Below are 72,089 nucleotides of genomic sequence, written 5' to 3' on the forward strand. Positions count from 1 at the left end.
CCATGAGATAAATGGAGGAGACTCAGAAAGTGGCCCAAATAGTAGTGAGTCTGAGGATCGGGAACTTGTTTTAGAATTCAGCAAAGGAGGACCAAGAAACTGATGAAGAGAAAATAGAATATGAGAGCAAACTGGGGAGAAACATCATAACCAACAGGAAAAGCTCCTATAGGAATGTGAAAAGGAAAAGATTAGCAAAGACCAATGTGGGTCCATTCCAGACAGAGACAGGAGAGTTTATAATGGTGGATAAGGAAATGGCAGAGAAACTAAACAATGTGTCTCTGTCTTCATGGAGGAAGATCCAGAAATTGTGCCCAAAACACGAGAGAACCAAGTGACCAGTGAGCACGAGGGACTGAAAGAGATAGTGGATGCATTGATTGTAATTTTCCAAAAATCCTTGGATTCTGGAGAAGTACCAGAGGATTGGAAAACTGCCAATGTGACGATTCGCCTAACATTTATTGTTGAAAAAAATGTTGGAATCAATTATTAGGAAGTAATAGCAGCACATTGAGAAAATCATAATCTAATCAAGCAGAGTCAGCATGGCTTTGTGAAAGGGAAACCGTGTCTGACTAATTTATCAGAGTGTTTCGAGGAAGTCTCAACCAGAGTGGATAGAGGGGGACCAGTAGATGTGTTGTATTTAAACTTCCAGAAGGCCTTTGACAAGGTACCTCACAAAACATTGACATGAGATAAGAACCCATGGCGTTGGCGTGGATAGAGAATTAGCTAATGAGCAGGAAACAGCAAGTGGGGATAAGGGGTTCTTTTTCAGGTTGGTGACCTGTAACCAGTGGCGTTCCACAGGGGTCAGTCCTGGGATCGCAACTGTGCAATTTACATTAATGACTTGGAGGAAGGAAGCAAATGTACTGTGCCCAAATTTGAAGACAAAAATAGGTGGAAAGGCAAGTTGCGAGGGGGATACAAACAGTTTGCAAAGAGATATTGAGAGGTTAAGCAAGTGGACAAAAAGTTGCCACATGGAGCATAATGTGGGAAAATGTGAAGTTCATTTTGGAAGGGAGAACAAAAGAACAGTATTATTTAAATGGAGAAAAACTGCAGAAAGCTGCAACACAAAGGGACTTGGGGGAACTTGTGCACGAAACACAGAAAGCTAGCAGACAGGTGCAGCAGGTAATCAGGAAGGCGAATGGAATGTTGGCCCTGATTCCAAGGGGGTTGGAGTATAAGAGTCGGGAAGTCTTGCTGCAGCTGTACAAGGTGCTGGTGAGGCCACATCTGGAGAACTGTGAGCAGTTTTGGTCCCCTTATTTAAGGAAAGATATTTTATTGGAGGCTGTTCAGAGAAGGTTCACTGTGATGATCCCCATTATGGAGGGATTGTCTTCGGGTCAAAGGTTAAACAGGTTGGGACTCTACTCATTGGAATTTAGAAGAATGAGAGGTGATCTTATTGAAACATCCAGGATTCTTAAGGGGTTTGACAGGGTAAATGCTTGAGAGGATGTTTCCCTTCGTGGGAGAGACGAGGACCAGAGGGCATAGTCTCAGAATAAAGAGATGTCAATTTAAGACTGAGATGAGGAGGAATTTCTTCTGAGAGTCTTTGGAACTGAGAGAGTTGTGGGGACAGAGTCCTTGTGTATATTTAAGGCTGAGATAGATTCTTTTTTCTTTTTGTTTGTTTTTTTAAATGTGAATTTAGAGTGCCCAATTCATTTTTTTCCAATTAAGGGGCAATTTATTGTGGCCAATCCACCTACCCTGCACATCTTTGGGTTGTGGGGGCGAAACCCATGCAAACAAGGGGAGAATGTGCAAACTCCACACGGACAGTGACCCAGAGCCGGGATCGAACCTGGAACCTTGGCGGCGTGAGGCAGCAGTGCTAACCACTGCACCACTGTGTTGCCCAGCTGAGATAGATTCTTGATCAGTGAGGGAACCGAGGATTACTGGGAAAGGGCAGGAAAGTGAACGTGAGGAATGTTGGTTTCAGTCATGATCCTATTGAAATGTGGAGCAGGCTGGAAGGGCCGAATGGCCTACTCCTATTCCTTATAAGACCATAAGACATGGGAGCGGAAGTAAGGCCATTCGGCCCATCGAGTCCACTCCACCATTCAATCATGGCTGATTTCAACTCCATTTACCAGCGCTCTCTCTCCATAGCCCTTAATTCCTCGAGAAATCAAGAATTTATCAACTTCTGTCTTAAAGACACTCAACGTCCCGGCCTCCACCGCCCTCTGTGGCAATGAATTCCACAGACCCACCACTCTCTGGCTGAAGAAATTTCTCCTCATCTCTGTTCTAAAGTGACTCCCTTTTATTCTAAGGCTGTGCCCCCGGGTCCTAGTCTCCCCTGGTAATGGAAACAACTTCCCTACATCCACCCTATCTAAGCCATTCATTATCTTGTAAGTTTCTATTAGATCTCCCCTCAACTCCAATGATTATAATCCCAGGATCCTCAGACGTTCATCGTATGTTAGGCCTACCATTCCTGGGATCATCCGTGTGAATCTCCGCTGGACCCGCTCCAGTGCCAGTATGTCCTTCCTGATGTGTGGGGCCCAAAATTCATCACAGTATTCTAAATGGGGCCTAACTAATGCTTTATAAAGCTTCAGAAGTACATCCCTGCTTTTATATTCCAAGCCTCTTGAGATGAATGACAACATTGCATTTGCTTTCTTAATTACGGACTCAACCTGCAAGTTTACCTTTAGAGAATCCTGGACTAGGACTCCCAAGTCCCTTTGCACTTCAGCATTATGAATTTTGTCACCGTTTAGAAAATAGTCCATGCCTCTATTCTTTTTTCCAAGTGTAAGACCTCGCACTTGCCCACGTTGAATTTCATCAGCCATTTCTTGGACCACTCTCCTAAACTGTCTAAATCTTTCTGCAGCCTCCCCACCTCCTCCATACTACCTGCCCCTCCACCTATCTTTGTATCATCGGCAAACTTAGCCAGAATGCCCCCAGTCCCGTCATCTAGATCATTAATATATAAAGAGAACAGCTGTGGCCCCAACACTGAACCCTGCGGGACACCACTCGTCACCGGTTGCCATTCCGAAAAAGAACCTTTTATCCCAACTCTCTGCCTTCTGCCTGACAGCCAATCGTCAATCCACGTTAGTACCTTGCCTCGAATACCATGGGCCCTTATTTTACTCAGCAGTCTCCCATGAGGCACCTTATCAAAGGCCTTTTGGAAGTCAAGATAGATAACATCCATTGGCTCTTCTTGGTCTAACCTATTTGTTATCTCTTCAAAGAACTCTAACAGGTTTGTCAGGCACGACCTCCCCTTACTAAATCCATGCTGACTTGTCCTAATCCGACCCTGCACTTCCAAGAATTTAGAAATCTCATCCTTAACAATGGATTCTAGAATCTTGCCAACAACCAAGGTTAGGCTAATTGGCCTATAATTTTCCATCTTTTTCCTTGTTCCCTTCTTGAACAGGGGGGTTACAACAGCGATTTTCCAATCCTCTGGGACTTTCCCTGACTCCAGTGACTTTTGAAAGATCATAACTAATGCCTCCACTATTTCTTCAGCTATCTCCTTTAGAACTCTAGGATGTAGCCCATCTGGGCCCAGAGATTTATCAATTTTTAGACCTCTTAGTTTCTCTAGCACTTTCTCCTTTGTGATGGCTACCATATTCAACTCTGCCCCCTGACTCTCTGGAATTGTTGGGATATTACTCATGTCTTTTACTGTGAAGACTGACGCAAAGTACTTATTTAGTTCCTCAGCTATTTCCTTGTCTCCCATCACTAGATTGCCAGCGTCATTTTGGAGCGGCCCAATGTCAACTTTTGCCTCCCGTTTTTAATGTATTTAAAGAAACTTTTACTATCATTCCTAATGTTACTGGCTAGCCTACCTTCATATTTGATCCTCTCTTTCCTTATTTCTCTCTTTGTTATCCTCTGTTTGTTTTTGTAGCCTTCCCAATCTTCTGACTTCCCACTACTCTTTGCCACATTATCGGCTTTCTCTTTTGCTTTGATGCATTCCCTAACTTCCTTTGTCAGCCATGGCTGCCTAATCCCCCATCTGATAACCTTTCTTTTCTTTGGGATGAACCTCTGTACTGTGTCCTCAATTACTCCCAGAAATTCCTGCCATTGCTGTTCTACTGTCTTTCCCACTAGGCTCTGCTCCCAGTCGATTTTCGTCAGTTCCTCCCTCATGCCCCTGTAGTTACCTTTATTTAACTGTAACACCTTTACATCTGATTCTACCTTCTTTCTTTCAAATTGGAGATTGAATTCTACCATATTATGATCACTGCCTCCTAAGTTCTCCCTTACTTTAAGATCTTTAATCAAGTCTGGCTCATTACATAACACTAAGTCTAGAATGGCCTGTTCCCTCGTGGGCTCCATCACAAGCTGTTGCAAAAAGCCCTCCTGTCAACATTCGATGAATTCCCTTTCCTTGGGTCCACTGGCAGCATTATTTACCTGCATATTGAAGTCCCCCATGATCACTGTGACCTTGCCTTTCTGACATGCACTTTCTATTTCGTGGTGCATTTTGTGCCCCCGGTCCTGACCACTGTTAGGAGGCCTGTACATAACTCCCATTATGGGTTTTTTGCCTTTGTGGTTCCACAACTCTACCCACACAGACTCCACATCATCTGGCCCTATGTCGTTTAGTGCTATTGATTTAATTTCATTCCTAATTAACAAGGCAACCCCACCCCCTCTGCCCACCTCCCTGTCTTTTCGATAGGTTGTGAATCCCTGGATGTTTAAATGTCACAATCTGGGCCACAAGCTCACCTACCTTGTTCCGTACACTGCGCGCATTTAAATATAGCACCTTTAATTCTCTATTGACCGTCCCTTTTTGTTTTCTTAGTGTGGTGGACCTTGGTTTACTGAGCCTTTCCATACACTGTGTCATATTTTGTGGGATGGGGACTATCGTAACCTCTCCTGAGTTTTGTCTTTTCGTGCTTTTTTGTATTCCTAAGCAGCTACGCTTCCCACTGATTACTTCACCTCTTGGTTCCCTGACTTTCCCTTCTCCCCCCAATCTTTAGTTTAAAGTCCTATTGACCACCCTATTTACTCTTTTCGCCAGAACACTGGTCCGAGCTCGGTTCAGGTGGAGACCAACCCAACGGTATAGGTCCCCCCTGTCCCAAAACTGATGCCAGTGTCCCATGAAAAGGAACCCCTCTTTCCCACACCACTCTTTCAGCCACGTGTTAACTTCCCTTATTCTTGCCTCCCTATGGCAATTTGCACGTGGCTCGGGCAGTATTCCGGAGATTATGACCCTTGAGGACCTGTTTTTTAAATTTGAATCCTAGCTCTTTATAATCTCTAAACAGGTCCTCTTTCCTAGACTTGCCTATGTTGTTGGTACCGACATGGACCACAACAACTGGATCCTCCCCCTCCCTCTCCAGTATCCTTTCAAGCCGGTCAGAGATGTCCCGCACCCTAGCACCGGGCAGGCAACATACCATTTGGACTCTTTATCCTGCTCACAAAGGATACTATCTATCCCCCTGATTATGGTCTTAGTGTGGTCTTATTCCCACCTACCCCTGATAAAGTTTCACCCCCTTGATTTTCAAGAATCTATCCATCTTTGCCTCAAAAATATTCAAAGACTCTGCTTCCACTGCCCTTTGAGGAAGAGAGTTTCAAAGACTCCCAACCCTCTGAGAGATAAAGTTCTCCTCTGCCTTAAATGGGCGAGTTATTACTTTTGAAGTGACTCCAATTTCTAGATTCTCCCACAAGAGGAAAAATCCTTTCCACATCCACCCTGTCAAGGTCCCTCAGCACCTTATACGGTTCAATCAAGTCACCTAAACTCTATCGGACACAAAGCCCAGCCTGTCCAATCATTCCTCATAAGACCAGCCTCCAATTCCAGGTATGAGTCCAGTAAACCTTCTCTGAACTGCTTCCAACACATTTACATCATTCCTTAAATGAGAGTAATACTGTACAGTGCTCCAGATGTGGTCTCGCCAATATAGTACATAGAACATATAGTGCAGAAGGAGGCCATTCAGCCCATCGAGTCTGCACCGACCCACTTAAGCGCTATCCCCGTAACCCAATAAGCCCTCCTAACCTTTTTGATCACTAAGGTCAATTTATTGTGGCCAATCCACCTAACCTGCACGCCTTTTGACTGAGAGCACCTGGAGGAAACTCACGCAGAAACGGGGAAACGTGCAGACTCCACAGACAGTGATCAAGTGGGGAATCGATTCTCGGACCCTGGAGCTGTGAAGCCACAGTGGTATCCACTTGTGCTACCGTGTATAACTGAAGCAGAACCTCCCTACTTTTGTATTCAATTCCCCCACAATAAACAATAACATTCTATTAGCTTTCCTAATTACTTGCTGGACCTGTATACTCGCCTTTTGTGATTCATGCTCTTGGACACCCAGATCCCTCTGAATCTCAGAGCTCTGCAATCTCTCACCATTTAGATAATAAGCTTTTCTATTCTTCTGGCCAACATGGACAATTTCACATTTTCCCACGTTCCCCATTTGGCAGATCTTATTCCACTCATTTAATATCTACCTTTTTAACCTCCTTTTGTCCTCTTCATAATTTACTTTCCTGCTTATTTTTGTATCATTGGAACATAGGAGGAGTTGGCCATTCAGCCCATCGAGCCTGCTCCACCATTCAATACGATCATGGCTGATCATCCACTTCAATGCCTTTCCCCCCACACTATCCCCATATCCCTTTGTGTTATTGGGATTTAGAAATCTGTCAGTCTCTGCTTTAAACACACTCAATGACTGAGCTCCCACAGCCCTCTGGGGTAGAGAATTCCAAAGATTCACAACTTGTAGATCTCTGTAGATCAAACCATTGCCCCGTTCTATCCCCGTATCCCTGTCAGTTTATTTCCCTTAAAAGCCCATCCAATTTCCTTTGGGTAACATTCCATCATCTCTGCTTCTACCTGCATCGTAGGAAGTGGCTTCCAGATATTTCCCACTTTCTTCAAATGCAAACGAGTCTCAGTCAGCACAGAAAGAGGCCATCCCGCCCATTGTTCCCATGCTAGCTCTTTGAATTAACTAATTAGTCCCATCGCCCGGCAAGTTTCTTTTCCTCCAGAATCTGTCCAGTTAACTTGTGAAAGTTACAGTTGAATTTCCTTCTTGCACCTTTGTCAGGCAGTGAATCCCAACAACTCGTTCTGTTTTAAATCTAATAATTTCACAATACATTGTGTTTGGATTTTCACAGGGGATTTGAAATGGAGAGAAAGACAAGGGGCAAAATTCTCCGATATCGGCGCGATGTCCGCCGACTGGTGCCCAAAATGGCGCAAATCAGTTGGGCATCGCGCCGCCCCAAAGGTGCGGAATGCTCCGCATCTATGGGGGCCGAGCCCCAACCTTAAGGGGCTAGGCCGGCGCCGGACGGATTTCCGCCCCGCCAGCTGGCGGAAAAGGCCTTTGGTGCCCCGCTAGCTGGCGCGGAAATTACATCTCCGGGCGGCGCATGCGCGGGAGCATCAGCGGCCGCTGACGGCATTCCCGCGCATGCGCAGTGGAGGGAGTCTCTTCTGCCTCCACCATGGTGGAGACCGTGGCGAAGGCGTAAGGGAAAGAGTGCCCCTACGGCACAGGCCCGCCCGCGGATCGGTGGGCCCCGATCGCGGGCCAGGCCACCGTGGGCCCCCCCCCGGGGCCAGATCGCCCCACGCCCCCCCCCCCCCCCCCAGGACCCTGGAGCCCGCCCGCGCCGCCTTGTCCTACCGGTAAGGTAGGTGGTTTAATCTACGCCGGCGGGACAAGCATTTTAGCGGCGGGACTTAGGCCCATCCGGGCCGGAGAATCGCGGGGGGGGGGGGGCACGCCAACCGGCGCGATTCCCGCCCCCGCCGAATATCCGGTGCCGGAGAATTCGACAACCGGCGGGGATGGGATTTACGCCAGCCCCCGGCGATTCTCCGACCCAGCGGGGGGTCGGAGAATCTCGTCCATGGTTGTTGCACAAAATCAAGACTCAGTCTTTATGAGTGATCGTCATGAATGGGCAGAGTGTGAAATACCCAGGTTTGCGGTGCCAAGATGCACACGTCCCAGGGGCTGTGCCGTGGGGCACCTTGCCCTATCCCTGACCATTCGGGGGCATCCATGGCCCAGGAACCCCTCGGGTACCGTGATGCCTGGCCCATGTCTGTGTGGGGCCAATACTCATCGGCGTCCATGTGACCGACTGGGGAGTCGCTTGAATCAAGCTTTGCCTTTAGATAGGGGGTCCTTCCCGTTAACGGGATGGAGATTGGCCTTCATCCGGCCAGTGGGAATAGGCCGGTTAGATCGGAAACCGATTGGCGCTTGGTGCCCAATTTCGGACTCTCCTGCGATCTAACTGGTGCACTTGGATTCACGCCTTGCGCATCGTGGCCATTCGATCGTGCCCCGATTCTCATTCGCTGTAAAAATGTCAAAGGTTAATTGCTGTGTACAAAGAAAGTGCAATGTGGATAAATGTACTGACAAGAGAGACCTTCAAACTCTGATTAGCCTCAACATTTGAAACTGTATGAATAAGGGTTTGTATGGAATCAGATAAAGTGATAGTATGAAACAGTTCTATTGTATTCCTGTCTGAGATAATGAGAAGGTGGAGTCAGTAATTGGGGATCCAATTAAATTAATCTAGTGTCCAAATTGACCAATTATCATGTCACAACAGACCCAACTCTGACGTGAGGTAATGGTCACTTTGGGGATAAAAGTAGAGGTTCTGAAGATCTTCCTTGCTGGCCAAGTACTGAAGACTCCCGAGGCCGAGTTCCAAATAAATTACTGTGAAAGAAGGAGCTAGACTCCCGAGGCTGAATTCCACAAGAATTACTGTCAAAGGAGCCAGAGAGGGTTACGCTTCTACAGACTGATCACCCACATGAAGTTGGAAAAGTCAATGTCTTAAACTTGTTCAGTAAACATTTTCATTTAATAAACTTATTTTTAAATTTACTATCCAGACAATTCTGATTTTGTCTTAATTGGTTAAAGTCTTGTCTGAACCAAAGTGAATTTATTAAATTGCAAGTTGGGTGTGGCTCAAATCAATAAAGTTCCAGATAACAAGATCAGAAAACATAAACCTTCAATTCAAAAAATTACATGTCTATAGCGCCTTTCACAACCACAGAACGTCCCAAAGTGCTTTACAGCCAATGAAGTTCATTTAAGTGTAGTCACTGTTGTAATGTAGGAAGCGCGGCAGCCAATTTACACACAGCAAAATCCCACACACAGCAAATGATAATGAGCAGATGATCTGTTTTTAGTGATGTTGATTGAGGGATAAATATTGACCAGGACACCGGGGATAACTCCCCTGCTCTTCTTCAAAATAGTGGCTGTAGGAACTTTTGCATCCACCTGAGAGGGGCAGACAGGGCCTCAGTTTAACATCTTGTTTGGAAGACAGTGCAGCGCTCCCTCCGTGCTGGGACCAGGAATGTTGGAACTGGTTTTTGTCCACAGGTCCCTAACTGGGTCTTAACCTTCTGATCCAGAGGTGATAGTGCTGCCCACTGACCTATGACTGACACTAGCTAGAAAGGAAAAGTTACGCTTTAAAACCCTCCACCCTTTGCCTCCGATGCCTAAATCTAATAATTAAAACCCAGTATAAATAACATATATTTCACTGACAAATGTTGAAGTGTTGATTTTGAGCCACAAGTTTTAACTTCTCATTTCCTCCTCTGCCCCTTTCTGTCTCTGTCGCTTGTATCAATGACAGCCAGGTGACGGAGCTGAGGGCTGAATTTAGCTGAGAAATACAGGAGCTGTGCCCCATTTGGGAAACTGCCATGGACGTCGCACTAATAGAGAGACAGGAAGGTGCTGGAGGACTGACTGGGAAATGGACCTCCAACCAATTGTTACATTGGTCACTATTCCGATCCCAGACCAGACCCCAACAGAGGCTCGGATACTGGACCAAAGCCCCAATATTTCAGTTTATTTGTCAGACTGTGCGGAAAGAATGATTCGCTCCAGGAGTGATCGCATGAAGAAATAGGGCTTGGTTATTTTTAAAATAAAACTTTCTTATGACTACAATTTAAACTTTTTAACTTCACACCCAAAAACAACAGCTTACAATTACCCATTTAAACGTCGCTACTCAATCTCCCATTAAACAACAGGAAAAGAAAGATACAGCTCTCAATCTATCTTACTGTGGGAGAATTGTGGACCCAGAATTCAACTCCTCTCTCCAAATCTTTCTCCAAAAACTGCTCTCTAAAGACTTTTTAAATGTCTTTCTGCCTTCCTCGGTTCCACCCAGCAATGCCCTCATCTCCCCAAGCTGGAAAACAAATGAGCTCTGACGGCTGCAAAGTACAGTAATTCCACAAGTACTTTCCCAGTCAAACCACAGTCCATTAGCCCAGACTGAAAACACATTCCTTTGACAATTTCACCTTCTGGCTACTAAAAACACCCAGGCCCTGCAAAACAGGATCCTTCTTTAAAATAAAAAAAGGGCCACTGCAGTGAACCGCACTCTAACCCCACGCTTTTAACCCTTAAATTGCCCAATACATTTATAATCAAATTTTCCTAAAATCTTCCAATCGTCACACCTCCCCCTTTAAAAAGATGAACCAGCGATGTACGCAGATGGCTTTATTTTTCTAAAAACTTTTTGAATTTTAAACATTTCTTATGATTACATGAAATGAAATGAAAATTGCTTATTGTCACAAGTAGGCTTCAAATTAAGTTACTGTGAAAAGCCGCTAGTCGCCACATTCCGGCGCCAGTTCGGGGAGGCTGGTACGGGAATTGAACCGTGCTGCTGGCCTGCCTTGGTCTGCTTTCAAAGCCAGCGATTTAGCCCTGTGCTAAACCATGCTAAGCTATGTGCTAAACTAAACATGCAACTTATACTCTGTAATATCGTTTTACATTTTTCAACAGGCAAACATACATGCGAGTGTAGTAAGTATAGTCCATTTTAGTCTTCTCACATGTCACCATCGCGAGCATAAATTTATCCACTCCAGATTTCCAAAGACCGGGGCAGCCTCCAAGATTACACAAGAAAAGCTTCAACAATTCACTGATATGTAGTTGCCTGGCTCTGACAGCAGAATTCTTCACTTGATGGTCAGACAGGTTGCTATCGATGCTGCAGCATTCATCATCTGTTCTTCACATTTATCAGCTGCTTTGTATTCTGTGTCTGTTGAGGATAGCCAAAAATAATTGGCAATAGATGCAGGTGAGATGTTTCCCCGGGTTGGAGAGTCTAGAACCAGGGGACAGAATTTCAAAATAAGTCACTTTGGATCGGTCTCGGAGGAGACATTTCTTTACTCAGAGGGTTGTGAATCTTTGGAATTCTCTACCCCAGAGGGCTGTGGAAGCTCAGTCATTGAGTGTGTTTAAAGCAGAGGCTGACAGATTTCTAAATACCAATAACATGAAATGAAAATCGCTTATTGTCACAAGTAGGCTTCAAATGAAGTTACTGTGAAAGGCCCCTTGTCGCCACATTCCGGCACCTGTTCGGGGAGGCTGGTACGGGAATTGAACCCTCATTGCTGGCCTTGTTCTGCTTTACGAGCCAGCTGTTTTAGCCCACTGTGCGAAACCAGCCCCTACACAAAGGGATATGGGGATAGTGTGGGGGAAAAGCATTGAAGTGGATGATCAGCTATGATCGTATTGAATGGTGGAGCAGGCTCAACGGGCTGAATGGCCAAGTCCTGCTCCTATGTTCCAATTATACAAAGATAGGAAGGAAAGTAAATTGTGAAGTGGACATAAGGAGACTAAAGTGATATAGATAGGTTAAGTGAGTGGGGAAAAAAATCAGCTAAATGGAGAATCATGTGGGAAAAGGTGTAATTGTCCATCTGGGTAGAAAGAATAAAAAAAGCTTATTATCTAAATGGTGAGAGATTGCAGAGCTCAGATTCAGAGGGATCTGGGTGTCCAAGAGCATGAATCACAAAAGGCGAGTATACAGATACAGCAAGTAATTAGGAAAGCTAATAGAATGTTATTGTTTATTGTGAGGAGAGTTGAATACAAAAGTAGGGAGGTTATGCTTCAGTTGTATAGGACATCGGTGAGACCACATCTGGAGCACTGTGTACAGTATTACTCTCATTTAAGGAATGATGTAAATGTGTTGGAAGCAGTTCAGAGAAGGTTTACTGGACTCATACCTGGAATTGGAGGCTGGTCTTATGAGGAATGATTGGACAGGCTGGGCTTGTGTCCGATGGAGTTTAGGTGAGTTGATTGAACTGTAAAAGATCCTGAGGATCTTTGACAGGGTGGATGTGGAAAGGATGCTTCCTCTTGTGGGAGAATCTAGAAATTGGAGTCACTTTAAAAGTAATAACTTGCCCATTTAAGGCAGAGGAGAACTTTTTTTCTCTGAGGATCGTGAGTCTTTGGAACTCTCTTCCTCAAAGGGCAGTGGAAGCAGAGTCTTTGAATATTTTGAAGGCAGAGCTGGATAGATTCTTGGTAAGCAAGGGGGTGAAAGGTTATCAGGAGGGTGGCCGGTATGTAGATTTGAGGTTACAATCAGAGCAGCCGTGAACTTATTGAATGGTGGAGCAGGCTCGAGGGGCCGAGTGGCCTACTCCTGCTCCTAATTTGTGTGTTATCACATCCTTTATAATAGATTGTAGCATTTTCCCTCCTACTGATGTCAGGTTAATGGGTCTGTGGTTCCCCGTTTTCTCTCTCCCTCCTTAAATAGTGGGGTTACATTTACCACCTTCCAATCTGCAGGAACCATTCCAAAATCTGTAGAATTTTTGAAAGATGATCACCAATGTATCCACGATCTCTACAGCCACATCTTTCAGCACTCTGGGATGTAGAGCATCAACTTTGTGGGATTTTATTAACTTTCAACCCACATGAATTTCTCCAATACTACTTTGTTACTAATACTAATCTCTTTCAGTCCCTCATGCACACTAGTTCCTTGGTTCCCTTGAGTTTTTGAGAGATTTTCTGTATCTTCCTCCATGAAGACAGACACACATTGTTTAGTTTCTCTGCCATTTCCTTATTCCCCATTATAAACTCTCCTGTCTCTGCCTGGAATGGACCCACATTGGTCTTTGCTAATCTTTTCCTTTTCACATTTCGATAGGAGCTTTTACAGTTCTCCCCAGTTTGCTCTCAGATTCTATTTTTTTGGTTTAGCAGTTTCTTGGTCCTCCTTGGCTGAATTCCAAACAAGTTCCCAATCCTCAGGCTTACTACTGTTTTGGCCACTTCAATGGGCGCTTCATTTGATCTAATGGGATCTTTAACTTTGATTTGTGTTCCTTAAAGGAATCTAGATTTGCTGTATTCTGGAAAATGAAAGTCACCAAAGGACCATGGGCTGCTCTCCCCTTTGAGAGAGAGAGAGCTTACTGGTGATGACTTACTTGAGGGTCACCAGACTTCAGGTGAGGGGCAATGTTGAGAAGGCAGGGCCTTCATGGATAACCTCTGTACGGGAATTGAACACATGCTGTTGGCGTATCTCCGCATCATGAACCAGCCAACTGAGCTAACTGACCAGCTGGTAAATATGTAACATTTCCTTTAATATTAGCTATTCTCTGTTTCCCAATCCACCTCAAACAACTTGCCACTCTGCAGGGGCTGTTTAGCACAGGGCTAAATCGCTGGCTTTGAAAGCAGACCAAGGCAGGCCAGCAGTACAGTTCAATTCCCGTAACAGCCTCCCCGAACAGGTGCCGGAATGTGGCGACTAGGGGCTTTTCACAGTAACTTCATTTGAAGCCTACTTGTGACAATAAGTGATTTTCATTTTATACCCTCGTAGTTTTCTTCTGTAAGGAACACCCAAATAAATTAAACAGGAAAAAACATTTAACCACCACAGTCCATCTCCATGGCAAGGTGGCGTGCTTTGGGGGTTCCAAACAGAAATAGGAACTAAATATCTTCAAACTTACAAATACTCTTTCAGTCTGTGATCCTCGTGAAATTTAGAACCAGGCAATTGCAACAAGTATCAAAGACCATCAGCCCACTGGCGACAATGTCGTGAGACCAGCCAGTCCAGTAGAAAGAAATCATCTGACCATCTCCATTGACCAACTATCAGAATGAACAAAATGCAGTCCTGGATGTCATTGAAGCAGAAACAATAACAGAATCCAACCCCTGTAATCAATTGTGAATTTGGTGGCGAATCAGCAGGTGCGATGAATCACAGATTTCCTTCCCAGGCTGAGAGCACGAGTGGCCTTTATCCAGTGTGAAGTCGTTGGTGTGTCCACAGGCTGGATGAGTGAATAAATCCTTTCCCACACTGAGAGCAGGTGAACGGCCTCTCCCCAGTGTGAACTCGCTGATGTGACCGTAGGCTGGTTGAAACTCGGAATGCCTTCCCACACTGAGGGCAGATGCATGGCCTCTCCCCAGTGTGAACTTGCTCATGTGACTGCAGGGTGTCTGACCGAGTGAATTTCTTCCCACACTGAGAGCAGGTGTATGGCCTCTCCCCAGTGTGAACTCGCTGGTGTTTCTTCAATATGGATAGCTCAGTAAATCCCTTCCCACAAGCAGAGCAGGTGAATGGCCTCTCCCCAGTGTGAACTCGCTGATGTTTCTTCAGGCTGCATAACTCAGTGAATCTCTTCCCACACTGAGAGCAGATGAACAGTCGCTATCCAGTGTGAATTAGCTGATGATTCCGCAGGTTGGATGAATCACTGAATCTGTTCCCACATTGAGAGCAGGTGAATGGCTTCTCGCCGGTGTGAATTCGCTGGTGTGCCCGCAGGTTGCATAACACAGCAAATCCCTTTCCACACAGAGCAGGTAAAGGACCTCTCCCCCATGTGAATGCATCGATGAGCTTCCAGCACAGATGGGGATCTGAATCCCTTCCCACAGTTCCCACATTTCCACAGTTTCTCCATGTTTTGGGTCTCCTTGTGTCTCTCCCGGTCGGACTATCAGTCGAAGCCTCCTGCACAGAACACGTGTATGGTCTCTCCCCGCTGTGAATGGTGTGATGTTTTTTTCAGGCTATGTAACTGGTTAAATGAATGAATGAATGAAAATCACTTATTGTCACAAGTAGGCTTCAATGAAGTTACCGTGAAAAGCCCCTAAGCTCTTTCCACAGTCAGTGCTCTGGAACACTCTCACTCGGGTGTGTGTGTCTCGGTGCTTTTCCAGTCACACTGATGGTTAAAATATTTTGAAGCCAACAGAACAGACAAATATTTCTCCTTCTAGATTCAAAGGCTGATGATATTCAGGTCCCAAGGAATAGAGTGGCTCCGTCACATCGAGAGGTTACGTTTGAGATTTCTGTCTGTAATTCCTCCTCTTCCAATATCCTATAAAAGGAGTTTACAAAATGAGTTTACAAAAGTGTAGGATAGAAATTCAGAATCGACAACTCTCATTTCTATGGAACATTTTTTCCTCTCTCATTCCCCAATACCGAGTCTCCAAAAACTACCCCATACGTCGTCTTCAGGGAGCGGATTCGGAGGGGCGGAGTGACAGAGCTGTGAGCATTGAGAAAGAGACCATTCTTTTAGCCAGACAAATAAATGTGTCAAACTGAGGGAGCAAAGGATGTCAATGTCTTTAAGAGAGAGAGAGACCTGGGCCAAGCTTTCCAGAGTCTGCACCCTCCCTGGATTCACTTCCTTTCCCTTCAGTTGCTGCAAGTCACCAATTGAAGGTGAGAATGAGAAAAGAAAGTTTTACTCACAGATGTTGGAGACGGGAGGAGGTGTGAAGCTCAAGCTCATTCAGAGTGAGGAGCAGCAGCTTTGCTGGGTCGGAATGAGCAGGTTAACAAGCTCAAATTCCAAAGTCCGCAGGCAGACAATGAAGGAACTCTGATTGGCAGGCGGAGAAGAGGCCTTCCGGTCCTCTCAGTTTGCCATTGGTCAATACCCCTACATGTGGGTCAAGGGGCGGGGCCTCCCCGCACATGCGCACCTACACCGCCCTTTGAACATGCGCAGTCCCGGACCTCGGGGGAGATCACCGAGCGGCTTCTCGCTCTGGCGGGAGCAATCAGCCAGTTGCCTGGAAACCTTGTCTGGAGGAGGTGTCGGGGGAGGGGGAACAATGGGGACGGGACTGCGCACTGGAACCCGCAGACGTCACCGTGGAGCAGAGTGATTTGGTATTGGTTGATTCAGGCAGGGCTCCGTTGTGACGTCACAATTCGGAGGTTGGACAATGAGTTTCAGACTAAAACTTCCTCCTCATCTGGGAGCTCAGTGTTTCCCCCTTTCCATTTCCTTTCTCATTCTGGGGAGACATTGGTGACTTGCAGCAACTGTAGGAAAGGAAGCGAATCCAGGGAGGGTGCAGACTCTGAAAAGCTTGGCCCAGGTCTCTCTCAAAGACATTGACATCCTTTGGTCCCTCAGCTTGACACATTTATTTGTCTGGCTAAAAGAATGGTCTCTTTCATACTGTTCACATTAAAGTGATTAAGCCATTTATTATTATTTCTTGTCTTCTGATATAGTTCTGTGAATAAGTTCTCTATTTTATTACAGCACAGAAGGAGTCCATTCAGTCACTTGAGTCCATGCCGACTCTCTGCAGAACAATTCAGGCTGTCCCATTTCCCCTCGCTATCACCATACCTCTGCAAGTTTATTTCCTTCACGTGCCCTTCTACATTCAGTTTCAAATAATCTTATCATCTCAACTTGCACCACTAGGTAATGAGTTCCAAGTCATCAGCACTCACTGCTGAAATAAAGTTCTCCCCCACTGCCCCATATGTCTAATCATGGTTTAATATTAGATACAGCAGAGTGAGAATGGAGGGAGTATGTGGGATTGAGATTTACAGCTTTAGGGGAACAAGGGAAGAAAAATATTCCATAGAAACTAGACTTGTCTTCTGAATTTCTGTTTTATTTGACAGTGATGATATTTATAATCTCCTTTTCCAGTACATTAGAAAGTGAGGATTTACAGACAGAAATCTGAAAGTAAATGTTGCATCTGGGTCTGACAGAGTCACTCGATTCCTTGGGACCTGAATATCATCGGACTTTGAATCTAGACGTAGAAATGTTTGTCTGTCTCAAGAGATTTTAAAGCACCAAGACACACAGACACCTGGGTAATTGCGTTCCAAGGAACTGACTGGAAAAAGCGTCAACCAATTACTTTGTTTTATAAATTTAGAATACCCAATGATTTTGTCCAATTAAGGGGCAATTTAGTGCGACCGATCCACCTAACCTGCACATCTTTGGGTTGTGGGGGTGAGACCCACGCAGACATGGGGACAATGTGTAACTCCACACAGACAGGGGGCTGGGATCGAACCCGGGTCCTCAGCGCCCTAGGCAGCAGTGCCAACCACTGCACCACCGTGCCACCCTGGTGTTAACCAATTACACAGCCTGAAAAAACATCACACTATTCAGAGTGGAGAGAAATCCTGCATATTTTTGCTGTGGACGATGCTTCAACTGATTATGAAACCTGGAGAGTCTCAAGGACGCCTGCACTATGGAGAAACCCTGAAAATGTGGGCACTGTGGGAAAGGATTCAGATCCCCATCTGTGCTGAAACTCATCAATGTCGTCACACTGGGGAGAGGCCACTCACCTGCTCTGTGTGTGGGAAGGGATTCACTCAGTCATCCCACCTGCTGCCACATCAAAGAGCTCAAACTGGGGAGAAGCCATTCACCTGCTTTGAATGTGGGAAAGGATTCAGTAATTTATCCACCCTGCAGACACCGTAGTAAATTCACACTCGGGAGAGGCCTTTCAAATGATCTGCATGTGGACAGGGATTCACTAAGTCATTCAGCCAGATGATAGACCAGTGTGTTCACACTGGGGAGAAAGTGTTCACCAGGATGTGGTGTTCATCTGCTCTACTTGCTGAAAAGGATTCCGTGATTCGTATAGCTTTCTGATTCATCAGCGAGTTCATACCAGGGATTGGATTCACTCAATTATCCAGCAGCTGACACTCCAATGAGAGAGTGTCATAGGAGAGACCGTTCACCTGACTGACTGGGGGAAGGGATTCACTCGGTTATGGGAAGCGATCTTTTGTGGATCATTTCAAAGGAGATGTACTCTCCCAGACTCAAAGAGCATCAGCCCACTGTCAGCAAGGTCGTGAGAATGGCCAGTGCAGCAGAAAGAAACCCTCTAACCATCCCACCTCACCAAGTGTCAGAATGAACATGGTTCAGTCCTGGGTGTGATTAACAGCAGCAAAAACAGCAGAATCCAATCCCTGTCATCACTTCTGAACACTCTTCTGTCTCAACAGGATGCATAGCAGAGTGAATCCTTTTCCACAAATAGATCAGATGAACAACCTCTCTCTGCTGGTGTGTCTTCAGGGTGGATGAATCACAGAATCCATTCCCACAATCAGAGCAGGTCTGCCACAGAATCCATTCCCACAATCGAGCCTCTGCCCGATGTGGATTCATTGGTGCATCTGCAGTTTGGATAACTGAATAAATCCTTTCTCACACTCAGAGCAGGTGAATGGCCTGTCCCTGTGTGAACCCGCTGGTGTTCCAACATGTTGGATGACCTTCTAAACCTTTCCTCAAGGTCAGAGCAGCTGAACGGTCTCTCCTCAGTGTGAGTACACTGGTGGGACATCAGTTCTTGAGAACTTTTGAAGCCACTCCCACAGGCAGAGCATTTAAAGGGACTCTCATTGGTGTCAGTGACTTGGTGTATTCGCAGGTTAGAAGAACGAGTGAATTGCTTCCCACACACAGTGCAGGTCAAAGGCCACTCCCCGGTGTGAACTCACTGGTGTGTCAGAAAATTGAATGACTCACTGAATCCCTTCCCACACTTCGGGCAGGTGAACGGTCTCTCCCCAGTGTGAACTCGCTAATGTGTCAGAAGGGTGGATGAATGTTTGAATCCCTTCCCACAGTGAGAGCACATGAACAGTTTGTCCCCAGTGTGAGCTCATTTGTGTCTCTGTAAGTGGGAATTCCTTCCCACACACAGAGCAGGTGAATGGCCTCGCCCCAGTGTGACTGTGTTGATGAATTTCCAGCTTCGATGGGGATATGAATCCCTTCCCACAGTCCCCACAGTTCCATTGTTTCTCCATGGTGCAAGTGCCCTTGTGTCTCTCAACATTTAATCATTTGTCCACACACATAACACGTGTTGGGTCTTGAACCCAAAAGAGAAAATGCTGGAAAAACTCAGCAGGTCTGGCAGCATCTGGAAGGAGAGAAAAGAGCTGACGTTTCGAGTCCAGGTGGCCCTTTGTTGGGTCTTTCCCTGCACCAATTCTTTATGTTTTCTTCAAGCTGTATAACTGATTAAAGCTCTTTCCACATTCAGTGCACTGGATGTCCTCTGTCCTGCTAGTGGGACAGGACATATCAGCAGAGGTGGTGGCACAGTGGTACACAGTCGGGAGGGAGGGAGTTGTCCTGGGGTCCATTCATTCTGGACCCCATGAAGTCTCATGTCTTCAGGTAAACATGGGCAAGAAATCCTCCTGCTGATTTCCACATGCTGTCCAGCCTCAGCTGATGAATGAGTACTTCTCTATGTTAAACACCATCAAGGGCACAGAATGGACTCTGGATGGGGGACTTCAATGTCCATCACCAAGAGTGTCTCAGTAGTATCATTACTGACCAAGCTGGCCGGGTCCGAAAGGACGTAACTGCTAGACTGGGTCTGTGATAGGTGGTGAGGCAAAAAATTACCAGACCTCATTATCACCAACCTGCAGATGCATCTGTCCATGACAGTCTCGGTAATAGTGATCACTGCACAGTCCTTGTGGAGACAAAGTCCTCTTTTCAGATTGAGGATACCCTCCATCGTGTTGTGTGGCACTACCACCGTGCTAAATGGGATAGGCTTTGAACAAATCTAATAACCCAAGACTGGGCATCCATGAGACGCTGTGGACCATTAGCAGCAGAATTGTACTCAAGCATAATCTGCAACCTCATGGCCCGGCACATCCCCCACTCTACCATTACCAGCAAGCCAGGGGATAAACCCTGGTTCAATGAACAGCACAGGAGGGCAAGCCAGGCGCAACACCAGGCATACCTAAAAATGAGGCATCAACCTAGAAGCCAAACAGCATAAGCAGCAAGTAATAGACAGAGCTAAGCAATTCCACAATGAATACATCAGTTCTAAGCTCTTCAGTCCTGCCACATCCAACTGTGAATGGAGGTGGACAATTAAACAACTCACTAGAGGAGGAGGCTCCACAAATATCCCCATTCTCAATGATGGATGAGCCCAGAACATCTGTGCAAAAGACGTTTGTAACAATCGTCAGCCAAACGTGCGAGTAGATGATCCATCTCGATCTATTCTGGAGGTTCCCAGCATCACAGATGTCAGTCTGTAGTGCCCTCGGCACGACTATCTCCAGCTGCTTCATCAATTACCTTCCTTCCATCATAAGGTCAGAAGTGGGGATGTTTGCGGATGACTGCACAATGTTCAGCACCATTTGTGACTCCTCAGACACTGAAGTAGTCCACATTCAAATGCACTAAGACCTGGACAATATCCAGACTTGGGCTGACAAGTGACAAGTAACATTTACACCATACAAGTGCCAGGCAATGACCATCTCCAATAAGAGTGAATCAAACTATTCCCCTTTGACATTCAATAGCACTACCATCACAGAATCGGCCAATAATGGGATTGAAAGTTTCAAATTTCCAGGGCCTGATAATCTTCATCCCTGAATACTTAAGGGAGTGCTCCGAGAAATAGTAGATCTATTGGTGGTCATTTTCCAAAATTCTTTGGACCGGGAATGGTTCCTACAGATTGGAGGGTAGCTAATATAACCCCAGTATTCAAAAAGGGAGAGAGAGAGAAAACAGGGAACTATAGGCCAGTGAACCTAACCTTGATAGGACGGAAGTTGCTGGAGCCATGGTAGCACAGTGGTTATCACAGTTGCTTCACAGCTCTAGGGTCCCAGGTTCAATTCCCGGCTTGGGTCACTCTGTACGGAGTCTGCACATTCTCCCCATATCTGCGTGGGTTTCCTCCAGGTTCTCCGGTTTCCTCCCACAGTCAAAAGATGTGCAGGTTAGATGGATTGGCCATGTTAAATTGCCCTTAGTGTCCAAAAAGGTTGGGTTGCTGGGTTACGGGGATGGGGTGGAGGCGTGGGGTGCTCTTTCCAGGGGCCGTTGCAGACTCGATGGGCTGAATGGCCTCCTTTTGCACTGTAAATTCTGTGAGTCCATTATCAAGCATTTCATAGCACAGCATTTGGAAAGCAGTGATGCAATCAGACAAAGTCAGCATGGATTTACAAACAAAAATCATGCTTGACATATCTACTAGAATTCTTTGAAGATTTAACTCGTAAAATTGACCAGGCAGAACCATTGGATGTGGTTTATTCAGACTTTCAGAAGGATTTCGACAAGGTCTCCCTGAACAGGTGCTGGAATGTGGCGACTAGGGGCTTTTCACAGTAACTTCATTGAAGCCTCCTTGTGACAGTAAGCGATTATCATTAGAGCCACGGGGCACATATGAACATGACCCGGATGAGCAGGGGTGGAGGATAGGTGTGTGTCGTGCGCGGGTGGGCCCGCAAACCATGTCCACATTTTCTGGGTGTGTCCAGGGCTTGTGGGACTCTGGCAGGGGTTTGGTGACATCATGTCGGAGGTACTGAAGGTAAGAGTGGTCCTGAGTCCAGAGGTAGCGATCTTTGGTGTGTCAGAAGGCCAGGAAGTCCAGGGGGTGAGAGGAGGCGTTGCTGGGGAGCTGTTTATGTCAGATGTTGGCTGGGCTTTGGGTGTGTCATTGTTCATTGTGTTAAAATTTATAATATAAATGCCTCAATAAAATATTTAAAAACAAAAGAAAATGTGTCAGGTTTAAACCGCATGTCACTCTCCAGGGAGACAATTAAATATTTGATCAATTAAATTAAATAAACTAATGGAAACAAACTGATTAGTGCAGCTGCTGCCAGACTTTCCAGCTGTTCTGACACAGCTGCAATGTGAAATAGATCCCAATTCCATCCCTTCATTAACTATAACAGAATAATAAACGTTGGGTTGGAATGATGAAAACGGGACGTGTGCGCGGCTTCAAGCCGATAATGCCGAGTTAGTGGTTTAATGGATGATTGACCAGAGCCCTAATGGGAAACACGGCCAGGTTCTCCCCGTGATTATTTACTCAGTGCCAGTGATGAGATTGCATCACAGCCCCTTTTACAAATATCTCTGAAACTGTGCACCCAGCTTCATTCAAACATCTGTATATTCATCAGGAGTGTTTTGTTATGCTCTTGACGTAGCATAACTGCTTCCTTGATGTGCACTCTGACAAAGGAAGGCTCATACTTGGAGATAGCTTTAACACATTTATTACTGTTAACGATTCTCCTACTTGGATTCAACGCTATTGCTAATCCTTCTATGGCTACTCAGACTGACGAACCAGTCTGCTACAATCCACGTGGTGGGTGTGATGTTCAATCAACCCTGTGACTGTACCCACTGAGTGTCTGGAAGGAGGAAGATCATGTGTGCTGTGTCCTTATATATGGGTTGGTGTAATGCCCACCTGTATTAGTGTCACCTCTGTGTGTATTGTGAATGCCCATTGGTCGTGTCCTATCTTACTGGCCTATTGGTTGACTGTGTGTCATGTCTCTGGTGCTCCCTCTAGTGTCTATCTAGTCTACGTGTATTTACATTAACCCCTTGTGTATTTACAGTGATGGATATCACCACAAGGAGCATTTCCAGTTCCGTCCAGTTGGTTTCAATGTGGGAAGTTCGAGTTCAGCGCCGTTACTTTTAATGAATCCACGCCCAAATCAGTAAAGGTTACATTGAGTCCAGTTCTGCACGACAGCCTTCATTATAGACAGTCCCAAGTCAATGTGATTACATTCAGTGAGAGGTCCAGTTACAGATGGACACATTGAGGAAAATCACGTTTAAATAAACGACATAGTAGGTCCAGTTCATCATGGTTACTTTCACTTTAGTGCCCAGCACAGAATCAATGAAGTGTTACTGCACAGAAGGAGGCCATTTGATCCATGGTGTCTGAACCGGCTCTCCAAATGAGAATCATGATTTAGGGCCATTCCCCTGCCTTTTAACCGCACCCCTGCACATTGTTGTCCATTCCCGCAGAAACGTGGCAGCCTCCACTGTGTCTGAGCTAATTCCACATCAGAAAGAAAGTCCTGAACATGTCCAGTTAATTGTGGTTAACTTGAGCTCGGGAGGAAAGTTCAGCAAGTCTCCGATCCATGTTCAGAAATCAGGTTAGTCCAGAGCCCCAGGGGGTGGACATCAGTGTGAGCGGATCCAATTCAGTGATAAGAAATCAGTGTGCCGATATCTAATTTAGTTTTATTAACGCGCACCACGTCCATTCAGCAAGTTTAGACATTTTGGGAGGCGGAGATGAACCCGGTTGAATGCAATGTGCACGGCTCCAGTTAAACTGATAGATTGAGTGTGGACAGAGCTGTCAACACAGTGTCCACAATACATTCATATTCTTCTGCTTCCCTTTCTGCATCCGCTCCTTCTTCTTCTCTTCTTCTTGTGGTGATATGCAACACTGTAAATACACAAGGGGTTAATGTAAATACACTACGACTAAGGAAACACGAGAGGGAGCACCAGAGACGTCATGACATGTAGACATACAGCTAATGAACACATAGAGTAGGACACGACCAATGGGCAGTCAAGACACCAGAGGTGACACTACCACAAGGGGACATTACACAACCCATATATAAGGACAGGGCACACATGCTCTGTCTCTTTTCCACAGGCGACACTTAGAGTAGGACAAGGGCAGATCAGAAGCATCACACCACCACGTGGCTTAGAGAAGACTGGTTAGTTAGACTGAGTTACTATAGCAAGATTAGCAGGAGAGTTGAACTCATAGGGAACTGTGCTAACTTTTCAATAAATCACATTGAACTTGCTTCAAAGTCTGGAGTACCTTTTGTCAAAGCTGCATCGAGTTGCAGCCTGTGTTACCCCAGAGTACATAACACAACACTTCTTATTAACATTACTGTCTCCTGGAACCTCCGGGTGGTGGTACGGGAACGGCTGTGGCTGGAGGGGGGGGGGGGGGGGGGGAGGGGGTGAAGGGGGGAGGGCTTCCAGGTTTGGGGGTTGGCGTGGGAAGGACAGTCCTGTCGGCCGGGACCAGCCCGCCATGGCAGGGCGGTGCCTAAGCCACGGCCGCCATTAGGATGGCCAAGCTGATGGGCACCGACCCTGGGCGCTGGCTGAGTGCAAGCCCCCGGCTGTGCGGATGGGTGCCGGACCCCCCCTCCCCCCGGGGGGCGGGTAACCCAGCCAGCAGCACCCACCGGCGGGTAGGCCCAGGGCCGCACCCATGGCATCAGTGAGGACACTGCCATCCATCGGTGGCGCTAGCAGGAGGGTCAGGCAACAGGAGTCAGGCACAGAGGGTGTGGCAGGGGTGGGTGCTCATGCATGTGTGAGCGCAAGTGTGGCGCAACCGGCCAACCAGACCGGCCATGTAGCCCATGACATGTGGTTGTGGAAGGGGCCATGAGCAATGGTTAAACCTGTTGTCTACCCCCCACCCCCTACAGATCCTAATGTTTGGGCACCAGCCAGCGATGTTGGCCGCCGTGGTGGGGGCCGCTGTCCTGCCTGCAGCCCTGTGGCAGCGTCGGCTCAGGCGGCTCAGAGAGGCGGCTGCTGCAGAGGGACGGGCTGCAGAAGGCTAGGTGGCACCCACTCAGGCTGGAGGGCCGCCCGCCTGATAGGGGCAGAAGGAGGAGAACAACGATGGGGGCGGTGCACTGGATGGCGATATCGATGTTGATGGGGGGGGGGGGGGGAGGAGGAGGAGGAGAAGGAGGAGGAGGAAAAGGAGGAGGAGGTGGTGCCATGGTGCCGGAGGCACCTGATGAGGCCTCGTGTCTACCGGTGCCGCATGTCCTTCGAGGACCTGCCAGACAGGGCATGCAGGAGGAGACTCTGGATGAGCCGGGAAACTGTAGCCCATATCTGCCACCTGATGGCACACCTGGCAACGCGTGGAACCGGGGGAGGGCACGCTATCCCAGTGGCCGTCAAGGTTATGGGGCCCTGAACCTTTATGCCACAGGGTCGTTCCAGCCCCGAGTGGGGACCTGTCCGGCATCTCCTAGGCATTGGTACACCGCTGCATTCGAGCAGTGACAGACGCCCTGTACCTCATCACGTACCGCTACTTCAGTTCCCTGTGGACCAGCCCCACCAGAATGCCCAGGCAGCGGGCTTCGCAGCTGGGGCCAGAGTACCCATGGTCCAGGGGGCGATCGATGGGGTTCACGTTGGCATGCGACCACCAGCGGATAACAGGGACGTCTTCATGAACAGGAAAGGGTCCTACTCCATGAACATTCAGATGGTCTGTGACCACCAGATGAAGATCCTGCACATCTGCGCCCAGTATCCTGGCCCAATCGTTCATCCCCGCCATGTTTGAGGAACCCCCCCCCCCCCGGGCCCCCCGCTACCCCCGGCTGAGGGGCTGGTTGCTGGGCGACAGTGGTTACCCATTGCGGTCATGGCTGATGACGCCTATACGGAGGCCACGGACCGACGTGGAGACCCGCTACAATGAGGCCCATGGTCGAGAAGTGCTTTGGGATTCCGGAAATGCTCTTCAGGTGCCTGGACCGCTCTGGAGGGGCCCTCCAATACCTGTCGGAGAGGGTCGGCAGCATCGTTGTGGTCTGCTGCGTCCTGCACAATATAGCCCAGCAGAGAGGCGATGTGCTGGAGGAGGAGGCCGAGGGGAAGCCGGGGAAGGGCACGGCTCTCCAGATGAGGAGGATGGGGAGGGGAGGGGGTGGGCAATCGACGGGACATGGGGGCTGGAGATGGACGGGAGGCTGCACTACGCCACCGGCTTGGCCAGCGAGCACGGGAGGTGTTGATTGCTGCACGTTTCACCAACTAGGTGGTAGGGGCTCGCTGAGCACGGGCACTGACCCCACTGTACAGCACCACCTCACCATCCCCGCACGCCCACCTCGCACTGCTGCCATTGTGTCACTGCTGGAGGAAGTGAGTGTTTGAGTGGGTGGAGGGACTGTCATTGCTGGAGGGAGTGAATGTTTGAGTGGGTGGAGGGACTGTCATTGCTGGAGGAAGTGAATGTTTGAGGGGGTGGAGGGTCTTCCTGTCGAGCGGCTGCTTTGTTCTCGATGGTCTTCAGCTTCTTGGCTGCTGCTGGAGTTGTACGAATCAATCAATTGGCGAGCATCCCATCAACACCTTGACTGGGGCCTTGTAGACTGTTGCCAGGCTTTACGGATTCAGGTGGCAAGTTTCTCGCCACACAATTACTAACATCTGAGCTGAGCGCAGCCAGTTTCAGCGTGGATAGCTCCAGTACAACACAGTTCAATTCGCTGTGGATCTACCCACTTGTGCTCTGCAGCATTCAGTGTGGACAGGTCAAGAGAAGAGTCGCTCGAGCGGGACTGGCAGCCGCTCTCACAGTTATCTGCTCAGCTGACATGGTCCAAGCCCAGTCACGCTGCTTTCAGTGGATATTGTCCCACTGGACTGCACGTGGATTCAGTGTGGGCGGGTCCACTTCAACACGCAAACAATAGGCAAAAGTGTTGAAATTCTGAGCAGGCCAGAAAGTACCTCTGGAGAGGAATGGATTGTATTTTCTCGTAGCGAAGACCCTGCACCAGTTAACTTCAGCCAGTTTGCACTGGGTTACCACAAGAACAGTTCAGCAGGGTTCTATTCACAGTGAACATGGTTAGATCAGCACATTCAGTCTGGACAGGACTAGCTGTGCTCTGATACACCACACCAACTGGCTCTGTCAGAATATTTACATAGATTGTCTAAACATTACATGTAGATTCTGCCCAACTGCATCCGTGACAATCCTCACACCGCCACCTGGCTCTTTTCACACTGAAGAAAACATCGTTTAGCTTCAGTCAAAGATTTTTAAAATTCCTTTCACATGAATGCTGACTGGGTCAGTATTTATTGCACATCCGTCCTGCCCTCCATTGCAGGCGGCAGGCAAGGGTGGGCATTAGTGGATCAGATGGCTTTTACCAGAATCGTTGCTTGGCCATTGTTTGACTTTGAATTCCAGATATTTATTGATTTCTAATTTCACCACCTACCTTGGCTGGATTTGAACCCTGGATTCGCTCTGGGTCACTGGGCCAGTGACAACACCACCGCGTCATTGCCTCCCCAGTGTCTGCCAGCAAAATAATGGATACATCTGGGTTCTAACGCCTGCGTTCCCCTAGGGTATTTGAAATATTATTTTTGTTCCTAGTTTTCCCAGGTCACCGACCGCATCTCGTTCCCCACAAGCTGGTGAATCGTTCAGCGCCCTTTCCTCTTCTCGCCATGAAATGGAACCTTTCATCAATATTGTCTGAGATCTGCAGCCTTTCATCGCCGTTATATTTATTTCTGTCTCCCATACTCGACATTCATGTGTTTATTTCTGTGTTAGGCCATCGAATAATAAACCAAATGCCCACCCCAGCTGCTACTTGCTGGATGAGATGAATCCAGTGATATTGATGGCAGTAAGAGGTGAAATTCAGTGGCGCTGGAGGTATTCTTTCTGTTTTATCCCGACTTAGAGAAGGTGCAACACAGCTGGAGAATTGCAAATGTCAGGCCTTTGTTCAAATACAAAAGACTTTACGAATGAGCTCAGCAATACAGACCACTCAGTTTAACTTCGGTGGTGCGAAATTCCTGGAAACAATTATTCGGGATAGAATTAGTAGTCACGTGGAAAAATGTCGATTGATTGGAAAGAGGCAGCATGTATTTCTAAAGGGATAATTGTGTTTTAATGAATTGATTGAGTTTTTTGAAGAGGTAACGGCGAGTTCTGGTGAGGGTATCGATATTGAGGTGTTGTACATGGACTGTAAAAAGGCATTCGATACAGCGCCGGACACAATACTTGTAACAGGAAACAGAATAATGGCCACTGGGTGTGTTTTGGGCTTGAGGAAGGTTTACAGCGGAGTTCCCCAGAGGTACATATCGCGACTCTTGCTGTTCCTGATGAATATTATTGTTCTCGATCTTGGTGTGCAGGGAAAATGTCATAGTTACGGAGCATTCGGAATTTCGAGCATTGTAAACCTTTAGGGGGCAAAAAGGCACAGACAAGTTGTTGGAGTGGGCAGAAAGGTGTCAGCTGGAGTAGAATGTGGAGAAGTGTATGGTGATGTTTTATATTAGGAAGAAAATGGAGCGAAAATATAAAATAATGAGTGGCACTGTAAAGGGGAGGGGTGCAGGAGCAGAGGGTAAAAGGTCTCTATGTGTATAGATCATTGAAGGTGGCAGGAAGATGGTGAAAGCAGTTCAGAAAGCAGATATCGTCCTGGGCTTTATTAAAAGGAGCATCGTGTTAAACAGCAACGAGTTTATGCTGAACTGATACAAGACATTAGTTAGACCTCAGGCCTACACCATAGGGTGTGACCTCATTGGAGAGATCTTTCATGTTTAGCAAAACCACGACAAATATCCTATTTTATTGATCCACAGGAAAAGTGTCACCTCCTTCAATATATTTCCTCCCGGCGCCCCGGAAAAGCAATGTTATCTATTCTATTCTTTCTGTTCAGGAAACAATGCTGGCCGCACGGTACCCATGCTGTCTTACTGCAATCTATCATTATCGCTCTTAGACTACAGTATTTTCACCAACAACAAATGTGAAACAGCTGCATTTTCAAAACGAAGGACATAACATGGCAATGGTGTGCTTTTAATTACAGCTTAGCCAAGGACATATGTGTAAGGATAGCAATGTCTCTGTTAATTTGGATATTGTGTAGGGAACTTTTCGAATTGGCTTAAATATCAAGATATATTGTATTACCAATGTGTATGTCGAGAGCGTCTACGAAGGTTATGGGCATGAACTAATTTGATCCATGTTTGATAGAACAGGGTTGGATCAGCATCTGGAAGCACTGATCTAAATGATTAGTAACTTGAAGGGATTGAGATAATTTGAATGTCCTTAATGGCCAGCAGAAAGCAGAAAGAACAACATTAAAACTCTTCTGAATTTAGCTTGTGGAATGGCAAATCTTGCCGAACAAACTCCTTCAAGGTAAGTAATGGTTTAACACGAAGATAAAGAAGACAATTGCTGTCAGGCTCCTGCCCACCAGTATTTGCAGATGGAAATGTCCAACATGAAGATGAACTATTCCTGAACTATCGCACTCGGCTCTCAAGGCAATGCGGGATGCACCGTGAATGCTGGAATTGCCAGACACACACACACTCTGTGATGCAAAGATAAAGCGAGTGTGAGACATGGATAGGGAGTTGCAATTACTGAAAGGAACAATTGTACAACAATTTCAAGCCACATCTTAAGGAAATTGCTGCCTCCAATATAGGCTCAGATTGATTTAATTATTCCAGATCACAATCCTGATTACGGTTGTAACGCCTGGAGCTGGAATCCTCCTGTGGTCGGGATTCCCCTTTCCCGCCGGCAGCGCACCCCCGGCCCGTGGCTTTCCCGGAGGCTTCAATGGGAAATCCCATCGACAAGCGGCGGGAGGATAAAATCCCGCCTCAGCGAACGGCGCGATGCAGAGAAACAGGCGGCTCGGAAACCGGAGAACGTTACACTTGCACATGCGTGTTCCAGTCTGGAACTGTGGTTCAGGAAGTCCCCATGTTGCTGCACAATCTAATTGTTTGCATTATGAATGCACTTCCATTGACCATCAAATCCGGCGAGTGAGTGCGGGGTGCAGAGGAAACAAGAACTCGCGGGTTAGCCACACCTACGGGGACACTGTTGCAGGATAACACGGATTGGATGCTGACGTTTGAGGGGATTATGGGATTCGAGCAGATTAGGAAGAGGAACAGGTTTGGAGCGGGTCCTATTGAATATCAAGGATGGAATCGGTGTCACAGTTATCCATGACCTTGGTTCAGGAGATTAGGACGATGAGTTCAGTTGGGTGGAGATGAGGAATATTTGGCGAAAGAAGTCACTAGTGGGAGGGGTGTAAAGGCCACAGATAGTAATAAACATGCGGGACAAAGCACACAAAATAAACAGTAGATGCACGTGTGAAGGGATGACAATAATCATGGATAACTTTAATAGACATTTAAACTGGACAAATCAGATTGGCTGTAGAAATCTGTAGGATGAGTTTGTGGAAAGATTTTGAGATCGTTCCTCAGAGGAAGTTATTGAACAAACCAGCGAACATATATTAGCCATGATGTGGCGATTCCGGCGTTGGACTGTTGTGAGCACAGGAAGAAGTCTTCCAGCACCAGGTTAAAGTCCAACAGGTTTCTTTCAAATCACTAGCTTTCGGAGCACTGCTCCTTCCTCAGGTGAATGAAGAGGTAGGTTCCAGAAACATATGTATAGACAAAGTCAACGATGCAAGACAATGCTTTGAATACGAGCATTTGCAGGTAATTATGTCTTTACAGATCCAGAGAGAGGGCTGATCCCTCTTTAACCTGGGGTTACCCCTATCTCTAGATCTGTAAAGTGTTGATTATCTGCAAATGCTCGCATTCTGAGCATTGTCTGGCATCTTTGAATTTGTTTCTATTTATGCTTCTGGAACCTACCTCTTCATTCACCTGAGGAAGGAGCAGTGTTCCGAAAGCTAGTGTTTGAAACAACCCTGTTGGGCTTTAACCTGGTGTTGTCAGACTTCTCACTATATTATATTAGAGTTGGCACCGTGTAATGTAAGGAGGATGAGTGAGTCCAAGACTCGTGTCTGAAACTGAAATAAGAGTAGCAATGTGGGTGTGAAAGCTGAGCGAGCTGGAGTGAAGCTGAGAATAGGCCGGAGAATAGATCAATTGAGACAGAGTGGCAGACATTAAAGGGGATATTTCAGAATATCCAGGAGAAGTAGATTCCCATTAGAAAGAACAATTCCAAGCACAGGACCCGCATTCCGCGGTTTAATAAATCGTCAGGGAAAGAACAATTATCTAACTGTGCAATGGTGAATGACAGGCCTGGCGATTGGTCGGAATATAAATAACAACAGAGAATAACTAAAAGGCGAACGAGAATAAATGAAATAGTTTGTGAGATGGCGGTAGCTGAAAATGTAGCAAGAGTTTGGACAGTGTTTGAAGACAGAGAAAGTGAAGTGAGTGTTAATCCTCTGCACAGTGACGGTGTGAAGATTATAGCAGATCACCGGCAAACCGCGGATGAAAAAAAACACTTTCTATTTACTGTAGAAGGTGCAAAAAACACCCCTGCTAAAGATTGAAGTGAGGGATTAGATGACAGAGAGAGAGAGAGGGGGAGGGGGGGGGGGGGGGTACTGCTTGTGAATTCTCACCAGGGGAGTGATGGAACAATCTGATGGAGCTGCGGCTGCCAATTCCATGGACACTAGTGAAGGTCATTCTCGGGTCTGAAAAGCTGTGGCTACTGAGGCAGCAGATGTGTTCACAGAATCACAGAAAATGCAGTGCGTGAGAGGCCATTCAGCCCAACGAGTCTGCGCCGACATGTGAAAAACACCTGACCTACTTACCTCATCCCATTTGCCAGCAGTTGGCCGATGGCCTTGAATGTTCTGCTGGGCCAAGAGCTCGGCCAGCTTCGTGTTGGTGTCAATTTCCCAACATGGAGTGGATTCTGGAAGGACTGCATCAGACATCAAAGGAGCACATTTCACCCTGTATTCAAGAAGGAAGGAGGCAAAAAACAGGAAACCAAATTCCAGGACGTCTATCAGGGTGGGGGATAGAATCAGTCAGCAGAGAAGTTACAGCTGAACACGGAGAACAACAGAAGGTAGAAGGGTGGGGACAGTCGAAACCCAATGAGGAGTGGAAAGAAAGTCGGAAGGTACTTAAGCGGGAATTTAGGGCGGCTCGGAGGGGCCATGAAAAGCCCCTGGCAAGTAGGATGAAGGCAAATTCCAAAGTTTTTTATTCATATGTAAAAAAGCAATAGGGTGGCCAGGGAAAGGATTGGGCCACTTAAGGACAGTGTGTGTGTGGTGGGTGGGGGGGGGGGGGGGGGTTGGGGGGGGGGGGGGGGGGGGAGGTCTATGTGTTGAGCCGGAAGAAATGGGCGAGGTACTAAATGAGTACTTTGCATCAGTGTTCACCAAAGAAAAGGACTTTGTAGAAGTAGATTCTTGGGTAGGGTGTGTGGACAGTCTCGGCCATGTTGACATCAAAGAGGAGGAGATATTGAGTGTTTTAAAAGACATTAAGGTAGTTAAGTCTCCTGTGCCAGATGGTATTTACCCCAGAATACTGGGGGAAGCAAGGTCGGAAATTGCTGGGGCTTTGGCTGACATCTTTGTATCCTCATTGGCTACAGGTGCGATCCCAGAGGACTGGAGAATGGCTAATGTGGTACCGCTGTTTAAGAAAGGTAGCAGGAATAATCCAGGAAACTATAGGCCAGTGAGCCTCACGTCAGTAGTAGGTAAATTATTGGAGAGAATTCTCAGAGACAGGATTTATACCCATTTGGAAAAAATGGACTCATTAGCGATGGATAGCATGGTTTTGTGAAGGGGTGGTCGTGCCTCACTAACTTGAACGAGTTTTTTGAGGAGGTGACAAAGATGACTGATGAGGGGAGGGTGGTGGATATTGATTATATGGACTTCAGTAAAGCCTTTGACAAGGTGCCTCATGGCAGACTGGTTCAAAAGGTGAACTCACACGGGATCAGAGGTGAGGCGGCAAGATAGATACAGAATTGGCTTGGTGATGGAAGGCAAAGGGTAACAGTAGAAGACTGTAACTAGTGATCTTCCACAGGGATCTGTGCTGGGGCCTCTGTTGTTTGTAGTAGACATAAATGATTTGGAGGAAAATGGAGCTAGTGAGATTAGTAAATTCGTGGATGACACCAAGGTTGGTGGATTTTTTCCATAGATTATCATAGAATTTACAGTGCAGAAGGAGGCCATTCGGCCCATCGAGTCTGCACCGGCTCTTGGAAAGAGCACCCTACCCAAGGTCAACACCTCCACCCTATCCCCATAACCCCACCCAAAACTGAGGGCAATTTTGGACACTAAGGGCAATTTATCGTGGCCGATCCACCTAACCTGCACATCTTTGGACTGTGGGAGGAAACCGGAGCACCCGGAGGAAACCCTCGCACACAAGGGGAGAATGTGCAGACTCCGCGCAGTCAGTGACCCAAGCTGGAATCAAACCTGGGCCCTGGAGCTGTGAAGCAATTGTGCTATCCACAATGCTACCATGCTGCCCATAGAATAGGTATATTCTATGCCCATAGTATAGGTACATCGAATAGGTTGAGACCTGGGCAGATAAATGGCAAATGTAGTTTAATACGGACAAATGTGAGTGAGGTAATGCATTTTGGTAGGTCTAACATAGAGGGGAAATATACTGTAAATGGCAAAATTCTTAGGAATATAGAAAGTCATAGAGATCTGGGCGTGCAGGTCCACAGATCTTTGAAGGTGGCAACACAAGTAGACAAGGTAGTCAAGAAAGCATATGGAATGCTTGCCTTCATTGGAAGGGGCATAGAGTATAAAAACTGGCAAGTCATACTACAGTTGCATAAAACCTTGGTAAGGCTGCACTTGGAATATTACGCACAATTTAGGTCGCCACACTACCAGAAGGAGGCTTTGGAGAGGGTGCAGAGGAGGTTTAACAGGATGTTGCCAGGTCTGGAATGTGTTAATATGAGGAGAGGCTGAATAGACTCGGACTGTTTTCATTAGAATGACAGAGGTTAAGGGGTGACCTGTTAGAGGTCTACAAGATTATGAGGGGTATGGATAGAGTGGATGGGCAGGCACTCTTTCCCAGGGTGGGGGATCAGTCACCAGGGGGCATCAGTTTAAGGTCCATGGGGCAAAACTTAAAGGAGATGTGCGAGGCAGGTTTTTTACACAGAAGGTGGTGAGTGCCTGTAACTCGCTGCCAGGGGAGGTTGCAGATACATTAACAGCGTTCAAAAGGCATCTCGACAAATACATGGATAGGATGGGTATAGAGGGATACGGCACTGGGAAGTGCTGAGGGTTTTGGCCAAGGGTGGTAACATGACCGGCACAGGCTTGGATTGATGAAGGGCCTGTTCCTGTGCTGTATTGTTCTTTGTTCTTTGTAATAAAGAACAAAGAAGAATACAGCACAGGAACAGGAACAGGTCCTTCAGCCCTCCAAGGCTATGCCGGTCATGATGCCCTGACTAAAAACAAAACCTTCTGCCCTTACTCGGTCCATATCGTTCTACTTCCTCCCTACTCATGTACCCATCCAGATGCCTCTTAAATGTTGCGAATGTGCCTGCTTCTACCACAACCTCTGGCAGTGCATTCCACGCACCCACCACTCTCTGTGTGAAAGACTTAACCTGCATAGCTCCCTTTAACTTTCCCTCACTTTGAACCTGTGCCCCCTTGTAATTGACACTTCTACCCTTGGAAAAAGCCTCTGTCTATGTCTCTCAGTATTCTGTAGACCTCTATCATGTCTCCCCTCAGCCTCCGTCTTTCCAGTGAAAACAATCCTGGTTTATTCAACCTCTCTGCACAGCCAACACCCTCGAGACCAGGCAACATCCCCGTGAATTTTCGTTGCACTCTCTCCAAAATTTCCACGTCCTTCTGATAATGTGGTGACCAGAACTACACACAATACTCCAAATGCGGTCTAACCAAGGTTTTACATAGCTGCAACGTGATTTCCCACTCCTGTACTCAATACCCCGGCTGATGAAGGCAAGCTTGCCATATGCCTTCTCAATAACCTTGGCCACCTGTGTTGCCATTTTTAGGGAACTGTGGATCTGCACGCCCAGATCCCTTTAGATGTTAATGTTCTTAAGGGTTCTGCCATTTACAGTATAATTCAGACCAAGATTTGATGATCCAAAATGCATCACCTTACATTTATCCGGATTAAATTCCATCTGCCATTTCTGTGACTAAAGTCTCCAATCGGGAAGAGTCAGCATGGTTTATGCGGTAGTGCGATCACGTTTTACGGATTTGATTAAGTTCTCTGACGGAATGAGATGCTCGGTGGAGAAGGTGGAATGTGGGCTTCCAGAAGGCATTTGTCAAGATGTTTTATACGAAAATTAAAATTCATGTTATAGTGGGTAACATATCAGCCTAGATCAAAGATTGGCTGGCTGACAGGAAACAGAGTGTGGACATTTCTCTCTGATCGGCAGGGTGTGGAGGGTAGTGCCCACCGGGGTCGGCGCTGCAGCCGGAACTTTAAAATAAATATGAATGAATTAGACGAGGGGAGCAAAGGCAGAAGAGGCCATTCGGCCCATTGAGTCTGTACCGACCCTCTGAAAGAGCACCCAACCTAGGCTCACTTTCTCCCCTTGTCTGCGTGGGTTTCCTCCGGATTCTCCGGTTTGCTCCCAATGTCCAAATATGTGCAGGTTAGGTGGATTGGACAAGCTAAATTCCCCATAGAGTCCATCGATGTGCGGATTAGGTGGGGTTATGGGGTTACGGCGAAACGGCAGATAAGTGGGTCTTGGTGGGAGCTCTTTCAGGCGGTCGGCGCAGAACTGATGGGCCAAATGGCCTCCTTCTGCACTGTCCAATTCTCTGGTTCTCTGAAATGTAACTGTGCTGAAATAGACCATTTTGCCCGATGTTTTAACATACTAACAGCGATTTGAGAAATCGAATGCATCATTGCTAAACTGGACATGCTAATAGCGAAGGTAACTGTTGGATTGGAGCTGCTCAGGGTGAACTGAACCGGTCCACATTCAATAGAGTAAGAAGTCTTCCAACACCAGCTTAAAGTCCAACAGGTTTGTTTCGAATCGAACAAACCAGTTGGACTTTAAGCTGGTGTTGTAAGACTTCTTACTGTGCTCACCCCAGTCCAAGTCCGGCATCTCCACATCATCACATTCAATATAACAGCCGTAAACTGGGCAAGTCGGCACAGCGTAACATATCTGAAGTAGGTGGACACACTGCCAATGTGAGATGATTGAATTGTTTCTGTCACAGTGAACACATTGAGCAGTTGGTGATGCTGAATCCTCCCACTGTTATAACAATGTACATGGAGGTGTCCTGTGTCATTGGCGCTCTTGGAGTGATATCCATGGGGCATATGTAGCTGTGTGTTAAAGTGGGTGGAAAGTTTGAAAGCGATTTATAATCAAAGTGCAGCCAATTCCTGACCGCAGGGGGAGAATAATCATCAGTGGCGAGGACGTGGACGTGTTTTTTTCTCGGGCGATTAGCATTTCTCAGGATTGTTAATGGTGAAAACCCTTCTTTAGCCTAAACACGATATTCGGGCAGTCACCGTTTCTATTAAAGAAACAGAATGTGTTTTCCTTCATATTCTCTGGGTATTTCACCTTAGAGCTGTGTCAGATCACATGAAAAAAAACATTCGATTTCATCAGAACAAAAACAGCTGTTGCACTAATCTATGTTTTACAGTAACTTTCATTAAAGTTTAATTTAATTAAGGCTGAATTTGCAGCCCGCTAATTGGCCCCCTGGAGGCTGACATGAGGTATAATAGTGACCATTTTCAGTGAGTTTCAGACCGCTCACAGCTTCTGTTAGAAATGCACGGGGTCCCCAAAGGTCTGGTGTTTGCTATCTACTATCCGGTGATTGCAGCAATCGGAATTCCAGGTAGAGCGCTCTGGTTAGTTCGTAGCGGCGAGAATTGTTGTTTCGCTGTGTGAATTCCCTATTCTATCAGGAGCGCTTCTCCAATTTACAGTTCTGTTTTCTCCAGTTTAATGATATATCATTTCATTTCCAACGCCATGAAGTGTTTATTTTACAGAGTGTAGGTTCACTTATATTACATTATAATGGTTCCACTCTAACAGTGTTTAATTATAATTTAATATGATGTGATGTATTTTCACAATAACAATGTTGCAATTCATCCCCTTCAATGTTGCGATTTCTCCAATTTACCATCAAAGTTTATTTATATTATTGGTAATGCATTATTTGTCGCCTTTATACCATCTTGCTTTGACGGTTACCTTACATCGCTTTCATTGTGTATTTTAATTCGTCCTCATTTGGTGCTCACATTTAACCCTGTAACATCTTTCCAATTGTGTTACTGACGCTGTTATTGTGGGTAGATATTCACCGTTATCACGGCGTAAATGCAAATCTGTTACCATTAATATGTGTGGTGAATGAACAATAAGTTATATTGGTCTGAATGAGGTTGTGGCGTGGCATTGAGGTAGTAGCTGGTGCTGGATTCTCACACTGTTATGACAATGTGCATGAAGGTGTATTGTCTGATTGATGCTCTTGGAGTGAAATACCAAACTGTTATCAGGGGACTGATGGAGATTTTCTGTTAGTGACTTTGTCAGTGACGGTGTGATTCCCACAGATAAGGCATTGTGTGAGAGGATTTAACTGCTGAATAAACACGGCTGAATTGAATGAATTGATTCATTAAAGCAATCATATTACCCACTAATGTTGAGACATGTTGGCAGTTTTATCGATGTCCTTGAATGGGTGATGTTATCCTTTGCTGGAACTCCCAGAGCTCAGAGCTCATGTCATCCGTCTCTAACAGTCTCTACATCAGTTTACAATCGCCCGCATTTCGCTGTTATTGGATTTCTAAATTGGTGATTGTTAAAAAGTGATTTTATTTTCTGTTGCTACAAAATCTCTCGGACTGTTTTCATCTTCATAACTTTGTCTACATTGCGTGAAGCCCCCATGCCTGGTGTTATTTCTCTCAGCCAGTGGAAAATGTCTTCATTTCAAACAGCAACTACACAACAGAGTTCCTGCTCAGAGTGCATCAATAATAACAGGGCACATTCCGGCAGGGCGTCTTTCTGCAAAGGTGACAGGATCACGGATCAATGAAATAATATCGATGCTATCAGTGATTTTCATGTGAAGAGTTCTGATTTCCCATTACATCTTATCTATTTGGATTCTTCCGCCTCCCCCGCCCGGCGGCTGCAAGATCGCCCTGGGCGGGACGGGGACCACGTTAAGGTCCATTGACCTTGGGTGGGAGTTCCCGGTGGCCGGGCGGGCGGGGCCGGACAATCCCTATTTATTCATGTTATCTGCAGCTTCCTAGACACATTGCCATTGTTCCGTCCCCTCCTTCCGCTTCAGGGTTACTGTATTCGGAGAAGATTGAAACTGGGACAGTGGTAAAGATACTGACCCAATGTCATGGGCCAGTTGGAATCTTTGCATCGTTTTTGTCAAATTAAAACATATCCCAGAATATATCGCAGACATGGCGTTAATAGAACATAGAACATTACAGCGCAGTACAGGCCCTTCGGCCCTCGATGTTGCGCCGACCTGTGAAACCACTCTAAAGCCCATCTACACTATTCCCTTATCGTCCATATGTCTATCCAATGACTATTTGAATGTCCTTCGTGTTGGCGAGTCCACTGCTGTTGCAGGCAGGGCATTCCACGCCCTTACTACTCTCTGAGTAAAGAACCTACCTCTGACATCTGTCTTATATCTATCTCCCCTCAATTTAAAGGTATGTCCCCTCGTGCTGGACATCACCATCCAAGGAAAAAGGCTCTCACTGTCCACCCTATCCAATCCTCTGATCATCTTGTATGCCTCAATTAAGTCACCTCTTAACCTTCTTCTCTCTAACGAAAACAGCCTCAAGTCCCTCAGCCTTTCCTCATAAGATCTTCCCTCCATACCAGGCAACATTCTGGTAAATCTCCCCTGCACCCTTTCCAATGCTTCCACATCCTTCCTATAATGTGACGACCAGAATTGCACGCAATACTCCAAATGCGGCCGCACCAGAGTGTTGTATAGCTGCAACATGACCTCATGGCTCCTAAACTCAATCCCTCTACCAATAAAAGCTAACACACCGTACACCTTCTTAACAACCTTCTCAACCTGGGTGGCAACTTTCAGGGATCTATGTACATGGACACCGAGATCTCTCTGCTCATCCACACTGCCTAGAATCTTACCATTAGCCCAGTACTCAGTCTTCCTGTTATTCCTTCCAAAATGAATCACCTCACACTTTTCTGCATTAAACTCCATTTGCCACCTCTCAGCCCAGCGCTGCAGCTTATCTATGCCCCTCTGTAACTTGTAACATCCTTCCGCACTGTCCACAACTCCACCGACTTTAATGTCATCTGCAAATTTACTCACCCATCCTTCTACAATCCTGCAGGTCATTTATAAAAATGACAAACAGCAGTGGCCCCAAAACAGATTCTTGTGGTACACCACTAGTAACTGGACTCCAGTCTGAACATTTCCCATCAACCACCACCCCTTTGTCTTCTTCCAGCTAGCCAATTTCTGATCCAAACTGCTAAATCACCCTGAATCCCATGCCTCCGTATTTTCTGCAGTAGCCTACCATGAGGAACCTTATCAAATGCTTTACTGAAATCCATATACACCACATCAACTGCTTTACCCTCATCCACCTGTTTGGCCACCTTCTCAAAGAACTCTATAAGGTTTGTGAGGCACGGCCTACCCTTCAAAAAACCGCGTTGACTATCTCTAATCAAATTATTCCTTTCCAGATGATTATACATCCTATCTCTTCTAAACCTTTCCAAGATTTTTCCCACAACAGAAGTAAGGCTCACTGGTCTACAGTTACTGGGGTTATCTCTACTCCCCTTCTTGAACAAGGGGGACAACATTTGCTATCCTCCAGTCTTCTGGCACTATTCCTGTAGACAAAGATGACTTAAAGATCAAAGCCAAAGGCCCAGCAATCTCCTCCCTCGCTTCCCAGAGAATCCTAGGATAAATCCCATCCGGCCCAGGGGACTTATCTATTTTCACACTTTCCAGAATTGCTAACACCTCCTCCTTATGAACCTCAAGCCCTTCTAGTCTAGTAGCCTGAATCTCAGTATTCTCCTCGACAACATTGTCTTTTTCCTGTGTGAATACTGACGAAAAATATTCATTTGGCACCTCTCCTATCGCCTCGGACTCCAAGCACAACTTCCCACTACTGTCCTTGACTAGCCCTACTCTTACCCTAGTCATTCGTTTATTCCTGACATATTTACAGAAAGCTTTAGGGTTATCCTTGATCCTACCTGCCAAAGACTTCTCATGTCCCCTCCTGGCTCTTCTTAGCTCTCTCGTTAGGTCCTTCCTAGCTAACTTGTAACTCTCGAGCGCCCTAACTGAACCTTCATGTCTCATCTTTACATAAGTCACCTTCCTCTTGGCAAGTGTTTCGACTGCTTTAGTAAATCACGGTTCCCTCACTCGACCACTTCCTCCCTGCCTGACAGGTACATACTTATCAATTCAGCACTTCTGGATGATTCTTACTGATGCCCCATTGAAACGCGGGTATAGTGTCCAGGCGGGGTGAGCGCTCACTGCTTTATCAACACTTCTGGATGATTCTCACTGATGCTCCATTGAAACACGGGTATAGTGTCCAGGAAGGATGAACGCCAACTGCTTTATCCTCTGTGTTGAGGTATAAGTTCAGTAAAGTGTCGCCATTGAGCTTAACCAAACGCAGTTTTAGACATTTTAATGAACAGGGGTTGTTTCCACGATTTAGCTCAGTTAAATTGGTAGAGAATTAATGTAATTCCTTCTGCACCAGATGAATGTCCCTTTTTCAAGTCCCTTTTAGCCAGATTATTAATAAATATGCACCAATGAAGGAGTTCAGAATGAAAAGATAAAGCGGAGCAGCCCCGGTTTAATTTCTGTGCCTCTACCCGGCTTCAGCAAAGTAATTTAACCTGGCCGACGGCAACGACGAGTAAACCCCATAAAGAGCAGTTTTTCTTCAGGGAAATTATGAATATCTATGTGCTCAGGCCATAAGGAAGTCAACCAGAGGTTATTCCAAACAGCAATTTAATATTTGGGGATGTAATCTCCCCCACTCCGCAGATTGGCAAACTGTGTAAATTATAGAGAAAAAAAGCTTCCTCTTCTCCGTTACCTGTTATTATGATGGGCGTGGTGCGCGTTAATAAAACTGAAATAGATATCGACACACTGATTTCTTATCACTGAATTGGATCCGCTCACACTGATGTCCACCCCCTGGGGCTCTGGACTAACTTGATTTCTGAACATGGATCGGAGACTTGCTGAACTTTCCTCCCAAGCTCAAGTTAACCACAATTAACTGGACATGTTCAGGACTTTCTTTCTGATGTGGAATTAGCTCAGACACAGTGGAGGCTGCCACGTTTCTGCGGGAATGGACAACAATGTGTAGGGTGCGGTTAAAAGGCAGGGGAATGGCCCTAAATCATGATTCTCATTTGGAGAGCCGGTTCAGACACCATGGGCGAAATTCTCCGTTATCGGCGGAAACTCCGCCGATCGGCGCAAAAAACGGCACAAATCCCACTTGCGTCACGTCATAAAAATGGGCTGATAGTCTGCGGCCCGAAATGGGCTAGCAGCGACGTAACGGGATCCGCGCTTGCGCAGTGGTTCACGCCGTGCAGCGTCATACGCGCTGCACGGCGTGACGGCTCATAAGGCCGCGCAGCTCCCCCCCACCCGACCGGAACAGCCGACCGCAACACCCGACTTGATGGCTGGCCGTCGCTCAGCCCCGAGGTTCGAGTCACGCGATGTGGAGGCGCTCCTGGATGCGGTGGAGCAGAGGAGGGACGCCCTGTATCCCGGGCACGGCCGCAGAGTTGCCCCACGCCACAGCCGGCGTCTGTGGAGGGAGGTGGCAGAGGCCGTCACCGCTGTGGCCCTAACACCACGGACAGGCACCCAGTGCCACAAGAAGGTGATCGACCTCGTCAGAGCAGGCAGGGTGAGCCTCCCCCATATCCCCCATATCCCCTCTCCCCCATATCCCCCATACTCCCCCCTCCCCCATATCCCCCCACCCCCATATCCCCCATATCCCCCCTCCCCATATCCCCCATATTCCCCCCTCCCCCATATCCCCCCTCCCCATATCCCCCATATCCCCCCTCCCCCATATCCCCCCTCCCCCATATACCCCCTCCCCCATATCCCCCATATCCCCCCTCCCCCATATCCCCCATATCCCCCCTCCCCCATATCCCCCATATTCCCCCCTCCCCCATATCCCCCCTCCCCAAATCCCCATATCCCCCCCTCCCCCATATCCCCAAGTGAATCCAGCCCTAACCTTAACCTCTGCAATGCACGCGCAACCGATGGCGTGCATTCATATACCTGCCTAACACTGTTGCCTTTTACCCCTGCCACCACCCCCCCCCCCACAGGAGAAACGCGCACACAACACCAGGGAGCATGTGAGGACTGGAGGAGGGCCCGCTGATGAGAGGCCACTGACCGTACACGAGGAAAGGGCCCTGGAACTGGCTGGCGGACCTGAGGACCGGGAGGTTGCTGATGCAGAGGTCGGGGCCCCACGAGCAAGTGAGCCACCAACAGCCCGTCCCCATATCCCCCCTCCCCTATATCCCCCTCTCCCGTATCACCTGATCACTGCCTGATGTCTAACCATGCATGCTTCATTGTGTATCGCAGGACCAAACGTCCAGGCACCCATCCCCGCAGATGCAGACCGCCCGCAGGATGCCCCTCGGAGACCACGGGAGACGGAGAGACCCGCACCCTCCAGCATGCGACGCCCGCAGGATGCCCCTCGGAGACCACGGGAGACGGAGAGACCCGAACCCTCCAGCATGCGACGCCCGCAGGATGCCCCTCGGAGACCACGGGAGACGGAGAGACCCGGACCCTCCAGCATGCGACGCCCGCAGGATGCCCCTCGCACACCACGGGAGACGGAGAGACCTGGAGCAACAGGGAGATGACACCCCCGTCACGTGCGGGAGCGACCACCCAGCGATGAGGGGGGCAGCCACAGGCCCCCGTCACATCCGAGCCAGGACACCACTACCCAGGACACCACTATCCAGGACACCACTACCCAGGACACCCCTACCCGGGACACCACTACCCGGGACAGCACTACCCGGGACAGCACTACCCGGGACAGCACTACCCGGGACAGCACTACCCAGGACACCCCTACCCGGGAAGACGAAATACCGGACAGTGACTCAGAGTGGATGGGTGGAGACGAACCCCCACCCCAAAGTGCCATGGACTCAGAGTGGGACGAAGAGCACGACACAACGCCACTGCTGTCACCAACACCCTCCACGATCGCAGAAACACTCACCACGGTTGGGCACTTTAGTGATGAGGCGTCTGGTACACTCACTGGTGCGCACAACACAGCCGTCCCGGTACAGCAGGTGGAGGTAGGAGCAGCAGAGGGACCGGGCGGTCGGAGGGCAGCCCAGGCCAAGCGAACATCTGCCGCCCAGATGGATCCCGGGTTCCTGCAGTTACCACACCCACACATAGATCCGATGCAACCACCGACACGGAGACGAGCGAATAGGGTGACGGGTGGCTTGCGGCGGCTGCGGTCGCAGGTGGAGGAGTCCACCCGCGTCCAGGAGCCGGGAGTGGTCCCGGTCATGCGTGCCACCCAGGCTGACACCGCACGGGTGGCGTCCGCGGTGGAGGCAATGGGTGCGACGGTGTCAGACATGGGGAACGGTTTGCGAGGCCTGGGGCCTTCCGTGCAGGCGGCGTCTGTGGCCCAGGAAATGGCTGCCCTCTCACAGGAGGCCATGAGCCAGTGCCAGCGCCAGATGGCAGAGGCGCTCAACGCCATAGCCCAGTCTCAGCAGGCCATGGCCCAGTCTCAGCAGGCCATGGCCCAGTCTCAGCAGGCCATAGCCCAGTCTCTGCAGGCCATGGCCCAGTCTCTGCAGGCCATGGCCCAGTCTCAGCAGGCCATTGCTGAGGGCATCGGCGCCAGTGGCCATGTGCGAGCTGGCGTCGCACTGTCGCAGACAGGGTTCGACAACCCCCTGGGCTCCATGGCTGCAAACCTGCAGACCCCTGTCGATACCAGCACGGGCCTCCAGGACTGGCAGCGCCAGATGTCGGGGGCGCGTCGGATGGCCAGTCCGTTCGCATCCCCCACCCATGTAGAGGCCTGGGGGCCATCGGGCACCCCGAGGGAGGAGGAGGTGGTGTGGTCCGTCCCGGCTCCCTCTGTAGGGGAGGTCCCGGTACACCGCGACACCTCGGACTCCCCCCCTTCCGTCCCAGGTGCATCGGGTGGGCAACGGGCAGGACAGGCTGGCAGCTCACCATCCCAGTCGCCCGGGCTGCAGCCTGGCCCAAATAGGCCAGGACGCCCCAGGAAACGGCCGCCAAAGGGATCCAGTGTCAGAGGGCAGGAATCACAGGAGTCCACCTCCAGTTCTGCTGTACCGTCTGGGGAACCACATAGACGTAGTCAAAGGGCCCGTAAGGCCAAACAATTAGACACTGAGTAAGTTGGCACGGGTGCAGGGCACAGATGAGTTTTAGGCGCTAGGGCACGTGCATGAACTCCTTTGGTTATTAAAGTCAATGTTACACCTACCGAAGCTGCCTTTGTGCTCTGTCCAAAGTGTGCGGGGGTGTCATGTACGTTGAGCGCAAGTGTGTGTGTGAGGGGTGGTCTTACCTCAGCCCCAGGTGAGTCTGCCCCCTTCCCCCTGGGCCGCCATCAACATCCCCCGGGCAGAGGACGGGACCGTGCGCTGCAGTGTCACAGCCGCATGCAGGGATGGTCCGGGTGGATGGTGGTACTGTGGCCATGGGTCAGACATAGTCCAACGATGTAGAGCCAGGAGCTCATCGGAGGCGGGTTGTCATCATTCTCCATGGCCTGCGATAGACACGCGTCCACCCACAACTGGGTGAGCCCGGCCCGTTGTGCCGCCGGTGGATCGGCAATTGGGGGTGGGGGGGTGGTGTGCATGCGGGTGGGGTGTGTGGGGTTGGGGAGGGGGGTGAGGGTGCTGGGTGGGTGGATGGGTGGGGGGTGTGGGTGGTCGGCTGTTGTCATGGTGTGCGGTCTGTGGCCATACTACCCGATTCCCACGCCCATCTAGTCAGTGAAGCGAGCGTCTATCAGTCTGTCCCGTGCCCGCTGGGCCAGCCGGTAACGGTGGACAGCCACCCGTCTGTGTCTACCCCGTCTGCCCTGACCATTGCCCCCATCCCCCTCATCTGGGGAGGACTGGGCCTCTTCCTGCTGCTCCTCCACTCCGCCCTCCTCTGCCTGCGGCACATCGCCCCTCTGCTGGGCTATGTTGTGCAGGACGCAGCACACCACAATGATGCGGCCGACCCTATCTGACCGATACTGGAGGGCGCCCCCAGAGAGGTCCAGGCACCTAAAACGCATCTTCAGCACGCCAAAGCACCTTTCGATCACTCCCCTTGTCGCTACATGGGCATCATTGTAGCGGTTCTCCGCCTCATTGCGTGGCCTCCGTATAGGCGTCATCAGCCACGATCGCAATGGGTAGCCCCTGTCGCCCAGCAACCAGCCCCTCAGCCGGGGATGGCGTCCCTCGTACATGCCGGGGATGGATGACCGCGACAACACGAATGAGTCATGTACACTGCCTGGGTGACGGGCGCAGACGTGCAGGATCATCATGCGGTGGTCGCAGACCACCTGTACGTTCATCGAATAGGTCCCCTTCCTATTAGTGAACACGGCCCTGTTCTCTGCAGGTGGCCGCACGGCGACGTGCATCCCATCGATCGCGCCCTGGACCATGGGGAACCCGGCCACGGCAGAGAAGCCCACGGCCCGGGCATCTTGGCTGGCCCGGTCCACGGGGAAGCGGATGTAGCGGTGCGCCATGGCATAAAGGGCATCTGTCACTGCCCGGATGCACCGATGCACCGATGTCTGCGATTTGCCGGACAGGTCCCCACTCGGTGCCTGGAATGACCCCGTTGCATAAAAGTTCAGGGCCACCGTAACCTTGACGGACACGGGGAGAGGGTGTCCCCCGCCAGTGCCACGCGGTGACAGGTGTGCCAGCAGGTGGCAGATCTATGCCACGGTTTCCCGGCTCATCCGGAGTCTCCTCCTGCATTCCCGGTCCGTGAGATCCTGGTATGACTGCCGGGGCCGGTACACACGGGGCGCCCACGGGTGCCTCCGTTGCCGTGGGGCCGCGACGTCCTCCTCCCCCTCCTCGTCCTGTCGGTCAGGTGTCCCTCCAGCCTGGGCGGCTGCCGCCTGCCCCTCTGCGGCAGCCTGCGCCGCCTCTCTGGCACGCTCCTCCTCCTCCTCCTCCTCCTCATCCAGGGCAACATAGACATGAGCGGCTGCCACCACGGCGGCCAACATCGCTGGATGGTCTGAAAACATGACGGCCTGGTGGGGGGGAGGGGAACGACGACATGTCATCATTGCCCATATCCCCTCCTCCTCCCAGCCAGGTGGCATGGACCGCATGGGTCCAACTGTTGGAGGCTGGCACCTGGCCAGGTGGACCAACTCATTTGCCCTCCCATCACCCACCCCGGCACGGCCCCCTCCCCAACCCCCAACCTCCACCCCAGCACGGACCCCCCCCAACCTCCACCCCGGCACGGACCCCCTCCCCAACCCCCAACCTCCACCCCAGCACGGACCCCCCCCAACCTCCACCCTGGCACGGACCCCCTCCCCAACCTCCACCCCGGCACGGACCCCCCCCAACCTCCACCCCGGCACGGACCCCCCCCAACCTCCACCCCGGCACGGACCCCCTCCCCAACACCCAACCTCCACCCCAGCACGGACCCCCCCCAACCTCCACCCCGGCACGGACCCCCTCCCCAACCTCCACTCCGGCACGGACCCCCCCCAACCTCCACCCCGGCACGGACCCCCCCCAACCTCCACCCCGGCACGGACCCCCTCCCCAACACCCAACCTCCACCCCAGCACGGACCCCCCCCCAACCTCCACCCTGGCACGGACCCCCCCCCCAACCTCCACCCCGGCACGGACCCCCTCCCCAACCTCCACCCCGGCACGGACCCCCTCCCCAACCTCCACACCGGCACGGATCCCCCCCCCAACCTCCACCCCGGCACGGACCCCCTCCACAACCCCCAACCTCCACCCCGGCACGGACCCCCTCCCGGCACTCCCCCGGAGCCCAGCCTACTCTAACCACCCCCCCCCCCCCCGCCGCACACACACACAAGCCGAGACACACCTCTCCTCAGGCAATCAGTCTGCGGCCACGCCATTTCCTGCCCAGAGCCAACCCCCCAGGCCGTCACTCACCTCCTCGCTGGTCGGCGTGAGCCTGGAGCACCGGGTCACGCCGATGAAAAGGAGGTTTGATTCACGTCGACGTGAACGGTCATCACGTCGACGGGACTTCGGCCCATCCGGAAGGGAGAATATCGGCAGGCCGAAAATCAGCTGCCTTGCGCAGACCCGTGACATTCTCCGCGGCAGCGGCGCCATTAACGCCCCGCCGACTTTTCTCACTTCGGAGACTTCGGCGGGGGCGGGGGCGGGATTCACGGCGGCCAACGGCCATTCTCCGACCCGGCGGGGGGTCGGAGAATGACGCCCCATGGATCAATTGGCCTCCTTCTGTGCAGTAACACTTCATTGATTCTGTACTGGGCAGTTAAGTGAAAGTAACCATGGTGAACTGGACCGCCTATGTCGGTTATTTAAACGTGATCTTCCTCAATGTGTCCGTCTGTAACTGGACCTCTCAACACTGAATGTAATGGCAATGACTTGGGACTCTCTATAATGCACGCTGTCGTGTAGAACTGGGTTCAGTGTAACCTTTCTGATCTGGGCGATTATTCACAATATAAATTGATGATTTAGATGAAGGAAAAAAAATGTCATATTTCTAAATTTACAGATGACACCAAGTTGGGTGAGAGGGTGAGCTGTGAGGAGAATGCCGAGATCCTATAGTGTGAATTGTACAAGTTGAGTGAGTGGGTAAATGAATGGCAGATGCAGTATAATTGGGATATCTGCGAGATTATCCACTTTGGTTGTAAAACAAGAAGGCAGATTATTATTTGAATGGCCATAAATTAGAAGAGGGGAATGTGCAATGAGACCTGGGTGTCCTCATACACCAGTCACTGAAGGTAAGCATGCAGGTACAGCAGGCGGTAAAGAAGCCAAATGGTATGCTGGCCTTCAGAGTGAGAGGAATCGAGTACTGGAGCAGGGATGTGTTGCTGCAATTATACCTTGGTAGGCAACATCTAGAATATTGTTTGCAGTTTTGGTCTCCTTATCTGAGGGAGGATCTTCTTGCTATAGAGGGAGTGCAGCAAAGGTTTACCAGACTGATTCAAAGAACAACAAAGAACAAAGAAATGTACAGCACAGGAACAGGCCCTTCGGCCCTCCAAGCCCGCGCCGACCATACTGCCCGACTAAACTACAATCTTCTACACTTCCTGGGTCCGTATCCTTCTATTCCCATCCTATTCATATTTGTCAAGATGCCCCTTAAATGTCCCTATCGTCCCTGCTTCCACTACCTCCTCCGGTAGCGAGTTCCAGGCACCCACTACCCTCTGCGTAAAAAACTTGCCTCGTACATCTACTCTAAACCTTGCCCCTCTCACCTTAAACCTATGCCCCCTAGTAATTGACCCCTCTACCCTGGGGAAAAGCCTCTGACTATTCCTGGGATGACAGGACTGACGTACGAGGAGAGATTGAATCGGTTAGGATTGTATTCGCTGGAGTACAGAAGAATAAGGGGGGATCACATAAAAACCTGTAAAATTCTAACAGGACTGAACAGGGTAGATGCAGGAAGGATGTTCCTAATGGTGGGTGCCCAGAACCAGGGGTATGAGGTTACGGGGTCGACCATTTAGGACAGAGATGAGGAGAAATTTCTTCACAGAAAGAGTGGCAAGCCTGTGGAATTCGTTACTGCAATTGAGTCCAAAACATTGTATGGCTTCGAGAAGCAGTTATTTATAACGCTTAGGGTGAAGGGACCAAAGGAGATATGGGGGAAGGAGGGATTAGGCTCCGGAGTTGGATGATGAATCATGATCATACTGAATGGCGGAGTGGGCTTGAAGGGACGAATGGCTTCCTCCTCCTGCTCCTATATTTTCTATGTTTCCATGAATGTAACGATGCTGAACTCGAACTTCCCACATTGAAACCAACTGGACGTAACTGGAAATGCTCCTAATGAATATACAGATGTTTCAATGAAGCTGGGTGCACAGTTTCAGAGATATTTGTAAAAGGGTCTGTGCTGCCATCACATCACTGGCACTGAGTAAATAATCACGGGGAGAACCTGACCGTGTTTCCCATTAGGGCTCTGGTCAATCAGCCATTAAACCACTAACTCGGCATTATCGGCTTGAAGCCGCGCACACGTTCCGTTTACTTCATTCTGACCGAACGTTATTATTCGATTATAGTTAATGAAGGGATGTAATTGGGAGCATTCTATCTCTCTGCCTATTTTAAGTTGCAGCCGTGTCAGAACATTAGTAAAGTCTGGCAGCAGCTGCACTAACAAGACCATAAGATATAGCAGCAGAAGTAGGCCACTCAGCCCATCGAGTCTACTCCGCCATTCAATCATGGCTAATATTTTTCTCATCTCCATTCTCCTGCCTTCGCCCCATAACCCTTGATAACCTTATTAATCAGGATCCTGGGCAGCACGATGGCGCAGTGGTTAGGACTGCTGCATCATAGCGCCGAGGTCCCAGATTCGACCCCAGCTCTGGGTCACTGTCCGTGTGGAGTTTGCAAATTCTCCCCGTGTTTGTGCGGGTTTCGCCTCCACAACCAAAAGATGTGCAGTGTAGGTGGATTGGCCACACTAAATTGCCGCTTAATTGTAAACAATGAATTGACTACTCTAAAAAAAAATTTTTTAAATTAATCAACAACCTATCTATCTCTGGCTTAAAGACACTCAGTGATTTGGCCTCCACAGCCTTCTGCGACAAAGAGTTCCACAGATTCACCACCCTCTGGCTGAAGAAAGTTTTCCTCATCTCTGTTTTAAAAGGTCATCCATTTAGTCTGAGATGGTGTCCTCTGGTCCGGGATTTCCCTACAAGTGGAAACATCCTCTCCACATCCACTCTATCAAGGCCTCACAGTATCCTATAAGTTTCAATAAGATTCCCCCTCATCTTTCTAACCTACAACAAGTACAGACCCAGAGTCCTCAACCATTCCTCATGCAACAAGCTCTTCATTCCAGGGATCATTCTCGTGAACCTGCTCTGGACCCTTTCCAAGGCCAGCACATCCTTCCTTAGATACGGGGTCCAAAACTGCCCACAATACCCCAAAAGGTGTCTGACCAGAGCCTTATACAGTGTGAAAAGTACATCCCTGGTCTTGTATTCCAGCCCTCTCGACATGAATGCTAACATTGCATTTGCCTTCCTAACTGCAGACTGAGCCTGCACGTTAACCTTAAGAGAATCGTGAACAAGGACTCCCAAGTCCCTTTGTACTTCTGATTTCCTAAGCATCTCCCCATTTAGAAAAAGTTATGGTCCCAGCACTGACCCCTGAGGCACACCACTAGCCACTGGCTGCCATCCTAAAAAAGACCCCTTTATCCCCACTCTCTGCCTTCTACCGGTCAGCCAATCCTCTATCCACGCCAGGATCTTACCCTTAACACCATGGGCCCTTAACATATTTAACGGTCTTTTATACGGCACCTTGTCAAATGCCTTCTGGATATCTAAATAAATCACGTCCCTGGTTCTCCTTTGCCGACCTTCCTTGTTATTTCCTGAAAGAACTCTAACTCATTTGTCGGACATTACCTCCCCTTGACAAAGCCGTGCTGACTCAGTCCTATTTTATCATGCACTTCCAAGTACTCCTCGATTTCATCTTTAATAATGGACTCTAAAATCTTACCAATGACTGAAGTCAGGCTAACCGGTTTGTTTCCATTAGTTTACTTAATTTAATGTATCAAACATTTAATTGTCCCCCTGGAGTGTGATATGCGATTTAAACATGACACATTTTCAATGCAGTTCAGAGTCTGCTCAGACTTTCTGCTCAACCCACACGCATCACCAAATCTTCTTGTTTTTGCCATTTACTCTCCTCTCCCTGCAGCCATAGGGGTTCCAATGAATAATGTAACTGGTTATTACTTACAGATGTTATTGACTACCTGTATCTCTGCTCTCATTTACCCATGTACATTGTGCAAACATCCTTTCTCCTCCAACCGAAAATTTATCACCTTCGATCAAGAGATTTTAAAATTCTAATTGATCCAATTTCTCCGATTTGTCATCATAATGTCTCCAATCATCGGTATTGTTTCTCCAATTTACTGAGACAACTTAATCCATTTCCTGATGTAATTGATCATTATTAATGATATAATTCCTCACTTTTAATAAATTTGGTGGTATTGTTTATTTATGCTGGCGTTATAAAATATCTTCCCATATAGCAGCAGTTTTCATGTAATGGATAAATCTCTGCACTACACAGATTTCGCCAACTCTCTCCTTTTCGCCAACTCTCCTGTCACTTCTCCTCTTTCAAAGTATAAATTCCTCACTGTAGCTGCAAACTTCCCACTTTCACTCACACAATTTCGCCGTGTGTGGCCCGGTAGCACAGTGGGTGGCACTGTTGCTCCACAGCTCCAGGGTCAATTCCCGGCTTAGGTCACTGTCTGTGTGGAGTCTGTACGTTGTCCCTGTGTCTGCGTGGGTTTCCTTTGGGTGCTCCGCTTTCCATAAGACCATAAATCATAGGAGCTGAAGTAAGGCCATTCGGCCCATCGAGTCCACTCCACCATTCAATCATGGCTGATTTCAACTCCATTTACCCGCTCTCTCTCCATAGCCCTTAATTCCTCGAGAAATCAAGAATTTATCAACTTCTGTCTTAAAGACACTCAACGTCCCGGCCTCCACCGCCCTCTGTGGCAATGAATTCCACAGACCCACCACCCTCTGGCTGAAGAAATTTCTCCTCATCTCTGTTCTAAAGTTACTCGTTATTCTAAGGCTGTGCCCCCGGGTCCTAGTCTCCCCTGTTAACAACTTCCCTACATCCACCCTATCTAAGCCATTCATTATCTTGTAAGTTTCTATTAGATCTCCCCTCAACCTCCTAAACTCCAATGAATATAATCCCAGGATCCTCAGACTTTCATCGTATGTTAGGCCTACCATTCCTGGGATCATCCGTGTGAATCTCCGCTGGACCCGCTCCAGTGCCAGTATGTCCTTCCTGAGGTGTGGGGCCCAAAATTGCTCACAGTATTCTAAATGGGGCCTAACTAATGCTTTATAAAGCTTCAGAAGTACATCCCTGCTTTTATATCCCAAGCCTCTTGAGATAAATGACAACATTGCATTTGCTTTCTTAATTACGGACTCAACCTGCAAGTTTACCTTTAGAGAATCCTGGACTAGGACTCCCAAGTCCCTTTGCACTTCAGCATTATGAATTTTGTCACTGTTTAGAAAATAGTCCATGCCTCTATTCTTTTTTCCAAAGTGCAAGACCTCGCACATGCCCACGTTGAATTTCATCAGCCATTTCTTGGACCACTCTCCTAAACTGTCTAAATCTTTCTGCAGCCTCCCCACCTCCTCCATACTACCTGCCCCTCCACCTATCTTTGTATCATCGGCAAACTTAGCCAGAATGCCCCCAGTCCCGTCATCTAGATCGTTAATATATAAAGAGAACAGCTGTGGCCCCAACAATGAACCCTGCGGGACACCACTCGTCACCAGTTGCCATTCCGAAAAAGAACCTTTTATCCCAACTCTCTGCTTTCTGCCCTACAGCCAATCGTCAATCCATGTTAGTACCTTGCCTCGAATACCATGGGCCCTTATTTTACTCAGCAGTCTCCCGTGAGGCACCTTATCAAAGGCCTTTTGGAAGTCAAGATAGATAACATCCATTGGCTCTCCTTGGTCTAACCTATTTGTTATCTCTTCAAAGAACTCTAACAGGTTTGTCAGGCACGACTTCCCCTTACTAAATCCATGCTGACTTGTCCTAATCCGACCCTGCACTTCCAAGAATTTAGAAATCTCATCCTTAGCAATGGATTCTAGAATCTTGCCAACAACCGAGGTTAGGCTAATTGGCCTATAATTTTCCATCTTTTTCCTTGTTCCCTTCTTGATCAGGGGGTTAAAACAGCGATTTTCCAATCCTCTGGGACTTTCCCTGACTCCAGTGACTTTTGAAAGATCATAACTAACGCCTCCACTATTTCTTCAGCTATCTCTAGGATTCTAGAACTCTAGGATGTAGCCCATCTGGGCCCGGAGATTTATCAATTTTTAGACCTCTTAGTTTCTCTAGCACTTTCTCCTTTGTGATGGCTACCATATTCAACTCTGCCCCCTGACTCTCCGGAATTGTTGGGATATTACTCATGTCTTCTTCTGTGAAGACTGACACAAAGTACTTATTCAGTTCCTCAGCTATTTCCTTGTCTCCCATCACAAAATTACCAGCGTCATTTTGGAGCGGCCCAATGTCAACTTTTGCCTCCCGTTTGTTTTTAATGTATTTAAATAAACTTTTACTATCATTCCTAATGTTACTGGCTAGCCTACCTTCAAATTTGATCCTCTCTTTCCTTATCTCTCTCTTTGTTATCCTCTGTTTGTTTTTGTAGCCTTCCCAATCTTCTGACTTCCCACTACTCTTTGCCACATTATAGGCTTTCTCTTTTGCTTTGATGCATTCCCTAACTTCCGTTGTCAGCCATGGCTGCCTAATCCCCCCTCTGATAACCTTTCTTTTCTTTGGGATGAACCTCTGTACTGTGTCCTCAATTACTCCCAGAAACTCCTGCCATTGCTGTTCTACTGTCTTTCCCACTAGGCTCTGCTCCCAGTCGATTTTCATCAGTTCCTCCCTCATGCCCCTGTAGTTACCTTTATTTAACTGTAACACCTTTACATCTGATTCTACCTTCTTTCTTTCAAATTGGAGATTGAATTCGACCATATTATGATCACTGCCTCCTAAGTGCTCCCTTACTTTAAGATCTTTAATCAAGTCTGGCTCATTACATAACACTAAGTCCAGAATGGCCTGTTCCCTCGTGGGCTCCATCACAAGCTCTTCCAAAAAGCCCTCCTGTAAACATTCAATGAATTCCCTTTCCTTGGGTCCACTGGCAGTATTATTTACCCAGTCCACCTGCATATTAAAGTCCCCCATGATCACGGTGACCTTGCCTTTCTGACATGCACTTTCTATTTCGTGGTGCATCTTGTGCCCCTGGTCCTGACCACTGTTAGGAGGCCTGTACATAACTCCCATTATGTTTTTTTTGCCTTTGTGGTTCCTCAACTCTACCCACACAGACTCCATATCATCCGACCCCATGTCGTTTAGTCCTATTGATTTAATTTCATTCCTAATTAACAAGGCAACCCCGCCCCCTCTGCCCACCTCTCTGTCTTTTCGATAGGTTGTGAATCCCTGGTCCTGAACCCCCTGCAACCATGTCTCTGTGATGCCTACCACATCATACCTGCCAGTCGCAATCTGGGCCACAAGCGCATCTACCTTGTTCCATACACTGCGCGCATTTAAATATAGCACTTTACTCTATTGACCATCCCTTTTTGTTTTCTTAGTGTGGTGGACCTTGGTTTACTGAGCCTTTCCATACACTGTGTCATATTTTGTGGGATGGGGACTATTGTAACCTCTCCTGAGTTCTGTCTTTTTGTGCTTTTTTGTATTCCTAAGCAGCTACGCTTCCCACTGATTACTTCACCTCTTGGTTCCCTGACTTTCCCTCCCCCCCCCCCCCCTCCCAAATCTTTAGTTTAAAGTCCTATTGACCACCCTATTTACTCTTTTCGCCAGAACACTGGTCCCAGCTCGGTTCAGGTGGAGACCATCCCAACGGTATAGGTCCCCCCTGTCCCAAAACTGATGCCAGTCTCCCATGAAAAGGAACCCCTCATTCCCACACCACTCTTTCAGCCACGTGTTAACTTCCCTTATTCTTGCCTCCCTATGCCAATTTGCACGTGGCTCGGGCAGTAATCCGGAGATTATGACCCTTGAGGACCTATTTTTTAATTTGAATCCTAGCTCTTTATAATCTCTAAACAGGTCCTCTTTCCTAGACTTGCTTATGTTGTTGGTACCGACATGGACCACAACAACTGGATCCTCCTCCTCCCTCTCCAGTATCCTTTCAAGCCGGTCAGAGATGTCCCGCACCCTAGCACTGGGCAGGCAACATACCATGCGGGACTCTTTATCCTGCTCACAAAGGATACTATCTATCCCCCTGATAATAGAATCCCCTACAACTACAACTTGCCTACCTTACTCCCTCCCCTTGAATGGCCTGCTGAACCATGGTGCCTTGTTCAGCTGACTCATCCTTCCTGCAACCCTGTTCGCCATCCACACAGGGAGCAAGTGCCTCATACCTGTTGGACAGAGTCAAGGGCTGAGGCTCCTGAGTTCCTGACTGCTGGTTCCCTTTACCTGCCTGACTTGCAGTCACACCCTGCTGTCCCTGGCCACTAGCAGGATTTAAACTACTTACTCTGATAGGTGTGACTGCCTCCTGAAACACAGTGTCCAGGTAAGTCTCCCCCTCCCGGATGTGCCTCAGTGTTTGAAGCTCAGACTCCAGCTCATCAACTCTGAGCCGGGGCTCTTCGAGCAGCCAACATTTACTGCAGATGTGGTCGCTGCAGCTCGCAATGGGATCTGCCAGCTCCCACATCAAGCAGCTCAAGCACATCACCTGACCAGCCATCACTAATTAATTAATTAGTTTAATTTAAGTTTATGGTGGGGGCAGCTTCAGCCAATCAGACACTACCCTGCACTTTTAACTGAAAATCAGCACAATTAGATTAACCACTTACCTTTCCTGGGTTACCTTGCTGCACCAAACTAGCAAATTCTCACTGTCTGCATCTCTCTCACTCTGGCTGTGTCTCCTTGACCTGCGCAATGCTAATAATATAATATAATAATGCTAATAATAATATAATATGGCACTTACCTCACACCAATGGGTCTTACTACTAGGTTAGAGGAGGAGGGCGGGTGGGAGACACTACACTACAATTTATTGGTTGGGGAGGGTGGGGGGGGGGGGGTTCTTCCCAGAAGTCCGCGGGTGGAAAAAAATAAAACAGAAAAGAAGTGTTTTTTTAAAAGGAGAAACTTACCTCCCAGAAATCACTTGCGCACCGCTCCCGCTGAAGTCGACTGGCCTGCTCCTGTGAAGGTAAGTGTTTTTAAAGGAGAAACTTACCTCCCAGAAATCACTTGCGCACCGCTCCCGCTGAAATCGACTGGCCTGCTCCTGTGAAGGTAAGTGTTTTTAAAGGAGAAACTTACCTCCCAGAAATCACTTGCGCACCGCTCCCACTGAAATCGACTGGCCTGCTCCTGTGAAGGTAAGTGTTTTTAAAGGAGAAACTTACCTCCCAGAAATCACTTGCGCACGGCTCCCGCTGAAATCGACTGGCCTGCTCCTGTGAAGGTAAGTGTTTTTAAAGGAGAAACTTACCTCCCAGAAATCACTTGCGCACCGCTCCCGCTGAAATCGACTGGCCTGCTCCTGTGAAGGTAAGTGTTTTTAAAGGAGAAACTTACCTCCCAGAAATCACTTGTGCACCGCTCCCGCTGAAATCGACTGGCCTGCTCCTGTGAAGGTAAGTGTTTTTAAAGGAGAAACTTACCTCCCAGAAATCACTTGCGCACCGCACCCGCTGAAATCGACTCCCACAAGTCCCGAAAGATGTCCTGTTAGGTAATTTGGACATTCTGAATTTTCCCTCTGTGTACCCGAACATGCGCCGGAATGTGGCGACAAGGGGCTTTTCACAGTAACTTCATTGCAGTGTTAATGTACGCCTACTTGGGACAATAACGTTTATTATTATTATCCTTTTGTCCACACTGTCACTGTGTGTCTGGAGTATCACGCTGCTAACACGGAGTAAACATAATTCTATTCTGTTTTTAACATTAAGAATTCTTACAACACCAGGTTAAAGTTTAATAGGTTTCTTTCGAGTTACTAGCTTTCGGAGGGCAGCTCCTTCCTCGGGTGAACCTTGATTTTCAGGACAGCAGCCGGTGACTAGTGGTGTGCCTCAGGAGTCGGTGCTGGGACCACAACTTTTCACAATATCCATTGATGATCTGGAAGAAGGAACTGAAGGCACTGTTGCTAAGTTTGCAGATGTTACAAAGATCTGCAAAAAGACAGGTAGTACTGAGGAAGCAGGCGGGCTGCAGAAGGGCTTGGATAGGCTAGGAGAGTGGGCAAAGAAGTGGCAGATGGAATACAATGTGGAAAAGTGTGAGGTTATGCACTTTGGAAGGAGAAATGGAGGTATAGATTATTTTCTAAATGGGGAGATGCTTAGGAAATCAGAAGCACAAAGGGACTTGGGAGTCCTTGTTCATGATTCTCTTAAGGTTAACGTGCAGGTTCAGTTGGCAGTTAGGAAAGCAAATGCAATGTTAGCATTCATGTCGAGACAGCTAGAATACAAGACCAGGGATGTACTTCTAAGGCTGTATAAGGCGCTGGTCAGAATCCATTTGGAGCATTGTGAGCAGTTTTGGGCCCCTTATCTAAGGAAGGATATGCTGGCCTTGGAAAGGGTCCAGAGGAGGTTCACAAGAATTACCCCTGGAATGAAGAGCTTGCCATATGAGTAACGGTTGAGGACTCTGGGTCTTTACTTGTTGGAGTTTAGAAGGATGAGGGGGGATCTTATTGAAACTTATGTTGAGAGGATGTTTCCACTTGTAGGAAAAGCTAGAAGCAGATGACACAATCTCAGAATAAAGGGACACGCCTTTAAAACAGAGATGAGGAGGAATTTCTTCAGCCATAGGGTGGTGAATCTGTGGAACTCTTTGCCACAGAAGGCTTTGGAGGCCAAATCACTGAGTGTCTTTAAGACAGAGACAGATAGGCTTTTGATCAATAGGGAGTTCAGGTGTTATGGGGAGAAGGCAGGAGAATGGGGTTGAGAAAAATATCAGCCATGCTTGAATGGCGGAGCAGACTCGATTGGCCGAGTGGCCTAATTCTGCTCCTATGTCTTATGGTCTTATGGTCATTGTGGGCATTTTGTTCCAAATGACCCTTTATCATCTGTCACTTCTTCTGGCACGTTTTGACACCAAAAGGCTCAGGCAGCTACGAGGAGAAGATCTCGGAGTTAACAGTGGGTTTAGACAACATCACTACTCAAATTCCTAAATCAATAATTGTCCGTTCGCTGCTCTCAGCTTGAGAATTTTATCAAACAATGTGATTGACGAGTTTACCAATGGGTGATAGTTTTCAATTCATTCACATGAAGAGATCACTTCACGGCCTAGCCGGATGTAACACATTTTAAATACAAGTGCTGTTATTAATTTATTTTGGGGCTCTGTTATTGCATATATTATTCAGGGGTAACAGTGGTTAGCACTGCTGCCTCAAAGCACAACGCACCCAGGTTTAGTTCCAGCCTGTGTGGAGGTTGTCCTCCACGTGTGTGCGTGGGTTTCCTCCGGGTGCTCCGGTTTCCTCCCACAGTCCAAAGATGTGATGGTTAGGTGGATTGTCCATGCTAAATTGTCCCTGAATCTGAAAAGGTTTAGATGGGGTTACAGGATTATGGAGATAGGCCGGGGGAGTGGGCCTGGGTGCTCTTTCAGAGGGTTGGTGCAGACTCAATGAGCCGAATGGTCTTCTTCTGTACTGTAGGGATTCTATTCTGTAAAGTATAAAGTAGTTAGAGATGTTGTGTAATACGTTATTGATTTTATTTTTTCTACTTGATGATGTGGTGCCCATGAGTTTGGTTCATGTTATTTCTGATAACCGTTATGTTCTCCGGCATGGTCTACTAGATTATTGTACATTGTTGTATCATTCACACAGTTCAGTGTCAATAAAATACATTAGCGATTTTTAGCACAGAAAAGGAGTTGGTCATGTAACCCCAATTTTAAAAAAGGGAGGGAGTGAGAAAATTGGGAATCATAGAACGGCTAGCCTGACATCGGTGGTGGAGAGAATACTGGAGTCAATTACTATGGATGAAATAACTGAACATTTGGAAAGTGGGGACAGGATCGGTCCAAGTCAGCATGGATTCACCAAAGGGAGATCAAGCTTGACAATCCTTCTGGAATTTTTTGAGGATGTGACCAGTAGAGTGGTCAATGGTGAAGCAGTGGATGTTGTGTATCCGGACTTAGGGGCGGGGGGGGGGGGAGGGGGGGAGGGGTTGGGGGTGGTGGTAACGTATTGATGTAAATAGAAAATTGGTTGGCAGACAGGAATCAGGGAGTGGGACTAAATGGGTCCTTTTCAGGGTGGCAGGCAGTGACTAGTGGCGTATTGCAGGGTTCAGTGCTGGGACCCCAACTGTTCACAAAATACACTAATGATTTGGACGAAGGAATTGCATGCAATATCTCAAAATTTGCAAATGACACTAAGCTAGGTGGCAGAGTGTGCAGTGAGGAGAATGCAAAGAGGCTGCAGGGTGACTTCGACAGGCTGGCTGAGCGGTCATATACTTGGCAAATGCAATATAATATGGGTAAATGTGAGGTTATCCACTTTAGTGGCAAAAACAGGAAGACAGATTATTATCTGAATGGTGGCAGTTTAGGAACAGGGGAAGTGTAACGAGACCTGGGTGACATGGTGGAACAGTCGCTGAAGGTTTGCATGCAGGTACAGCAGGTGGTGAGGAAAGTTAATGGCATGCTGGCCTTTATAGCGAGAGGATTTGAGTATAGGAATAGGGGTGTCTTGCTGCAGTTATACAGGGCCTTGGTGAGGTCACACCTTGAGTATTGTGTGCAATTTTGGTGTCTGAGTTTGAGCAAGGACATCCTTACTATTGAGGGTGTCTAGCAAAGATTCACCAGACTAATTCCCAGGATGGCAGGACTGACATATGAAGAAAGACTGGATCGACTGGGCTTGTACTCACTGGAGTTTAGAAGAATGAGAGGGGATCTCATAGAAACATATAAAATCCTGATGGGACTTGTTGCTATCTCTCGGTTGGCTCTTAATTCGTAATTTGCTCTGTTTGTTTAACCTTTGCTCTAGAGTCGCCGGGTATCTTTATGATACCGCCATGAGGTTCAAGTTCAAGGACTGATCAATAACTTAACACACCAATTAGTAAGATTCAAATCAAAACACATTTATTATACACAGTAAATCACTATTCATGCATAAATTCTACTTTCTAGACTATTCCTATCACTAAAAGGCCTATATTTAGCTTCGGAACTGACCCACCAGGTCAGGGGAACAAATGGCCTTTCGTTCAGGCCCTGAGTCTGCAGGATTCAAAAGCTGGTATGTACTGGTAGCTAGGAGCGCCTATCTCGTAGCGAGCATTGACTTGAGACTTACTTGGTTGGTGCGGCCGCTGGACAGTTCACTCTCAGGGGTTGCTTCACGTTGCTGAGTGACCTTGCCCAAGAAGAACGATTTGAACTTGGCGGCTTTACTTTATAGTCCCCAGGGACGGACCCTGTACCTGGTTCCAAGTGGTTGGACTGCGTTCCGATCACTTGGATCGATTTCTCCAATACTGGAGTTGTTCCCTGATCGCTGGGCGGTCCCTAAATATCCGTTGGCCTTCCTTTGTCTTGGCTCCTGCTGGCGCCGAGGAGTCTGGCTTGGCTTTATTCACCTTAACTGTTGCAATTGTGCCTTGGAATTGCTCATCACTATGTAGATGGCTGCTGGTTTCAGTGCTGTCTGTTTTTTTACAGGTTTCAATACACATGATTTCTGTACTTGCTAGCCTTTGCCTGTGTTGGCTGAATTTCCCTTCGGTCTTTGCGGTTCTCCATTTTAAGTCGGGAAGTGGCCAACCCAGGTGGCTACAGACTGGACAGGCTAAATACAGGAAGAATGTTCCCGATGTTAAGGACTTCCAGAACTAGGGGGTCAGAGCCTGAGAATAAGGGGTAAGCCACTCAGGACTGAGGTGAGGAAGAACGTCGTCTCTCGGAGAGTTGTGAGCTTGTGGAATTCTCTACCACAGGAAGCTGTTGGGTCCAGTTCATTGGACATATTCAATAGGGAGCTGGGCGTGGCCCTTGTGGCGAAAGGGATCAAGGGTATGGAGAGAGAGTGGGAATGGGATACTGAATTTATATGATCAGCCATGATCATATTGAATGGTGGTACAGGCTCAAAGGGCCGAATGGCCTACTCCTGCACTTATTTTCTATGTTTCTATGTCGGGGTTGAGCATTGACAAGAAACTACCAAGAGAAAAGGTGGAGATTTCACAAATAAGCCACTAAAATTATGATTTTTCTTTGGATGTAAGTGTAATTTAGCTGCTGTCGTAATCTCACCAGCACACATTCTACTCATCCAACTCTCTCTCTTTAATTTCTAATTGTTGCAGCAAACTTGGCAGCGATCGTGATCCTGTCCCGAGGAAGATGTGGCTTCTCCCGATGTATCACCTGCTACTTGGTGTCTATGGCAGTGTCAGACCTCATGGTCACTATCAGCTCTGTGATACTAAACCGGATTGCTGGCATTTATTTCCCATTCACTTTCCTGTCCATCACACACGTATGTCGTTGCCGGGCTGTCCTAAACTGCACACTTTTTGGAATTTCTGTATGGCTAACAGTGGCTTTCACCTTTGACAGATACGTGGCAATTTGTTGCCAAAATCTGAAAACAAAATATTGCAGAGCGAAGCCAGCGGCAGTTGCCATCGTGGCAATTTGTATATGTTGCTTTTTTGCATCTTCTTTCCTGTATTTGATTTATAAACCGTTGTACGTAATTAATGACGTGCCCTGGTTCTGCAGTGTAAAGGTCATGTTTTATACATCACCAGTATGGATCGCATATGAATGGACAATCCGCATTTCCACCCCTTGTCTCCAATTCATTCTGATTATATTGCTCAATGCTCTGACCATCAGAAACATCCGAGTGGCCAACAGAGCCCGCAGGAGACTCAGGAGCCAGAACAATGGAGAGAATGAGAGTGACCCGGAGATGGAGAAGCGGAGAAAGTCCATTGTTTTACTGGTCGCCATCTCGGGCAGCTTCATCCTGTCCTATGTGTTAACTGTGATTGCCTTCCTCTACGTTAGGATTGCGGGAACTACTTATTTCTCTGGCTCCAACTTCGAGGAATCAAATTATATTCTGGAGGAAAGCGGAATTATCTTGCAGGTGCTCAGTTACTGCAGCAACCCGTTTATTTATGCTGGGACACAGAGTAAATTCCGAGACGAGTTAAGGAATGGGGTGAAATATCCATTCATTCTGATCCGGAAAATATTTAAATAATGCCAACAGTCCAATGCTGTAATAATTCACCGTTATCGTCCACGTATAAATATTATCCAATCCCAGTTACATTGTCATATTTTGTGTCGTTTATCCTCTGAACGATTTTAGAAATATACAAGCCTGATCACCGCACAAATCAGATTTTAACCTCTTTTCAGTTAGTTGCCAATTCTCTTCCCCATCGAATAAATATTTTGACATTCTGCGGTGTCCGTGCAAAATGCAGGAGAGAGATTCTGACCACTCAGCTGCCATTGAACAGGAAACAATTCTGTGTAATGTGGGGGCCTCGATATCTCTCTGGGTGTGGATTGAATGCTAACGTTGAGCCCTCAATGTATTCTCACAGTAACTTCACTGTAGTGTTAATGTAAGCCGACTTGTGACAGGAGGAAAGATTATTATTATAACGAGAATGTGGACTGCCCAGTGCATTGCTCTTTCCTCAAAAAACGCCCAGGCACACTTGTAACCTTGTGTAGCCAAGCTGTGTCCATATTCATAAGAGCAGAGCAATTTAGCGAAGAAAAAGATGAATTCACGTCCAATCCATTGCACACTCTGCTAGTATTCGAGGCACACCCAGACAGGCAGTCCCAGACAGGCAGTCCCAGACAGGCAGAGCCAGGCAGGCAGAACCAGACAGGCAGGCCCAGACAGGCACTCCCACACACGCACACCCAGAGAGGCACACCCAGACAGGCAGTCCCAGACAGGCAGACCCAGACAGGCAGAGCCAGGCAGGCAGAACCAGACAGGCAGACCCAGACAGGCAGTCCCAGACAGGCAGACCCAGACAGGCAGGCACAGACAGGCAGACCCAGGCAGGCAGAACCAGACAGGCAGTCCCACACAGGCAGACCCAGACAGGCAGACCCAGACAGGCAATCCCAGACAGCCAGTCCGCACTGGTGATGGTGGGGAACTGGAGGGAGCTTGATTGTGCGGGGCTACATTTGTCAATTGGCTCTTTGTTGCTTCTCGAAGCTCCCGCTGCCGGATCGCCGTCATGTCTTTGGCAGCGTAGCGGAACACTCACTGTGTGTGGGGGACGCGCTGGGATGTCACGGGACACTCACTGTATGTGTGGGACATTCTGGGCTGAGGCAGCGTCCCGGGACAGTCACTGTGTGTGTGGAAAACTCTGGGCTGAGGCAGCGTCCCCGGAGACTCACTGTGTGTGTGGGATGCTCTGTAGTGAAGTGATCCTGAATTTACACAGTTCAACCTCTGGTATGACCTAGGAACCAACTTCCACCAAACAATGGCATTTACCAAATTCAAACAAAATCTGGCAGAATACCAGCCAGATTTTCGCTTGCGTCAGCATCTCTCTCACCTTGCAGCCAATCACTGTCCGTTTCTTCCTGCCTCTGTATTTGTTCTCCACCTGGCTCCACAGTGGATGAGAGAGGGACAAGCAGCAGGATTTTACCCGAACTCTCCATTCACTTGCTGCCAGCAGAACGCGGGGACTACAGCTTCAATCAGCGGGTTACTGCCCATCCCGGGGACACTCCAACCAGGAGCAAAGCTCCGAATACACCGAGCACAGGCTCAGAAACATGCAGGTACAGTATACCCCGCTCACTTCACCTCCGAGCAGCATTTACACAATCCCTCAGTGAGTGGCCCTTCCTTTGAGCTTCTTCTGTTGTATTCAGCTCCTGTGGCCTCAATGGACTGAATAATTTGAGTTCGAAGTTTTCTTGTCATCACGCCCGAGATTCGGACCCTGATCGGGCGTGGGGGGGGGGGGGGGGATTATTGTGCCCGTGTGAGCATCAAAATCTGGCCCAATACCACTCAAATTTTCGCTTGCTTCATAATCTCTCTCACTTTGCAGCCAATCACTGTCCGTTTCTTCCTGCCCCTGTCTTTGTTCTCCACCTGCTGCACTTGTGACTTTTTCAGCTCTGATGTGAAACGACAAATGTCACTGAACTGATTCTGGCAGAGCTCTTTTCTGTGAAACTGCGATTCAGCTTCATTGAACATTCTGCTGGACAACAATAAAGCATCATTCCCTGACCGGGAATTGAACCCGGGCCGCGGCGGTGAGAGCGCCGAATCCTAACCACTAGACCACCAGGGAAACTGACAAACAGGGTTTTAACCCGTCTGACAGTATATCATTCGCCTTTCATTCTTATTTCCCAGGTTTAATTAGAAATATACAAAATTACATATTTAGAATGAACACAAGTGACATCTTCAGACAATCACAACAGCAATTGTTGTTCGCTGGAACATGAAATCGACAGTGAGGTGAAATAGCCCAACAAGCTGCTCATGTGTAACTTCCAATTTCCAAAACCCACCAACTTGATCACTGTGGCTCCTGTGAAACTTACAACGCAACATCCGGCAGACATTCATCAGTAAATAGAAATAACTCATTTCAATTGTTAAAAACATTTTTTGTCGCAATTAAGTTTTGATCAAAATTTGAAGTTTCCAGTTTATGTTGATCTTTTTCTGAAGTGAAACTATCACGTTTGCTGAACAGACACAAACTCCCCTGTTTCAGACAGGGCAGGAACATTAAAACTTACTCATCTGTAATTATGAGGTAAAGCTTCCTCGTTCCGATTTGTTGTTAAACATTAACACAACACGTCATCTCACAGCCTTGTGACATTTACACTTTTGGAATGTGTTTCTCTCTTCCCCGGCTCCACAGTGGGTGAGAGAGGGACAAGCAGCAGGATTTTACCCTAATTCTCCATTCACCCGCTGCTAGCAGAACGCGGGGACTGCAGCTTCAATCAGCGGCTAACTGCCCATCCCGGGGACACTGTAACCAGGAGCAAAGCTCCCAATACACCGAGCACAGGCTCAGAAACATGCAGGTAGATTATACCCCGCTCACTTAACCTCCGAGCAGCATTTACACAATTCCTCAGTCAGTGGAACATCCTTTGAGCTTCTTGAGGTGTATTCGGATCCTGTGACCTCAATGGACTGAATAATTTCAGTGAGAAGTTTTCTTGTCGTCACGTTGGAGATTTGCACCGAGATCGTGGAGATATTTCTGTCTGTGAGAGCAATAACATCTGGCCCAATACCACGCAGATTTGCGATGCGTCAACATCTCTCTCACTTGCATTGCAGCCAATCACTGACCGTTTCTTTCTGCCTCTGTATTTGTTCTCGACCTGATGCACTTGTGACTTTTTAAGCTCTGATGTGAAACGACAAATATCACTTAACTGATTCTGGCAGAGCTCTTTTCTGTGAAACTGCGATTCAGCTTCGTTGAACAGTTTGGTGGACAATAATAATTCATCATTCCCTGAGCGGGAATTGAACCCGGGCCGCGGCGGTGAGAGCGCCGAATCCTAACCACTAGACAACCAGGGAAACTGACAAACAGGGCTTTAACCCGTCTGACAGTATATCATTCGCCTTTCATTCTTATTTCCCAGTTTTTATTAGAAGTATACAAAATTACATGTTTAAAATGAACACAAGTGACATCTTAAGCTAATCACAACAGCAATTGTTGTTCGCTGGACCACGAAATCGACAGTGAGGTGAAATAGCCCAGCAAGCTGCTCATGTGTAACTTCCAATTTCCAAAACCCACCAACTTGATCACTGTGGCTCCTGTGAAACTTACAACGCAACATCGGGCAGACATTCATCAGTAAATAGGAATAACTCATTTCAATTGTTAAAAACATTTTTTGTCGCAATTAAGTTTTGATCAAAATTTGAAGTTTCCAGTTTATGTTGATCTTTTTCTGAAGTGAAACTATCACGTTTGCTGAACATAAACAAACTCCCCTGTTTCAGACAGGGCATAAACAATACAACTTACTCATCTGTAATTATGAGGCAAAGCTTCCTCATTTCGATTTGTTGTTAAACATTAACACAACACGTCATCTCACAGCCTTGTGACATTTACACTTTTGGAATGTGTTTCTCTCTTCCCCGGCTCCACAGTGGGTGAGAGAGGGACAAGCAGCAGGATTTTACCCTAATTCTCTATTCACCCGCTGCCAGCAGAACGCGGGGACTGCAGCTTCAACCAGCGGCTAACTGCCCATCCCGGGGACACTGTAACCAGGAGCAAAGCTCCCAATACACCGAGCACAGGCTCAGAAACATGCAGGTAGATTATACCCCGCTCACTTAACCTCCGAGCAGCATTTACACAATCCCTCAGTGAGTATCATTTCCTTTGAGCTTCTTCTGTTGTATTCAGCTCCTGTGACCTCAATGGACTGAATAATTTGAGTTCGAAGTTTTCTTGTCATCACGCCCGAGATTCGGCCCCTGATCGTGTGTGTGTGTGTGTGTGGGGGGGGGGGGGATTACTGTGTCTGTGTGAGCATCAAAATCTGGCCCAATACCACTCAAATTTTCGCTTGCTTCATAATCTCTCTCACTTTGCAGCCAATCACTGACCGTTTCTTCCTGCCCCTGTCTTTGTTCTCCACCTGCTGCACTTGTGACTTTTTCAGCTCTGATGTGAAACAACAAATGTCACTGAACTGATTCTGGCAGAGCTCTTTTCTGTGAAACTGCGATTCAGTTTCATTGAACATTCTGCTGGACAACAATAATTGATTATTCCCTGACCGGGAATCGAACCCGGGCAGCGGCGGTGAAAACGCCGAATCCTAACCACTAGACCACCAGGGAAACTAACGACAAAAAATGTAACCTGGGTTGACAGTATATCACTCACCTTTTATTTTGATTTCCGAGTTTTCATTAGAAGTATACAAAATTACATGTTTAAAATGAACACAAGTGACATCTTCAGCCAATCACAACACCGATTGTTGTTCGCTGGAACACGAAATCGACAGTGAGGTGAAATAGTCCCAAAAGCTGCTCATGTGTAACTTCCAATTTCCTAAACCCACCAACCTTATCACTGTGGCCCCTGTGAAACTGACAACTCGTCATCCGGCGGACATTCATTCGTCATTTCAAATAACTCATTTTAATTTTTGAAAACATAGTTAATCCTTTTCGCAATTAAGTTTTGATCAAAATTAGAATAGTTTCCAATTTTTGTTGATCTTTTTCTGAACTGAAACTATCACACGTTTGCGGAACAAACACAAACTCTCCTGTTTCACACTGGGCAGGAATATTAAAAAGTACTCATCTGTAACTATGAGGAAAGCTTCCTGGTTCCGATATGTTGTTAAACGTTAACACAACACGTCATCTCACAGCCCTGTGACATTTACACTTCCACAAGTTTTGAATGAGATTATTTCTTGCCTGGCTCTACAGTGGGACAAGCAGCAGGATTTTACCCGAACGCGGGGACTGCAGCTTCAATCAGCGGGTTACTGCCCATCCCGGGGACACTCCAACCAGGAGCAAAGCTCCCAATACACCGAGCACAGGCTCAGAAACATGCAGGTAGATTATACCCCGCTCACTTAACCTCCGAGCAGCATTTACACAATCCCTCAGTCAGTATAAGTTCTCCACCTGCTGCACTCCTCCTCAGTGGAACATCCTCTGAGCTTCTTCAGGTGTATTCAGATCCTGTGACCTCAATGGACTGAATAATTTCAGTGAGAAGTTTTCTTGTCATCACGTTGGTGATTTGCACCGAGATCGGGGAGATATTTCTGTCTGTGAGAGCAATAACTTCTGACCCAATACCACGCAGATTTGCGATGCGTCAACATCTCTCTCACTTGCATTGCAGCCAATCACTGACCGTTTCTTCCTGCCTCTGTATTTGTTCTCGACCTGATGCACTTGTGACTTTTTCAGCTCTGATGTGAAACGACAAATATCACTGAACTGATCCTGGCAGAGCTCTTTCCTGTGAAACTGCGATTCAGCTTCGTTGAACGGTTTGGTGGACAGCAATAATTCATCGTTCCCTGACCGGGAATCGAACCCAGCTCCGCGTCAACATCTCCCTCATTTTGCTGAATTCCAGTCGATTTGTCAAGCATGATTTTCCCTTTCATAAATCCATGCTGACTGTCGTCTTTTAAAATTTTTCCTACTTCAATACTGTGAAAAAAACAACTTTACACCTTGGTTTCGATAAAACTAACTTCGTCTTTATTGACCAAAGTCTGCATGCAGATGGCTACAGGTTAGAGAGAGAGAGAGCTGTTAAGGTAAACCTGCTCATTCTTTCTCAAGCTCGCAAAGACATGGAGAAAACGTTCAATATTTATACAAAAGCTGTATCATTTTACAAAAACAGACCTTGTTCAAAAATGTCAATACAGTCATAACTTCTGATCAACCATGTTGTCATAGAAAGACCCTGACTCGGCTTATTTGCAGTATTTTGTCTTTAGAGGATTTAAGACGTGGTCCTATTTTGTTTTTCACCTCTGCCCTCATGATGCCTTGACGCAGATGGACCTAGGTCATGAGGAGGTTGTGTTATTGGGACATTCCTGGATCGTGGCTTTGTTATCAGGTTTTACTAAGGTCAGGCACTATTTTCCCTCTTCTGGCCTTGTATGATACGATTATGTGGATTCTTAGCTTTGTCTAGTTTGTCAGGGTCTGAACTTGGCACTTAGCTGACACAGCTGTCTTACACTTCGTTATAGGCCGTAAAATTCTCAGCCACTGTCATCCAGGGTACCTGGGAATTATGCGTCCATGAGCTATTTGATGTTTTATTCCACACCCTGGACCAATCAAGAACAAACATACCCTTGTTGGAGGGTTTGGTATCGGTCCCTGCCATTCGGTTGTAAGATTACACCTACTCTGCCCCATTGATGGTCCTTCTCCTGATTTACTAAAACATCGGGATCCTTGCGCACTGCTCGATGGGATGGTAAGGGCAGGGGGATTCGAAACATGGGGATATCCAGGTTGATACCAGGCTAAAAATCTAGTCATCCCATAGCCAGCCAATCTCCAAATTTTCATATCTCCACCGAACCCCTGTGTTCGGTTTTGACGCAGTACCCACTCAACTGTTTCTGCTAAGTGGAATGGGAGTGATTGGAGAGGTAGCCCCTCCTTGGAATGGATGGGGATACGGGTACTAACCCAACAGTTACTTACATTCAATCTGTCAGCATAAATATATGACATATATAGAAAGCTATTAGCATGCAGCTCTTGGTCAGTTTGTTCGCCTACTGTCGAATGGCCATTAAGACCAATTAGTCCAAATAGTCCAAATGTGATAATGAAGATCCTCATTCTGCATCCTCGTTGGGGCTGAAACCAATCTTCTTACAATCCGATAGGTGTACCCAACTCGAACGTCCTTCGAGTTTAACGGCAGTCGGTGTAGTCAGCAATACTTGAAAAGGGCCGCTCCAGCGTTGCCCTAACTTCTCTCTGTCCCAATTCTTTATCAGCACGTAGTTTCCTGGTTTGACTACTGGATATCGAGGGATCTTTGTTCCGGCTGCTGCTGGGAGATGGGCCTGTTTTACCTGCGAGTGGAGAAACTTTAAAGAAAATGTTAATTGCTTCAAATAACTCAGCATTTTATCTCCCATAACGTGGAGGTCTACTCCCTCTAGGGGTTCTTCATGGGCATACCAGGGAGTCCTCATTGGCCGACCGTAGACTATCTCTGCAGCTGACAGTCCGGACCGCGAATGTGGAGTAACCCTCATGTGAAACAGTGCCAAAGGCAATATCTTTAACCAATTTAATCCAGTTTCTTCGGTCAATTTAGATAATTTTTCTTTTAAGGTCCCATTTGCTCTCTCTACAATTCCTGCTGCCTGTGGATGATACGCGCAGTGCAGTTGTTGTTTAATTTTGAGTGCTTCGCATAATTCATAATTGATTCGAGCCACAAAATGTGTTCCATTGTCTGAGCTCAGCATTCTGGGAATCCCAAATCGGGGAATAATTTCTGTCAATAGTAATTTTACCACCGTATGTGCAGTACAGTTGGTGGTGGGGAAGGCTTCAATCCATTTACTAAATACATCAATGATCACTAAACAATATTTATAGCATTGTACTTTAGGTAATTCAATAAAATCCAGCTGTATGCAGGCAAAAGGACCATCTGGCAAGGGGGTTGTTCCGGGAGGGCATTTAATGCCTTTACCCTTATTATTTTTCATGCAAATTAGACATCGATCCAGACGCATTTGTGCTGCTGTATTCAGATCTGGGTGCCACCAAGTTTTCAAAAGTAGCTGTACCATTCCCTCCTTGCCAAGATGAGTACAAGAATGCAAATAATCAATAAGTATCGGCAATAACGAATCTGGAACACAAACTTGACCTACTGGGGTAAGCCAGAGGTTTTGTGTCAACAAGTGCGAACACCCCATTGACTTCCATAGTGTGCGCTCAGAATCAGAGGCGTCCCTCTGTAACCTTTGAATTTCAGCTAACTCTGGCATGCCCTTTGTTGCTAGAATAGGTAGCTGATTTAAAGCCTGTGTACCACCTGCGGGAACAATCATAGAGGCTGATGCAGACGCTGCCTTAGCGGCTGAATCCGCACGGGCATTTCCTAATTGCACAGGAGTGTCCCCGGAAGTGTGCGCAGCACATTTAATGATAGCCAGTTGACGAGGAAGTTGAATAGCAACGAGGAGATTTTTAACCCAAAGAGCATTTAGAATGGGAGAGCCTGCAGAGGTAAGGAATCCACGTTGCTGCCAGAGGCGGCCAAAATAGTGGGTGACACCAAAAGAGTACCTAGAGTCTGTGTACACATTCACACTTTGGTCTTTGGCCAGAACACAAGCTCTAGTAAGGGCGAATAGCTCAGCTTTCTGTGCCGAGACTGGAATCTGGAAAGCAGCTGCTTCCAGAATGTCAGTGTCTGTAACAATGGCATACCCTGATTGCGGGACACCCATTTGGGAAATAGAAGAACTGCCATCAACATAAAAAGTGAGATCAGGATTATCAAGAGGGTGGTCAGTTAAATCGGGACGAGTTGCGGTAAGGAAGTGATTCCTAAGCAAACAATCATGTGGTGGATCAACAAGTACATCAGGGGGATGTTCGAGGAATGCTGCGGGATTTGATTTAAAGTGGAACAGTAATGGAAAGACAGATATGGGTTCTGTAATAGTGAGACCTCATATCGGCTCAAGCGGGCCTGTGTCAGATGCTGGGTCTGCTGAGATGTAAGGAGAGCCACAACAGAGTGTGAGGTATACACATGCACGGGCTGATGAAGGGTTAAATTAGAGGCTGCCTGAGCTAACACATGTGCAGCAGTGAGAATTTGAGTGCAGGGGGGCAAACCACAAGCTACTGGATCCAATTTAGTAGAATAATAGGCAACCGGACGGTGTTGGTCACCATGTTCCTGTGTCAAGACACCCGTGGCACATAGGTCAAGGACATTAACATACAACTGGAAGGGCCTGTCATAAAGAGGTCGTCCTAGAGCCGGGGCGGAAGCCAGCGCGTTCTTGAGAGTAACAAAAGATTGCTGTGCTAAATCGGGTAGTTCAAACTTAAGGGGTGAATTCTGGGAGGAATAAGGAGTAAGCTCCTTACTATGAGCAGTAACATTCGGAATCCATTGTCTGCAAAAGTTCACTAAACCTAAAAAGGCTCTCATCTGCTTTGGCGAGGTAGGAAGTGCGGTTTGCAAAATGGGAGTAATACGATTCTGCGTAAGGGAACGTTCAGTAGCGCTTATCAGAACGCCCAGAAATTTAACCTGCCTCTGTCCTTTGTGTACTTTATTAGGTGGTATTACATATCCCCAGGAATGGAGACGGGTGAGCAGATAAATGGAGTCGCGTTCGTTAGAAGCAAAGTCAGGGCTAGCAAGGAGTA

At 47.7% G+C, this 72,089-nt stretch overlaps 1 long non-coding RNA gene and 3 other non-coding genes across 4 annotated transcripts; all 4 read right to left on the reverse strand.

Moving 5' to 3' along the window:
* Positions 1–8,954: 8,954 nt before the first annotated feature.
* Positions 8,955–16,202, reverse strand: LOC140420467 (uncharacterized). The gene is made up of 2 exons (XR_011946389.1): positions 15,769–16,202; positions 8,955–15,385 (listed from the first exon to the last, which is right to left on the reverse strand). It is a non-coding gene; the product is annotated as an uncharacterized lncRNA (long non-coding RNA).
* A 48,169-nt stretch (positions 16,203–64,371) lies between these two features.
* On the reverse strand, positions 64,372–64,443 carry trnae-cuc (transfer RNA glutamic acid (anticodon CUC)). The gene has a single exon. It is a non-coding gene; the product is annotated as a tRNA-Glu (tRNA).
* A 1,196-nt stretch (positions 64,444–65,639) lies between these two features.
* On the reverse strand, positions 65,640–65,711 carry trnae-cuc (transfer RNA glutamic acid (anticodon CUC)). The gene has a single exon. It is a non-coding gene; the product is annotated as a tRNA-Glu (tRNA).
* A 1,218-nt stretch (positions 65,712–66,929) lies between these two features.
* Positions 66,930–67,001, reverse strand: trnae-uuc (transfer RNA glutamic acid (anticodon UUC)). The gene has a single exon. It is a non-coding gene; the product is annotated as a tRNA-Glu (tRNA).
* Positions 67,002–72,089: the final 5,088 nt, after the last annotated feature.

This window comes from Scyliorhinus torazame, chromosome 5 (genome assembly GCF_047496885.1).
Source record: "Scyliorhinus torazame isolate Kashiwa2021f chromosome 5, sScyTor2.1, whole genome shotgun sequence".
Lineage (NCBI taxonomy): Eukaryota > Metazoa > Chordata > Chondrichthyes > Carcharhiniformes > Scyliorhinidae > Scyliorhinus > Scyliorhinus torazame.